At 38.2% G+C, this 72,089-nt stretch overlaps 2 protein-coding genes and 2 long non-coding RNA genes across 15 annotated transcripts; 3 read left to right on the top strand and 1 right to left on the bottom strand.

Moving 5' to 3' along the window:
- Nucleotides 1–2,323: 2,323 nt before the first annotated feature.
- On the top strand, nucleotides 2,324–3,520 carry LOC140862342 (uncharacterized). The gene is made up of 2 exons (XM_073265359.1): nucleotides 2,324–2,359; nucleotides 2,540–3,520. The coding sequence occupies exons 1-2, from the start codon at nucleotides 2,324–2,326 to the stop codon at nucleotides 3,518–3,520; spliced, it is 1,017 nt and encodes a 338-aa protein (XP_073121460.1).
- A 114-nt stretch (nucleotides 3,521–3,634) lies between these two features.
- Nucleotides 3,635–4,582, top strand: LOC140862341 (uncharacterized). Its single transcript, XM_073265358.1, has 2 exons — nucleotides 3,635–3,910; nucleotides 4,061–4,582. Exons 1-2 carry the CDS (start codon nucleotides 3,635–3,637, stop codon nucleotides 4,580–4,582), a joined length of 798 nt encoding a protein of 265 aa, XP_073121459.1.
- A 22,722-nt stretch (nucleotides 4,583–27,304) lies between these two features.
- On the top strand, nucleotides 27,305–29,561 carry LOC140865790 (uncharacterized). 4 transcript variants are annotated; one of them, XR_012144721.1, is made up of 3 exons: nucleotides 27,305–27,465; nucleotides 27,893–27,932; nucleotides 28,706–29,561. It is a non-coding gene; the product is annotated as an uncharacterized lncRNA (long non-coding RNA). The 4 variants fall into 4 exon arrangements; XR_012144722.1 differs by having other exon boundaries at nucleotides 27,305–27,773; XR_012144723.1 differs by lacking the exon at nucleotides 27,893–27,932.
- A 1,667-nt stretch (nucleotides 29,562–31,228) lies between these two features.
- Nucleotides 31,229–34,191, bottom strand: LOC140864816 (uncharacterized). 9 transcript variants are annotated; one of them, XR_012144360.1, is made up of 6 exons: nucleotides 34,018–34,191; nucleotides 33,803–33,944; nucleotides 32,993–33,046; nucleotides 32,105–32,702; nucleotides 31,637–31,755; nucleotides 31,229–31,547 (listed from the first exon to the last, which is right to left on the bottom strand). It is a non-coding gene; the product is annotated as an uncharacterized lncRNA (long non-coding RNA). The 9 variants fall into 9 exon arrangements; XR_012144359.1 differs by having other exon boundaries at nucleotides 31,637–32,702; XR_012144356.1 differs by having other exon boundaries at nucleotides 31,229–31,755.
- Between the last annotated feature and the right edge of the window lie 37,898 nt (nucleotides 34,192–72,089).

The following is a 72,089-nucleotide window of genomic DNA, read 5'->3' as shown; positions in this document are numbered from 1 at the left end:
TTGACTCTTTGTATAAACAATCTTTTGTTTAATATTATTTACACTTTTATGGCAATGACTTTATATTACTTCATATTGTTATATTGTGATATACTATTGTTGTTTTGATAAAGACCTTGAATATACTATAGTGTATGTAAGATGTGGTAGAACATGGAGATGTCTATCATGAAATACATCTTATAGTCACTGTATATTCTAAAACCGTTCCTAGTCGATTGAGCCGTCCGATAATAAGGATAAGGATCGCTCGAGTTTGAGACTAGCATTTGCGATGCGGAGTACCACGTTTCATTGGTAGGGAACATGGAGATGTTCGAAGCATGCAAATGGATATTCATAGGATGAATAGTCGAACTACCCTATCCGGACTTTCCAAGTGGTTATCACTTATCGAGTGGATAAAGTCCGCGGTTTTGGTTGTACACCATTAGTCCTTACGACTTGAAACATCATGGAGACTCTATATGCTAGTACTGTGCTTTGACTCGTTTACCGACTCTGAGGGGGTCATCAGGTGTCGAGATTGGGTACAGTTACGACACATATAGGAGTCAATGCATTGTTGTCAAGGATTCACCACATACTTGCGAGTGTGGATATCCTATGCGATCTGAGGAGATATTAGTGTGACAAATCTCTGGCCAGAGTACTTGATGTGATTTAAGAAATGGTTTCTTAGTAGCACATGCGATGTCACTAATTTGATCTTCAAGATGTATTGCATAGTTATCGAATCTTGAGCGACTCTCGATATACCAATGGTTGTTGATTCGATCGGGATATATGGATGAAGGGACCGTACTGTACGTTAACCAAAATCTACTGGTTCTTGTAGGCACTATCAGTGATACCTAGGGAATCATGGGGCGATGTTGCTAGGCGCTTTACCATGATTCGTTGGGCAAGTCGGAAAGTGTTGTTCCGAGTCACAAGGAGTTGTGAGCCCACGGCTAGCTGTATCCCTGAACCATTGAGGGTCACACAGTGTAATGGAGTTTTAATCCCCGTTGAGATAGTTAAATTTAAAGAGTTAAATTTAATGAATAAAGAAGTTGGACTTCTTAAGAGTAAGGGAGTAGGATTTCCTAAAATGACATAGGGATGTACATTTTTGGAAACCACTGAATTCGGATTCAGGAAAATTTATTTTGACTTTAAAATGTGCAGAAATGGTTTCTGTGCACATTGGTGAAATCGGTTCATCAATCGGAGTCACGATGAATTTTATATTAATTTCTGAACGTGCGGGCTTTGCTTGTCGGGCCCTAACTTATGACTAATGGGCCCTAAGGTGTTAGTGGCCTGCATTATAAATAAGTTATTTCAGTACAGAAATTATACACGATAGCTCATAATTTTGAGAGAAAAAAAAATCGAAACCCTACCCCTCTCAAAACGTTTTCGGCCGACCCCTCCTCTCTGCCCGAGAAAATTCCGGTCTGTGATTTTGAATCGCAGTAAGGAATAACGAATCAAATTCGTGTATTCTCTTCGCAGAAAACTTCTGATAGATTTTCTAGTGCAATCTATCAGAGGGATTAAACCTCTGTTCGTGGACCTGATTGAAGGCGTTCATCGGTTCCAGGGAGAGACAACAAGAGCAGAATTGTTCTGTTGGTGTCCATTAATCTCGTTGCGAGATTTGAGGTAAAATTTATTTAATTGTTATTTAAATTTTACACACACGTAATTCAATCGATGAACGGTTGATACCCATACCATGGAAACGTTCCATGAAAAATTTTTAAACTTCCGCTGCACCGGGTATCAATCGTAATTGGTCTGGGAACTCGCCAGTTTTCCAACATATTACCGGGCTGACTCGAGCTGGGGCCCAATAGGGCTTGGTATGTTTTATAGGTCAAGTGGAACTTGAATACATTGGAGATAAGCTTGACCATTGCACAGATATGAATGAGATAGGGATAAACTCAAGGGCGGGCCAATGAGTGAAGAGTCCTACTCCATGACATCTTATAATTCGACTAGGTAACTTACTCTATTTTTTCTATAAATACAGGTACTGTTATGGTATTCATTATTCATTACTCACTTTTACTTTCACGCACTCATATCTCTCAATTTTCGCATTAATCATACCATCTGCCTTCAAGACACTGACTTAGGCATCGGAGAGGTCACGCCGAAAACACTTTCGGCGCCCCTTGACCTAGCTGTTGCTTGTGCAGAACTTGGTGTACCCGACCCGACCTGCTTCATTGGAGATTTGGAGGATCCATTCTACCAGACCGAACCCGAGGTAAAATTCCGACATCATCAATTGGCTCCGTCTGTGGGAATTTGAAGAAAAAGAGTTTCGATGGCTAATCAGAATGGAGATCACCCAAATTTAGAGGTACTAGTAACTCGAGCTGTTCAGAGGGCTTTTGCAGAAAGAGCAGGGGCCAATCCACTGCACATTGATCATAATGCCCACCTCGATGAAATCAGAAAGTTGAAGGAGGAGATGAAGCAGTTAAGGAAAAAATAGTCCGGGTACCTAGCTACCACAACAAGAAACATTCCTTTTACTCAGGAGATATTGGACGCCGACCTCCCCAATCAGTTCAAATTGCCTCATGTTGGGGAGTATGATGGCAAAGGGGATCCTGAAGACCATTTGGCACGCTTTGAGAATGCAGCTCTGTTGCATAAATATTCTGATCAGATTAAGTGCCGGTCTTTCCTTACTACTCTCATAGGACCAGCCCAGCAATGGTTCAATATGCTACGTCCTGGGGAGATCAAGGAATTCAAGGATTTCAGCAAATCCTTTTTGCATCACTTTGCTAGCAGCAAAAAGCATCCTACCACTACTTTCAGCCTCTTTGCAATCAAGCAAAGAGAACATGAAAATTTGAGAGCATACATCCGCAGGTTTAGTGCCTTGGCTCTCGAGGTACCCATGGCTACTCCAGACCTGCTCATCAGTGCTTTCATGCAAGGGCTGGATACAAAAGATTTTCTTAAATCTCTAATAAAGAGGCCGCCAGAAACATATGAAAAATTACTTGCCCGAGCTGAAAAATATGTCAACATGGAAGAGATACAGGTTTCGCGGGCAGCTGTGAAGAGGGAACGGCCGAAAAGTCCAAAGAACAATAGAGTTCCAAACAATAATTCAGGGATGGGACAGCCATTCCGACCTGCATTGTTGGGAGAATTCACCTCTTTCACTCCTTTACGCATGAGTAAAGTCCGAGCCCTACAAATTTGTGACGATCGAAAACTCACACAAAGGCCTCCGTGGATGAAAAATGGACCCCGAAATAGGCAATCAGATAAATATTGTCACTTTCATAATGAGTACGGGCATACTACAGAAGACTGCCGACAATTAGATCAGGAGATTGAGAGGATAATACAACAACATTCTGAAATAAAAAATATATTGATCCGACAAGAGGGGTACCGTTCGAACAGGAAACAACGAGGAAGATCGAGACAGAGAGTCAGGACTGCTCCTCCTCATGAGGATTTCAATCGCCCAAATCAGGACCAGCCCAGGGATGACTGAGCTCATTAAAGACCGGCTCCGCCTGCTCGGGGAATTATCAATATGATTTCAGGAGGCCCTACTGATGGAGATTCCAATCGAGCTAAGAAAACTAGCAGCCGAAAATTAATAAATATGGAGATTGACAACCAAACTTTCAACATTGGCCCGACCCTCTCTTTTGGGCCGGAAGATTTAAAAGGGGTTGCTAACAACCATAATGATGCACTGGTAATAAGGGCCATGGTCGCGAATTACGATGTGGCCCGGAAATTTGTGGATTCAGGCAGTTCTGTCAATGTTCTATTTCAAGAAGCTATCAATCAAATGGACCTGGGACAGTACAAAATACAGCCCGTCGTCACATCACTCTTTGGTTTCACGGGTCATGCAATCCGGCCTGTTGGGTTAGTACATCTACCCCTGACTCTTGGGAAAGGCAACGGTCGCAAGACCAGGATTTTGAGCTTTATTATAGTAGACGCTCCGTCTGCCTATAACTCCATACTGGGTAGACCTGCCATGACCACTTTCATGGCCGTCGCTTCAGCTCTGCATTAGAAAATTAAGTTCCCAGTGTGTAATGAGGTCGGTGAGGTGCAAGGTGATCAAGTTATTGCACGAAAGTGTTATGTGGAGGAAGTCAGAATAGAGCAAAAAGTAGCCAGGACTGATAATGTTGACAGACCTGGACTTGCTGGCATGGAAAAAGTCAACTTGATAGAAGACACATCTGTCACTGCTGAAGAAGAAATTGAAGAAATAATGATCTCCCCTCCTTCGGGGATGGTAAAAATTGCCCGTACCCTTGAAGCAGAGTTGAAGCAACTACTACTGGAATGCTTGCAAAAAAATAAAGACGTCTTCGCGTCTTCAGTTTCAGACCTGGTAGGGGTCCATCGGGAAGTAGCAGAGCACAAGCTCAATGTAATAAAGGGCCGTCGCCCTATTATTCTAAAGAAAAGGCACTTCGGTCCTGAAAAAGATGCAGTAATAAAGGAGCAGGTGGACGAGCTACTCAGGGCTGGGCATATTGAAGAAATCCATTTCCCGACCTGGTTGTCTAACATAGTCTTAGTGTGATGCCCGGGGCTGAGGAGGCAGGGAGTGATCGCCGGTTCCAAGAGGTTGCACGAACAATGAGCGGCTCCTGAAAGGCTTCTAGGCGGAGGGAGACATGAATGAACCGATTCTGCCGGAATGAGAGGGATTCTGAGACTGTGTAGTTATGGGACTGCATAGTTGAGGAGAGCTTAAAAGATTTCATATGTGCCACTCATATCAAGAAGATGCATCTTCTTTTCGGGAGCTCATCACATAAGAACTCCAAAGTTAAGCGTGCTTGACTTGGGGCAATTATAGGATGGGTGACCCCCTGGGAAGTTTTCCAGGGTGCGTGTGAGTGAGGACATAAGCACGCTGAAAAGACTCGTCTTGATACAGTGGGGCGTTACACTTAGTCCCAAAATCTATGGGAAAATGGCGTATGTGTGTAGATTTTCGAGATTTGAATAAAGCATGCCCTAAAGATTGCTACCCCCTACCTAGAATAGACCAGCTTGTCGATTCCACTGCAGGGCATGAATTACTTAGCTTTTTGGATGCTTACCAAGGATATCACCAAACTCCCTTGGCAAAAGAGGACAAAGACAAGGTCAGTTTTGTCACATCAGCAGGAACCTATTCCTATGTGGTCATGCCGTTTGGACTCAAAAACGCCGGGGCTACATACCAAAGGTTGATGGATAGAGTATTCGAGCAGCAAATTGAAAAAAATATCGAGGTCTATGTAGATGATATCCTGGTCAAGACCCGAACTGCGGACCAGTTCATTACCGACCTAACTCAAACTTTTCAGACTTTAAAGCACTATCGGCTTAAGCTAAACCGCAGCAAGTGTACTTTCGGAGTCCGAGCTGGAATGTTTTTGGGTTACATGGTTACAAGAAGGGGAATCGAAGCTAATCCCGAAAAGGTCCAAGCCATCATTACTATGAGCTCCCCCAAGAATATACAGGAAGTACAGAGATTAACAGGAAGAATTACAGCACTGGCCCGGTTTCTATGCAGATGAGCAGATAAAAGCCTCCCTTTCTTTAAGGCACTACGAAAAACAAAAAATTTTGAATGGAATGATGAAAGTGAGAAAGCTTTCCAAGACTTGAAATCTTACTTAAAGCAGTTGCCTGTGCTGAATAAGCCTATCCAAGGGGAAGAATTGTTCTTATATCTGGCGGTGACCAACCGAGCAGCCAGTTCAGTCCTAGTCAAGAAGGACGGAATAAATCATCAGCCTGTGTACTTTGTGAGTCATGCCTTGAAGGGAGCTGAACTCAACTATTTAACGCAGGAAAAACTAGCCTTAGCTTTAGTTATCACTGCAAGAAAATTGCGTCCTTATTTTTTGTCACACCCCATCACGGTGCTCACCAACAGCGTTCTGGGAAAAATTGCAGCTAATCCAGATGCATCAGGGAGACTTATCAGATGGATTACAGAGTTGAGTGAGTATGACATCAAATTCGAGCCCCGGACAGCCATAAAATCTCAAGCCCTAGCTGATTTCTTAGCGGAGACAGTACAACTAGAACAAGAAGAATTATGGAAGATTTTCGTAGATGGGTCATCATGTCAGTCCGGGTGCGGAGCTGGAATTGTGATCATCTCACCTTAGGGGGAAGAAACTAATATTTCAATCAGGTTAGACTTCAAGGCCTCAAACAATGAAGCGGAATATGAGGCATTATTGCTTGGGCTCAAAGCAGCACGAAACTTGGGCATCTCCCGAGCTAATCTGTATTCCGATTCCCAATTAGCAATCCAACAGAGCAACGGGAGATTTGAATGTAAAGATGAGAAGATGTTGAGATATATCAAAGCATTAGACAAAGCCAAAGAGGGGTTCACCGAGTTGAACTTAGAGCTTATCCCCCGGGCTGAAAATATTAAGGCAGACCACTTGGCCCGCTTAGCCAATGCTCTGAGTAACTGATCTGATCCCATTGTCACAGGTCGGGAACTTGTTTCGCAACTAGAAACTCTGGATGAAATTATAGCTCAGATACCGGAAGGAGACTGGCGATATGATATGCACAAATATCTAAACAAGAAAGAATTACCGAGTGATAATAAGAAAGCAAAGGAAGTTAAGAGAAGGGCTCTCCGCTTTGTCGTGATCGATCAAATTCTGTTTAAACGATCTTTCTCTCAGCCTTTGTTAAAATGTTTGGGTCCTGATGAGGCCAATTATGTCTTACGAGAAATTCATGAAGGGTCTTGTGGCAGTCACCTGGGCAGTCTAACCCTAGCTCGAAAAGCACTTTTGGCAGGATTCTTCTGGCCAACCATGCGGAAAGACTCAGCAGATCTGGTTAATTCTTGTTATAATTTCCAGATACATGCTAACCTACAATGGAGACCTGCAGAATACATGAAGGCAGTGGTGGCCGCTTGTCCTTTTGATCAATGGGGAATGGATATTGTGGGGCCATTCCCTGTTAGCACAGGACAAAGAAAATTTTTGTTGGTCGCAGTCGATTATTTTTCCAAATGGGTTGAAGCCGAGCCCTTAGCCAAAATTACAGAAAATGAAGTGCTCAATTTTCTATGGAAAAATATAGTGTGCCGCTTCGGAATCCCTCGCAGGTTGGCATCAGATAATGGGAGACAGTTCTGTGGATCCAAAGTTCGGGCATAGTGCCAGGAAATGAAGATCGAACAAGTTTTCACCTCTGTAGCATACCCGCAAGGGAATGTACAAGTCGAAGTTACCAACAGAACGATAGTCCAAGACCTTAAGACACGATTGGATGCAGCCAAGGGCAAGTGGGCAGACGAGCTCCCTTCAGTATTGTGGTCTTACCGAACTACAACTCGATCCGGTACGGGTGAAACCCCTTTCAGCATGGTGTATGGGACTGAAGCTGTTCTCCCAGCAGAGATCGGACAAGAGAGTGCCAGGATCATGGCATACGGCCCAAACAAACAAGAACTGCGAGCAATGGATTTGGACTTACTTGAGGAGCACAGGTCCCGGTCTGCAATTAGGCTCGCAGCCTATCGCAAACGAATGACCCAGGCCTACAACAAAAGAGTATACCCTAAGGTTTTCCAGGAGGGAGATCTGGTTATGCGAAAGATACAACATCCAGGGGAAAGAGGAAAGCTAGAGGCCAAGTATGAAGGCCCATTCAAGGTGATAGGAAAAGCTGGAATAGCTGCATATTACTTGAAAGATGCCCAAGGCAAGAGGGGTAAAAGGCCATGGAATGCTCAACACTTGAAAAAATACTATCCCTAGTAGCTCAGCTCGGGCCTCATCATGCTATAGCTCCCTAAGCTGGATAACCAGTTAGTCATTCTTTTTGCGCTATTTATTTCTCAATGTTTTGCAGAAGTCAATCTTGGTTTGTTTACTTTATGGTCAGTCCTGTTTAGCGTCAATTTTTGGAACAATTTAAATGCAAAAGTCAATTTTGTTTTATGGAACTTACCCTACAAAGTCCACCTCAGTGGCCCACATCAGTGGAATTCAAAGCCCAGGCATGAAACGACCCTAACTCTATAATTAATAAATAAATATGCGGAAATTTTTTTTTTTTACTAAATAAAAATATGTACATACATGCCCATACATATATGCACAGAATAAATAGATTTAAAAATAAATAACTTGAATAAAAATAATGCAACAAATCGAAAAATTAACATTTCATAATTTAAATATCTGAGTCATGCGTTAAATAAAATACTGACAAAAGTGAAATAAATTAAAGTTTTGCATGCACTGAAAATTACTTAAATAAAATATTCCAAATCACAACCACTGAAAATAATTAAAATGTAACATGCTAAAAACTCGAGACATGCATAAAGACTCAGACAACGGTCACGGGGGATCACTGCCAGTCTGCTCATGCGTCCTCGCCGCCGGTAGGAGCTACATCCTCCTCCACGTACTCACCTGCACCATACCAGTGTAGTGAGCCTAGAGGCCCCACATGCTAACATAACAAGGGTTTAAAATAATTTAAATCACTTTAATACTAATACATAACATATACATGAATGAGCATGCTTAAAATATCATTGACATCACATAACTTAAATTAACTTAAATATCATAACATAAATAATACCTACATTGTTGAGCGAAGTATTTTCTAACATCGCATGGTTATATCCATAGTGTAACCTTAAATCATACATCAAATACTGATCAGTGTGGAAACCAACGTACGTGGCGGTGACGAATCACCTCTTAAATTGGCAGTAAACTGCCCTTCAATAGTTCACATATGGGGACGAGTCCCCCTTAAATTGTCACACTACTTCAACTTCCAACATAAAATATTTTCTTTTGCTCAACCTTAAACATTAAATCATGCATAAAAATTATTTCATGAATGCATGTACTTAAATAAAATGTGTGTCCTTCATATATATTTAATTTAATTTCATACTAACATATAAATATTCAAAATAACTCCCATGCATAAAGTAATTAAATATATATTCAGGACACATGCAAATTTCTCATGGATTGTACTGGACTGCTGGCCCTAACACTCAAGCCCATTTACTTAAATCTGGCCCATTAACACAGAGACTGACCCATTAACACTGAGACTGGCCCAATAACATACTTAAGCCCAATAAAAATTATTATAAGCCCATTTAATTAATTAAAGCCCATTAAGACATTTCTGGCCCAATAACAACCTATTCTGGCCCAATGGGCCCAAAAGCCCAAAGACTGGCCCAATAACTTCCATGGGCCCCCAAGCCCATAAAAATTATTGGACTAACTTAAATTAATTTAATTAAGCCCAAAAATAATTAAATTTATCCCAAAGAAATTAAATGGAACCCAAATCATTTTATTTCAAATTAATTGGCCCAAAAACCAATTAAATCCTAAAATACTTTAAAATTAAAAAGACTCGAGCCCGGCCCACCAACCCGGACCCGGACCAACTTAACCTGACCCACTACCCTACTGACCCAACCCGGACCACTCAGACCCGGCCCAGACCCGAAACTAGCCCAAACCTCCTCTCCCTACCCCTTTCTAGGCCAACAGTTTGAGCAGTTCCACGAGATTTGTTCGTGCCATCTGCTCCAGAAACATTTGGCCGTGAAACCACCTCATGAACGTAGTGCACTCAAATACATTTCCAAAAAGCTAAAAACCAGACAAAATGATGGCATAACGAAGGAGAACGAACCTCTGCAAGTCAGCCTATCCTAGACTTGCGCGCAGACCTGAGCAACGCCGGGACTTTCGATCGTTCTTCCTACTCCGGCCATATTTTTCCGTGAAACCACTTCTCAATCCTAACCAACATCTAGATGGTTCAAACCCTTCAGGCCTCACCCAAAATGAAGGAGAACAAAGTCTTCTTCCTCAGAACCCTGAACCTGCACACCCTTGGACCCAGAACTAATGCAGCTTGACTCCAGCCCTGTTCCAGCCTTAACCATCCAACCAAACCCAGCATAGGGACCCTAAGACCCCCCTCTGAACCATGGACCAGCAGCCATGCACGCCCATAACCATAAAAACGTGAGTATGTTAATGAAATCAAAGAACCATGTGCATACCTCCAGAAATCCGATTTGTTTTACTGAAAATTTCAATGAAAAGTTTGATGCCTACACACACACACGCATAATAACTGATATGGCACGAAAAAAAGAGAAAGAATCATGTCTTGCACCGAAGTTTGATCGAAAATATGATACGTGATGCGTATACGATGTTCGGGACGAACAAATCTTTAAACCAAGCCAAAAACTTCAAGGTTTCGGGTATGGAGGCTGCTATAATCTGTTGGAACGTGAAGATGGTGATGGAGAAAGGTTGGAGGCGGCTAAGGGAGAGGGAGACGTGAGTTTAGGGTAGATAGGATAGATTTTTGGTTAATTAGAATTTAATTAGGTTAATAACTTATTTAGGAAGATAATCAACCCTAAAACAAATATTTAAAAACCCCTAATAATAATAATAATCTGATGGGAAAAGCTAAATCCCGAAATATTAAAATATGGAATTTTTTAAAATTTAATAAAAGTCATTAAAATGACTTATTTTGGATAAAAATAAACTCCTAAATAAATATATAATTAAATACTAAAATTTTCTTGACAAAATACCTTAAAATATTATTTTAAGGCTCAAAAACTCATAAAATATTTTTGGCTAAGAATTTTGGTATTTCGTCCGTCCACGGTCCCGTCTACGCGATCAAAACAATAAAATACTAAAAATCCTAAAAATCACTAATTATGGGTTAAATGCTTAAAAAAAATAAATTAAATCATGCACAAATAATTCAAATAATTATTTAACCCATAAATCTAAAATTCTAAATAAATAAAATCCCTAATTATGCATGCGAATTTACGTATTAAAAGTACCGGGTGTTACAATTCTCCCCCCCTTAAATTGAATTTCGTCCTCGAAATTAAAGTACTTACCCGAACAACTCCGGGTAGCGAGTTCTCATATCTGCCTCGGTCTCCCAAGTAGCTTCTTTCTCCGAGTGATTCAGCCACTGGACTCTGACCATCGGTATGACACGCGTCCTAAGCCTCCGCTCCTCCCTAGCCAAGATCCGTATAGGCCTCTCCTCAAATGCTAACTCCGGTGTCAACTGAAGAGGCTCAAAATCCAACACATGCAACGGGTTGGAGACATATCTCCGAAGCATGGATACATGTAAAACGTTGTGCACTGCCGCTAGCCCTGGTGGTAGAGCTAAACGGTAGGCCAACGTGCCAACTCTCTCCAAGATCTCGAATGGCCCTATATACCTCAGATTAAGCTTGCCTCTCCGGCCAAATCGCACTACTCCCTTCATAGGTGACACCTTCAGGAATACGTGATCACCTACAGCGAACTCCAAATCTCGTCGTCGAGTATCTGCATAACTCTTCTGACGACTCTGAACAGTCCTCATCCGATCCCAAATCTGAGTCACAATGTCAGCTGTCTGCTGCAAAATCTCAGGACCAAGTAAAATCCTCTCACCAACCTCATCCCAATGCACAGGAGATCTGCATCTCCTCCCATACAATGCTGCATAAGGAGCCATACCTATAGATGACTGAAAACTGTTGTTATAGGTAAACTTCACTAATGGCAGTCTAGTCTCCCAAGAGCCCTGAAAGTCAATGACACAAGCTCTCAGTAGATCCTCAAGAATCTGGATCACTCTCTCAGACTGACCATCTGTCTGGGGATGGAATGATGTGCTGAACAAAAGTCTAGTCCCCAAAGCTGTGTGCAGACTCTTCCAAAATGCAGATGTGAATCTCGGATCTCTGTCTGACACAATCGACACTGGTATGTCATGCAGTCTAACAATCTCCTTGATGTAAAGCTCTGCATACTGTGTCAATGAGTAAGTAGTCCTCACCGGCAAGAAATGAGCTGACTTGGTGAGTTTATCCACAATCACCCAAATCGTTGTGCAACCTCTGGCACTCCTCGGTAAGCCAACCACAAAGTCCATCGTAATATTCTCCTATTTCCATTCCGGAATAGGAAGAGGTCTAAGAAGTCCTGCTGGACGCTGATGCTCTGCCTTGACTTGTTGACAAGTCAAGCACTCTGACACCACTCTCCCGATGTCTCTCTTCATCCCGGGCCACCAATACAATAGCTGCAAATCTCTGTACATCTTCGTCCTTTCCGGGGTGAATGGAGTACGGAGATGTGTGAGCCTCTGCTAAAATCTCAGCTCTCAACTGATCGACGTTCGGTACCCACATTCTACCATGGTACTGAACAATGCCATCCACCACAGTATACAAGAGATTACCCCTAGCCTCATCTCTCTGTCTCCATCGCTGCAACTCCTCATCAGTAGACTGTCCATCCCTGATCCGATCTCGCAGAACTGGCTGCACCGTCAATACTGACAAGCTCGGTGCATGACCACTCGGATAACACTCCAAGTCAAATCTCTGAATCTCGCTCTGTAGTGGTAACTGTACGGTCAAACATGATACCACTGACGACTTCCGACTCAAAGCGTCTGCTACTACATTAGCTTTACCCGGATCGTAGCTAATGTCGCAGTCATAATCCTTCACCAACTCCAACCATCTCCGTTGCCTCATGTTCAACTCCTTCTGGGTGAAGAAGTACTTGAGACTCTTGTGATCAGTGAAAATCTTGCACTTCTCGCCATACAGATAGTGCCTCCAGATTTTCAAAGCGAAAACCACTGCTGCTAACTCCAAGTCATGCGTCGGGTAATTCTGCTCATGAACCTTCAGCTGCCTCGACGCATACGCAATAACCTTGCCACACTGCATAAGTACTGCGCCTAAACCCAGCTTAGACGCGTCGGTGTACACCACTAGCTCCTCATGTGGTACTGTCACCGCTAACACCGGTGCAGTAGTGAGTGCTTCCTTCAACTGATCGAAGCTCCTCTGACACTCTGAACTCCAAATAAACTTCGCGTTCTTCTTGGTTAAGGAAGTCAAGGGTACTGCAATAGAGGAAAACCCTTGATGAACTTCCTATAATATCCTGCCAAACTCAAGAAACTGCGAATCTCTGAAGCATTCCTCGGAATACCCCATTTCTGCACTGCCTCCACCTTCGACTGATCCACTGCAATCCCATCTCTCGAAATAACGTGGCCAAGAAATGCCACCTGCTCGAGCCAAAACTCGCACTTGCTGAACTTGACATACAAACGATGCTCCCTCAAAGTCTGCAAGGCTGTCTGTAGATGCTGCCTATGCTCCTCAACGCTCCTAGAGTAGATCAAGATATCATCAATGAAGACTATGATGAACTGATCAAGATACGGCTGAAATACCCGGTTCATGAGATCCATGAAAACCGCTGGAGCATTGGTCATCCCAAATGGCATCACTAAGAACTCGTAATGCCCATAACGTGTCCGGAAAGCAGTCTTGGACACATCTGCATCTCTAACTCGCAGCTGATGATAACCAGATCGCAGATCGATCTTGGAGAACACTGAAGCTCCCTGCAACTGGTCAAATAAGTCCTCTATCCTCGGCAGTGGGCACTTATTCTTCACCGTGACTCTGTTGAGCTCTCGATAATCGATGCACAGTCTCATACTGTCATCCTTCTTCTTCACAAATAACACTGGAGCTCTCCATGGATAAAAGCTAGGACGAACAAAACCTTTCTCTAATAACTCCTGAATCTGCTTCTTCAACTCTTTCATCTCGGTAGGAGCAAGTCTGTATGGTGTCTTAGAGATAGGCACGGTGTCTGGCACTAAGTCGATACTGAACTCCGCCTCTCTCACTGGTGGAATCACCGCAACATCCTCCGAAAAGACATCTGGAAAAATCACGAACCACATCTATCTCTGATAATGATCTGCTAGATGGTCCTGAGGCCGTGACAATACTTGCTAGAAAACCTTGGCAACCCCGTTTCAACAGCTTTCTCGCCTGAATAAGAGATATCACCTGAGGAATATCACTGCTCTAAGATGCATGGAAGGTAAACGGGTCGCCTTCTGATGGTTTCACTGACACTGATCTCCGACGAAAGTCAATTGAAGCTCCATTGACTGTCAACCAGTCCATACCCAATATCAAATCAAATCCACTCAACGGCAAAACCACCACATCTGCGCGAATGGAGTGCCTCTGAAGCTCCAACTCCAGTTCTCGAATGACACTAGAGGTAGAAATAATATGTCCTGACGGCATAGTGACATCATAACCACTGTCAACAAATCTCAGGTGTGATGCCTATCCGTCTGATAAACTCTAGGGAGATAAACGAATGCGTAGCCCCTGAATCTAGCAACGCAAATGTGGAGTTTCCTCCTACTAGAATTCTCCCGATGATTAAGGAGGTATCTGGGTCTGCCTCCTCAGCCTGCATGACAAACACCCGCCCAGTGGTGTTCTTCTTCCTTGAGCAGTTGTATGCCCCATTCCCTAGCTCCTTGCAGTGGTAGCAAACGTTGGAACCGATCAAACACTGACCTGAGTGAGGCCTCTGACACTATGGGCACAAGGGAACTACTCCTGTCTTAGGGGCCCCGCCCCTCTGCTGCTGCTGCGGCTGGCGCCCCTAAGGCCTCTGCTGCTTTCCCTGCTGATTCGGGCCCTTAGACGGCCCAGTAAACTGCTTCTTCGCAGAAGGCTGCAAAGATGGTCGATAAGCTCCTGGCTGGAACTGCCTCTTGCCTTGCTGTTACCTCTGCATCTCTCGTCTCCCTTCCTCAGAACGCAATGCTCTGCTAACTGCCGCCTCGTAAGTAGTGACATCCAATATGCGAACGTCATGCTTGATGTCAGCCCGCAATCCACAAACTGTCTCAACTTGTCTGGTGCACTCAGCAAAAGAGGCACGAAGCGACACCCTCTCTCGAACTGGGTAATGTAATCCACCACATGTTTCTTTACGTAAATCGACATGCATAACTAAGTTGTTTGAAATTAATGCTAACTTAAATCCTTAAAAATAAATCGTACTATAAACACTTAAAACTTACAGACCGGTAGCGTGGATTTCTGAGCTCGCATAGCAGTAATGACCCCTCCAAGAACCGTGCACTGATACCAACTGAAACGACCCTAACTCTATAAATAATAAATAAATATGCGGAATTTTTTTTTTTTTTTTTTACTAAATAAAAATATGTACATACATTCCCATACATGTATGCACCGAATAAATAGATTTAAAAATAAATAACTTGAATAAAAATAATGCAACAAATCGAAAACTTAACATTTCATAATTTAAATATCTGAGTAATGCGTTAAATAAAATACTGACAAAAGTGAAATAAATTAAAGTTTTGCATGCACTGAAAATTACTTAAATAAAATATTCCAAATCACAACCACTGAAAATAATTAAAATGTAACATGCTAAAAACTCGAGACATGCATAAAGACTCAGACAATGGTCACGGGGGATCACTGCCAATCTGCTCATACGTCCTCGCCGCCGGTAGGAGCTACAACCTCCTCCACGTACTCACCTGCACCATACCAGTGTAGTGAGCCTAGAGGCCCCACATGCTAACATAACAAGGGTTTAAAATAATTTAAATCACTTTAATACTAATACATAACATATACATGAATGAGCATGCTTAATATATCATTGACATCACATAACTTAAATTAACTTAAATATCATAACATAAATAATACCTACATTGTTGAGCAAATTATTTTCTAACATCGCATGGTTGTATCCATAGTGTAACCTTAAATCATACATCAAATACTGATCAGCGTGGAAACCAACGTACGTGGCGATGACGAATCACCTCTTAAATTGGCAGTAAACTGCCCTTCAATAGTTCACATATGGGGACGAGTCCCCCTTAAATTGTCACACTACTTCAACTTTCAACATAAAATATTTTCTTTTGCTCAACCTTAAACATTAAATCATGCATAAAAATTATTTCATGAATGCATGTACTTAAATAAAATGTGTGTCCTTCATATATATTTAATTTAATTTCATACTAACATATAAATATTAAAAATAACTCCCATGCATAAAGTAATTAAATATATATTCAGGACACATGCAAATTTCTCATGGATTGTACTGGACTGCTGGCCCTAACACTCAAGCCCATTTACTTAAATCTGGCCCATTAACACAGAGACTGGCCCATTAACACTGAGACTGGCCCAATAACATACTTAAGCCCAATAAAAATTATTCTAAGCCCATTTAATTAATTAAAGCCCATTAAGACATTTCTGGCCCAATAACAACCTATTCTGGCCCAATGGGCCCAAAAGCCCAAAGACTGGCCCAATAACTTCCATGGGCCCCCAAACCCATAAAAATTATTGGACTAACTTAAATTAATTTAATTAAGCCCAAAAATAATTAAATTTATCCCAAAGAAATTAAATGGAACCCAAATCATTTTATTTCAAATTAATTGGCCCAAAAACCAATTAAATCCTAAAATACTTTAAAATTAAAAAGACTCGAGCCCGGCCCACCAACCCGGACCCGGACCAACTTAACCCGACCCACTACCCTACTGACCCAACCCGGACCACTCAGACCCGGCCCAGACCCGAAACTAGCCCAAACCTCCTCTCCCTACCCCTTTCTAGGCCAACAGTTTGAGCAGTTCCACGAGATTTGTTCGTGCCATCTGCTCCAGAAACATTTGGCCGTGAAACCACCTCATGAACGTAGTGCACTCAAATACATTTCCAAAAAGCTAAAAACCAGACAAAATGATGGCATAATGAAGGAGAACGAACCTCTGCAAGTCAGCCTATCCTAGACTTGCACGCAGACCTGAGCAACGCCGGGACTTTCGATCGTTCTTCCTACTCCGGCCATATTTTTCCGTGAAACCACTTCTCAATCCTAACCAACATCTAGATGGTTCAAACCCTTCAGGCCTCACCCAAAATAGTGGCCTGAAGAAGGAGAACGAAGTCTTCTTCCTCAGAACCCTGAACCTGCGCACCCTTGGACCCAGAACTGATGCAGCTCGACTCCAGCCCTATTCCAGCCTTAACCATCCAACCAAACCCAGCCTAGGGACCCTAATACCCCCCTCTGAACCGTGGACCAGCAGCCATGCACGCCCATAACCATAAAAACGTGATTATGTTAATGAAATCAAAGAACCATGTGCATACCTCCAGAAATCCGATTTGTTTTACTGAAAATTTCAATGAAAAGTTTGATGCCTACACACACACACGCATAATAACTGATATGGCACAAAAAAAAGAGAAAGAATCATGTCTTGCACCGAAGTTTGATCGAAAATATGATACGTGATGCGTATACGATGTTCGGGACGAACAAATCTTTAAACCAAACCAAAAACTTCAAGGTTTCGGGTATGGAGGCTGCTATAATCTGTTGGAACGTGAAGATGGTGATGGAGAAAGGTTGGAGGCGGCTAAGGGAGAGGGAGACGTGAGTTTAGGGTAGATAGAATAGATTTTTGGTTAATTAGAATTTAATTAGGTTAATAACTTATTTAGGAAGATAATCAACCCTAAAACAAATATTTAAAAACCCCTAATAATAATAATAATCTGATGGGAAAAGCTAAATCCCGAAATATTAAAATAGGGAATTTTTTAAAATTTAATAAAAGTCATTAAAATGACTTATTTTGGCTAAAAATAAACTCCTAAATAAATATATAATTAAATACTAAAATTTTCTTGACAAAATACCTTAAAATATTATTTTAAGGCTCAAAAACTCATAAAATATTTTTGGCTAAGAATTTTGGTATTTCGTCCGTCCACGGTCCCGTCTACGCGATCAAAACAATAAAATACTAAAAATCCTAAAAATCACTAATTATGGGTTAAATGCTTAAAAAAATAAATTAAATCATGCACAAATAATTCAAATAATTATTTAACCCATAAATCTAAAATTCTAAATAAATAAAATCCCTAATTATGCATGTGAATTTACGTATTAAAAGTACCGGGTGTTACAAGGCAGGTCTGGCATTCAAAGTCCACCTCAGTGGCCCACATCAGTGGAATTCAAAGCCCAGGCAGGTTTGGCACTCAAAGTCCACCTCAGTGGCTCACATCAGTGGAATTCAAAGCTCAGGCAGGTCTGACACTCAAAGTCCACCTCAGTGGCCCACATCAGTGGAATTCAAAGCCCAGGCAGGTCTGGCATTCAAAGTCCACCTCAGTGGCCCACATCAGTGGAATTCAAAGCCCAGGCAGGTCTGGCACACAAAGTCCACCTCAGTGGCCCACATCAGTGGAATTCAAAGCCCACGCAGGTTTTGCACACAAAGTCCACCTCAGTGGCCCACATCAGTGGAATTCAAATTCCAGGCAGGTTTGGCACTCAAAGTCCACCTCAGTGGCCCACATTAGTGGAATTCAAAGCCCAGGCAGGCCTGGCATTCAAAGTCCACCTCAGTGGCCCACATCAGTGGAATTCAAATCCCAGGCAGGTTTGGCACACAAAGTCCACCTCAGTGGCCCATATCAGTGGAATTCAAAGCCCAGGCAGGTCTGGCACACAAAGTCCACCTCAGTGGCCCACATCAGTGGAATTCAAAGCCCAGGCAGATCTGGCATTCAAAGTCCACCTCAGTGGCCCACCAGTGGAATTCAAAACCCAGACAGGTCTGGTACTTAAAATTAGTAATGAGCAGTACTAACACCCACATTTTGGTGGGTAATTAAAAATCCAAGTATGATTCAATCTCGAGGATCACAGTAGAGCTTAAAGAGCTTATAAAAGGTACTAATTTGCATTCAACCAGTCCAGGCACCCTTAAAGGTCAGAATTCAATTCTCACTCATCCAGTCCTGGTACATGTAGCTCGGGTTTTAGGGATACACTTGATTAATTATGACTTGATTTTCATTCAGCCAATCCGAGCATGTAGAGGTCGGGCTTTAATGGTATTATGAATTTGATTTTCATTCATCCAATTCGGGTACATATAGCTCGGGTTTTAATGATACACGATAAATTGTAGCTTGATTTTCTTACAATCAGCCCGGGCACATTAAGTTTGGGCCTTCAAGTATCAGAATTCGGCTCGGTTTGGCCAGTCTTGATATATTGAGATCGGGCCTTTAATGAATTGCACAATAAATTCTTGATTAAATTTTCAGCCAGTCCGAGTGCATATAGGATGAGTCCTTAAAATTTTTTAAGGTTATGGTTTTGTCATCCAGCCAGTCCGGGTATATTTAGTACGGGCTTTCAGTAATTTACACGGTAAAGTTTGACTCAACTGGAATTCAACCAGTCCGGGTATATGTGTAGGTCGGGCCCTTAAATGATTTATACTTGATAAATTTTTTGGCTGGATTTGCATGCACATTTATAACAATAAAACCATGTTAGAATAGGAGAATTCTTAAATAAACCTGAACTGGGCAAAAACATTCATACGTGAAAGAGTAAACAATGTATCAGCCCTACCTGGGCAACAACCGAAATCAATGACCTCGCAGGGTCTACCATTTAGATCATGTTTTTAAACAATATTTATACAAATAATCAAGGGGCGGAGGCATCCTGTGACTTTGAGCTCTGGTCGGGATCTCCTGGTTTCTCTTGCTCGGTCTCTTCTGAGTCTTCGTCGGGCATGTCGTCAAGAGCTTTGGTACAGTCCAGGAAAAGGGCGGGGTGCTCGGTCTCCGAATACCCATTAGCCCTGAACTGGGCAAGGCACCCTTTAAAGCCTTCATCAAAAAAGGTAGCCGCCTTCTCAGCTACCGCGTTGGCAAAATCCACGGAGTTCAGGAACTCCAATTTCCCGACCTCCTTCGCAGCCTCAAGCTCCTTGGTCAAGGCCCGTACTCGTTTTTTTATATTAATTTTATCCACCTCCAGATCGGCAGTCTTTTTGTGGGCAGCCTCAAGAGCATCTCGCCCGGACTCAATCTCCACCCTCATCTCGGTCACCTCCTCGTCATGCTCCTTCTTCATCTCACGAGACTTCCGTGTGAGTTCAGAAATCCGAGCTACGAAGGCTTCCTGATTCAGGGCATGCTCCTCTCGGGTTTTGAAAGCTCGGCTAGTGATCTCCCCTCCCCAAGCTAAAGCCTGTGATAATAAATGCCAGCTCTGTAAGTGCCAGATCAGTATACAAGGTAAGATTGAAAAATCGCAACATACCTGCAAGGATGCCAAAGCAAAGTTTTGTTCAGCTTCCAGGTGTGGCACCGCTTGTAGGATTTTCAATTCAGAACGGGAAATTAAGTTCTGCATTATGCCCAGGCACCCTTGGGGGTCGGGCTTCGAGAAAAATGACATCTCTGGGACCCCGAGCTGATCGGGCATTCCTTGAGGCTCAGCGTCAGGTAGGGACCCGAACTCTATTACGGGTTCCTTGCCATGGGCTCGGGACAAGGAAACAATGGACGGCTGCTCAAGCTCGGGAAGATTAGTGCTGGGCTTTTCCTTGGTTTTGGAAGCTTTCTTTTTTGGCTGTTCAGTGGGAGGAGGTTCGGGATGAGTGCTGGCCTCACTATCCTCTGTTTTCTTCCTCTTCAAGTTCTTCAGTGCAGCTCTGAAGTTGGCAGGCATAGCGGAAGATCTGATCCTGTCGTCTAAACAAATAAAAAAAATACAGTAAATAAAAGGCATAAGGGGAATCAGTCTAAGATAAGGATAGCACGGGTACAGGGGTACTACCTACATCCCCTTGGATCTCTACTCCCTTCCCACTGAAGCCATAATGACAGAGCAGATCCTCCTTAATCAGGCTCTCAATATCAAAAATTTGCGCGGACATGGTGTTGATAAAATTGGTGAAGTTATGAGTAGGCAGGGCTGGGGGTTCAGGACTGGTGAAGTTCATAGCCCAGTTGGACCGGCATTCCCATGGCTGGTTGGGGTTGACAAAAAAGTATCTGTTTGTCCAACCTTTTTGTGAGCTAGGCTTACCCTTCAAAAAGGGGTATTCGGGTCTCATGGAAATATAGAAGCGGCCCGGGGCGGTTTTCTTAATTTGCAAAAAGTAAATGAAATTTCCTATGTCTAAGGGAATTCGGAAGAAACAAAAAAGGACACCTAATGATAGAATTGAACTAAAAGAGCTCGGGGATAATTGACTCGGGCACACACAAAAGTATTGACATAAATAGGATACGCAGTTCGGGACTGGAAATCTTAAACTCATCTTGATCTGATCTAGGCTGAAGCTCAAGAAGTTAGGGGGGGTCTGTGAGCCCGGTCTTTACGGCCCGGGATTATAAGATCATAGGTATCGGGCATTCCCGATTTCTCCCTAATGAGGGGACCCAGGTCTGGACTTAGATGGGAGGCCAGGACTTCATACCATTGTTTCCCTTTGGCAGATAATCGGGCCTCATCCGACTTGAGTTTGTGCAGTCGCTTTAATTTTTCTATACGAGTCTCCGACAGATCCAGCTCTGAGCTTGGATTATTGGAATCGGAGGGCTCGGGGTTGTTAGAGGGAGAATTGGATGCTTCAAAAAAGGCTACTATTTCCCGAACAGAAGTCTCGTCTGGGGAGGACATATTAATCAACCTAGTGTAAGGACGGTAAGACTTACAGGTGAAAGAGTTGTAGCTCGGGATTGACACAAACAAGACAGACGCAGCAGTCCGGGTCGGGCAAGCTCTTGAAATTTTTGCAGCGTAACAGTACAAGAGTGAAAGGTAAAAAACAAAATTTTTACCGCCCAGTATATATAGAGGTGGTGAATCGATCTGGACCGTTGATTTTTAACTTGATCTACGGCTCGGGACGGGACAAGCCATGTTTTTTTTGGCTTCGGGAAATGAACCGTCAGAGGACATCTGAGCCGTTCATTAAAAACACATCACGCGGATCCTGATCTGGACCGTCCAAAAGAAACACATTGCATGAATTAAATTCTGAACTGGTCGAATGACACATGCATAGTTCGGGGTCCGGACTGAATTCTTAGTCTAAATTCATTCTTCTTTTAGACCAGTTAGGAAGGTACTATTGATGCCCCGGGAAATTATTTTGACCCGAACCCGTTCATTATGGGTTGGCCCAATTTTGGGATTATTATTATATATCAGGTCCATCCCAGTTTTCTACCTGTTAGGGCATGTCAAGACCTGGGCTGCTTATTACTGGGCTGACTCGAGCTGGGGCCCAATAGGGCTTGGTATGTTTTATAGGTCAAGTGGAACTTGAATACATTGGAGATAAGCTTGACCATTGCACAGATATGAATGAGATAGGGATAAACTCAAGGGCGGACCAATGAGTGAAGAGTCCTACTCCATGACATGTTATAATTCGACTAGGTAACTTACTCTATTTTTCCTATAAATACAGGTACTGTTATGGTATTCATTATTCATTACTCACTTTTACTTTCACGCACTCATATCTCTCAATTTTCGCATTAATCATATCATCTGCCTTCAAGACACTGACTTAGGCATTGGAAGGGTCACACCGAAAATACTTTCGGCGCCCCTTGACCTAGCTGTTGCTTGTGCATAACTTGTTGTACCCGACCCGACCTGCTTCATTGGAGATTTGGAGGATCCATTCTACCAGACCGAACCCAAGGTAAAATTCCGACATCATCATAAACGAATACTAAGTTATATAAGTAAACAACATATTAATTTTCAATTGCATTTCAAAATTTTAATTTATAGCTATAATAGATAGAATCAATTTTTTTTGGTTAGTTATAGTTAAAATAATTACAAATGGTAATTTTACGGATGTGTAACAAGAAAATCAATATTTTAATGATAACAATAATAAAATAATGATGAAAACAAATGATAATTTTACGGATGTGTAACAAGAAAATCAATACAACAATAATGTTAAAAAATTTGATTCATTTATAAATGACAATTATAATATAAAGTTACTCAAGCTCCTATTATGAATAAACCAAATGAAGAAGATAATATATATATATATATATATATATATATATATATATATATATAAAGCTGAGTTTTTACTAAATATAGTAATTTCCCGCCAAAATGTAATTATTAAAAAAAGAAATCATGTTAATTAATGCTATATATATAATGAGGATGATGATGATAATGAGTTTTTTTATTCAAAGTTTGAAATTTAATAAGATATTATCATGATTTTGAATTTTAATTAGTTGTTTTGTGTGTAAAAAAATCCATAAATAATATATATGATAATATGCCAATTTTCGGTTCAAAATTTAATAAAATGTTATAATTTTTAAAATAATTGAATTAATTTTTTTCTCCAAATATCTGTGTAAATTGAATGTTATATATATAATAATGTCTCAAATTTCAATTCATTTTTTAATGTGTGAAAATTTTCATAAATAAAATATATGATAATTTTTTAATTTTTCGTTCAAAATTTGAAATTTATACGGATGTTATCACTATTTTTAACTTTATTTAATTTTGTTGTCCATATATGTGTGAAAATTTCCATGAACATTATATATAATAATATACCAATAATTGAATTAATTTTTATTTCTTCAAATATCTGTGAAAATTGAATGTTATATATATAATAATGTCTCAAATTTCAATTCATTTTTTTATGTGTGAAAATTTTCATAAATAAAATATATGATAATTTTTCAATTTTTGGTTCAAAATTTGAAATTTATACGGATATTATCACTATTTTTAACTTTATTTAATTTTGTTGTCCATATATGTGTGAAAATTTTCATAAACACTATATATAATAATATACCAATATTTCGCTCTACCTTTTAAATTTGATATTGTGTTATCAGCATTTTTTATTTCAGTTAATTTTTTATCACATTTCAGTTAATTTTTTGTATTCATATATTTGTGAAAATTTCCATAGATACTATACATGGTAACATTAACATACTAATTTTCAGTTCAAAATTTGAAATTTAATTAGGCGTTATTACTAATTTATTTGAAATTTGATCCGATGTTATCAATAAATTTAATGTAATTTAATTTTTTAATCCATATATATGTAACATTTTCCATAATGATATATATGATAATATACCGATTTGTAATTTATTTTTTTATCCATATATATGTAAAATTTTCCATAGATGATATATATGATAATGTACCCATTTTTGGTAAAAAAAAAAATCGAAATTGGGTATATGTGCAAAAATTTTCATAAACTCTACACATGATAATATACTAATTTTTTGTTCAAAATTTGAAATTTGATCACATTTTATCATTATTTTTAAATTTCAGTTAATTTTGTATATATATATATATATATATAGTACAAAAATAATGGGTTCAAATTTACTTGCTCAAGAGAAATTTGATTTGCCAAAAATTTAATAATAAAAATAGATAATAATTAATATTGTAAATATAATAATATATTAATTTTCTATTAAAATTTTTCTGTGTTGTTGACATAATTTAGAAAGTATGGTTTAATCCTGTGTTGTTGAAATAATTTAGAAAGTATAATTTGTTTAAAAAAATAATCATGTTATAAAAGGGAAGGAGATAAATATTAATTCTATACACATTTTTGTGGAGCAATAAACGTCTGAAAATTTGTTTGGGGTTCAAATTTGTAGATTTACCATATATGCAATAAAAAATAATACTTTTGCAATAAAATGCAATATTTTTTCATGGGTAATCCAAATAAAAATTTATCTCACAAGTTTTTGTGTAAATAAATATGAAAATATAGAAATTTTCAATAAAGAATTTGCTATTCGTATAAATAATTTAGAAATTAGAATTTGCTTCAAAATATACTTATGTTATAAAAAATAAAGAGATAAATGATAAAGCTATACACATTTTTATGGAGTAAAATACGTCTGAAAACTTGCTTCCATTCAAATTTTGATATATTTATAATATATTAATATATATATATATATATATATATATATATATATATATATATACGCAAAATATTTCATAAATGATGTGTGTGTATAATATATTGAATATATAATAATAATAATAATAATAATAATAATAATAATTTAACGAATCAAATTTTGGTAGTTTATCATATATATGTGTGAAATATTCAATAATTTTTATGTGTGTATGTATCATATCACAATTTACCGTTTTTACTGATGAAAATTTGAAAAGTCTACCATATACAAAAAAATCATTTTGATTTGAACACACACGAAATATATAAATAGAGTTCGAATACAAATCATGATATAATAATTCAATCAAAATACACAAATGACTAATTTATTTTGATAAGATTAGAGTTGTGCTTGAAGTAGTACACTTCAATCTTGCACTAGGTGCTTAAGCTACGATTGGTTTGTTGTTACAATCTACAATCGTATGAAAATAATGTAGATTCCACGTTGTAATGCATATTTCATAATGTCGAGGTGTATATATATATATTTTTCTTATTGGTATTTATTTATCTATAAATGTGAGTATAATTTATATTTTTATCTATTTTATAGGGTCCACACATACATACAACAATAAAATATTGCTTCATACAGAGAGTGAAAGAAATTCTAAAAAAAGGTCATCTTTTTGCTATTAAAAACATAATTGTTACAGAAAATAGACTAAAATATTAAATCAATTTCATAACTAAAGCAAATGTATGAGAGATTTTCGATTATATAAATATTTTTCTAACATGTTTGAATTTAAGAGCTTTAGATATTTGAAAAATTGGATGCCATCAATTCAACGAAATTTTTTGCTACGTTTGTTTTTTTCCTCCTGTTTTAGGAATATATCTCATTTTATATCTTTTCTTACTTATTAGTTTTTTTAGCTGTAATTTTTACTTATGTTTTATTAATGTAACACATTTTTTATCATTTTTTTTTTCTAAATGTCATTGACAAAATGGTAGATTGGTATCAAGAGATTCCTTTCAAAATAGATAAATTAATATCGTGTTATGAAACTTATTATCTTTGTCATTGAAGATTTAGTGTTACCATGTATTTTATGGGAACAATTTGTTTTCTGGTTGTACAATATATAATCCATTTAGCTAATTTGTATTTTATTTATTTATTTAAATTTTCATTCATATTAATATTTATTGTTAATTATATAAAATAATATACCGTGCATCGCACGGATGAAATACTAGTTTTAATATATAAGAGAGTTAGTTCGCCTCTACTTTCTAAATATTCATGGCCACCTAATTCAAAAAAACTGATAAAAATATCAAGACATTCTTAATTGAAAATGATCAAAGAAAGGGTAGATGAGATCCTAGCACATGGGTAATACCGAAACCATGCATCCAACAGTTCGTATTTTTACACATAGACGTAATTAATTATATATTATTGACGTGGAAAATCATGGGACATTAGATCTATCATTGGCGTATTACCCATATGCTAGGTTGAAATCTACCCAAAAAAAGATGATGTTGTTATCTTTTGAATTTTTTTTTAAAACGGTGACCTATTGTCTTGAGGGACCATATTTTCCTATATTCGAATCAGGCATTTGAAATCTTAGATACGTCATTGGCCTTAACTAATTAGGGCCGACAAAATTGACAAAATTTTCGGTCCTTCTCGATTCTCAAATCGTTTTTGTCCCGAATTTTTCCAACGCAAGTGGTCGAGATTTTTTCCGATCCGATCAATTTCGGGATCGGGTTCGAGATCGAGATCGGGATCAGCAACTCTACCCGACGGAATTCTCGACCCGACCCGATCCGACCCAAATATATTAATAATATTTTTTAATTAAAAAGCTAGAAATATCTTTTATAATTATCTGTTTTAATATTAATGTTTTATAACTATCCATCAAATAATTATTTTTTGATATTTATATTTATCTATTTTAATATTAATGTTGAGTTATAAATTTTTATTTTGTTTTATATTATTATGAATAATTATATGTTTTTATTGTATTAATCAAGTAGTTGTTTTAGTTAATTTGTAATGCACTATGAAGATATTTTAGTTTTTAATGGTTATATACAAAGAAATTTTAATTTATTTGTAATGTACTAAGAAATTGTTTGAGTTTCTTCGTAGATTTTTTTTAAAAATATTTTCATAGAAATGTTTTTTTAAAAAATATTTTTCGGGATTACCCTCTCCCTACTCGATGGGATCCCGAACATTTGGGTCCCGACAGTTCTCGGTTGCGGGATCGAAAGAAAAAAAATCCCAATTCTTATCGGGACGGAAATCGTGTAGACAAACACTCATATGAGACCGTTTTATGGGTCATTGTTGTAAGACGGATTGTAACCCATAATCTAACGGTCCGACCCGCCTTGTTCTGGCCACATTTTGTATTCTCAATTTGTCGATTAAAAATAATGCCTAGCTCTCCATTGCTTTCCTTTAGAGATTCGACAAGGAACCACGCCGATTCGCACTCGTAGCCCCGTCACAAATCGTCATTCTTCGAATCCAATGAGAAGCTCACTGCCAACATTGAAGAAAGGAGCTCATCGGATGAGAATTTTGTTACAATTGACAAATTGCAAGCTCAGAAGGTTTTTTTTTCCCCCCTAAAATCGAAGAGATCTGTTATGAATCAAATTTCTAACATTTTGTTTATGCAAGAAATCGTCTGTTTTCTTCACGGGTGAGCATCTAATTTTTTTTTAATCTTCTTCTGTCATCCACCCCATAAGATGAAATTTTCCAAGAATCCTTCTCGAAATCGTGAGTTTTGTATTTGTATTATTATGTTTTTAATTTTAACTCGAAATTTGTTGTTTGATTTTGGTGAAAAGCCATGGATTTAGTTTAGGTCAGGGAGGAGAAGATAAAATGTGTTAAAGCGATGTATTTAGTTCAGGTCAGGGAGGAGAAGATGGAATGTATAAATTTAATCTTGCTTGAGCTAGTATGGATGTTGAGTGCTGTCAACTTCTCACTTAAAATTATTGAACTTGATTAAGCTTTTAATCTTTTTAGGTGCTGTCCTTGCCCATTCATGGCTCCTGTTCTGGAATAGGTGGGCACTTTAATGAAAGATAAGATCCAATGGTGTAAATCGACACTGAAATGTATCCAATTTTAAAGCTTTCAAGAAAAATATAAAAGATGGAGTTTGGTTCAGTCCATGCTGCATTTAATGTTTTGATTATCACGATTTTGTTGTCTTCCATCGCTACTTTCTTTACGCTCTCTCCAGTTTCTTCATTTCATCTTTGGTCTGATCAATCCATGATAAAGTCAAATTGCATGTAGTGATGAGTCCAGCCGAATTAATATTATATTGCATGTGAGAATTATCAAACTTGAGCTCAAATATATATCCACTCACAATCTAAAGATTATAAGCATATTAGATGGGAAATCTTGCAGAATTGAAATAAATTTTATAAAAGAAATAATCAGAAGTGAACCGAGAGCAACTTACATAAGATGGTTGCTTAGCATCTAAAAAGTATTAGTTTCTCACAATTGCGAACGAGTACAAACTTGAGGCTTTATAACCAACTTTTATTTTGTTTGTGGATGGGAAACCATTTGCTAGATTTGCAAATATTATTTTCATTTCATTGAACTTCTTGAATGCTTGCTTAACATCTAAAAAGTTGGTAGTATTTTAGAATCTTATATACTGAGCTAGACCTTCGTTGCACACATTTGAGATGGCTAGACACAAGAAACATATGGTGTTTCATGATTCGCATTAATGATTTAATATATGATACCACTTTTGGGAAATGATTTTAATGAAATCCATACTTTTAAAATATATTTATGTATGTCAAATTTCAGGAGGGTGTGATGCCTGCGTAGAAGATCATTGAATGTATCTAGACGTCATTGCAAGTCAAGGAGTAGTGGCAAAAGGTAAGATCTAGTGCACATAAATAGTAATCAAAGAAACACACACACACACACAAAAAAAAGAGATGGTATGGTTTCAAGTGAGTCGCCTTTATTGCTATGGATATGGTTTTCTTTTGCAACTAGTGTAATGTAACGTATGGGTTCACACCGATGGGATAACATGTTATCAATAGTGGAGCCAAATTTTTCTTTGCTAGGGTGCCGCAAATGTCTTCTTCAAAGTTTGGTATTTTGTAGTACAGGCCTCCACAACATCCAGCTGACAATCATCTAAACCACTCTGCAGCAGATTCATAGAACTGAGACATGAGAAATTTTGTGAATATAGAATCAAAAGCAATGTGGAAATTGATGGGAACCTGACAAACCCAAGAACTATTGGGTGAAATCTGAGTGTTGCCCCAAGGGACTAGCCTGAGATTCACAATGCCAATAAGATCTGTCTGAAAAATCTTCACCAGATGGTTCACGATGAATTTTGTGCAGAATGGGCACAAGGATTCGTACACAGATAAGTTAACCTTGTCTTTGGAATCAAGAAAAGATGAATATTTCAATAGGCTATCTGCAGAAGCATTGTTGGCTTGAGATAGTGACTATAGTATTCCCAAAAAACATGTGGAAATTAACCAAAACAACTAGTTTCGTGGAAGCCATTTCTCGATTTAATCTGTGATGATGCTCCAATTTTATGTTGTGGTGTGTGAAAGGAAGGTATCGAACAAATTTTACTCTGTTTATTTTCTTTATTGTTCTCGAATGAAATCTGTTTATTTTTCTTTATTGTTCTTGCCTGAAAGTAATATTTCAGGAATTACTTGAAAATATATGGTTATTGGACATAAAAAATATTACTTTGTAATATATAATTCTGAAAAGTATTACATTTTTGGGCAAAAGTATCCGTGTTTTGACCAGAAGTATTATATCGAAATATATAATTATTTCACATGAAAGACATTACTTTTTTTGGCAAAACATATTAGTTATTTGGCGAAAAATAAACTTTTGGGTCAAAATTATTACATGTAAACAAATGGTTATTTGTCATGAAAAATATTACTTTGTAATATATGATTATGAAAAACATTACTTTCAATATAATACGAAATAATATTTTTGATCCAAAAAATATTACTTTTTACCGGAAATTTAATACTTTTCACCAAAAAATAATATTTTTTATGTCAAAAATATTAGTTTTTTTGTGAAAAATATTCGTTTTTATGTGAAAAATATTACTTCTGATGTATGTTAATTCACATAAAATATGTGAAGTTTTCATTGCAAAAATATTACTAGGTGTTTAGATAATACATATAGCTTCTTTCAAATGAAATTATAACTTTGTAATATATGTTTACTAGAAATCAAGAGTGATATACTCTCTAAGACAAAAATATTATTTTTACTTTTATGTCAAATAAGCATACGCAAAAAATAATATTTTTGTCATAAAAATTAAAACTTTTAGCATAAAAACTAATACTTTTGATTAAAAAAAAATTTCATATCAAATAAACATACGCTAGAACATAGAAATAATATTTTTGACACAAAAACTAATACTTTTATGTCAAAAATTTTATTTTGTAATATATGTTTATTTGATTAAAAAATATTAGTTTTTATTACAAAAGTATTATTGCTTATATAAAAAGTATTACTTTGTAATATATGATATTTATTTGAAAAATATTAGTTTTTATGTAAACCGTATTACTTTTATGGTAAAAGTATTACTTTATAATATATGCTTATTTGACTTACGAGTATTACATTTTATATCAAAAATATTTGTTTTTACAGTGAAATTATTATTTTATATGTCCAACATATTACTTTGTACTATATGCTTATACTTTTATGTCAAAAATATTACGAATAAAATATTTGTTTTTACAGTAAAATTATTATTTTATATGTCCAAAATATTACTTTGTAATATATGCTTTTACTTTTATGTCAAAAATATTACTTCGTAATATATTGTGACAAAATTATTAATTTTTCCGATAACAGTATTCCTTATTATGGTAAAAATATTACTTAGTAATATATACTTATTTGACTCAAAAGTATTATTTTTTATATAAAAAATACTAGTGTTAAATGCAAAAATATTACTTTTTATATCAAACTGTTACATTGTGATATATGTTTTATGTCAAAAGTATTATTGTATAATATAAAGTAATTCAGTTTGACAGTATAACTTGGACAACACAATACTTTCAATTGAGAATACAATAATGTACAAAATATAAAACCTGGTATATATCTATGTATATGGGTATAATTAGTTCATGTTTGTGTCTGTTTATATATGTATATGCATAGTTGTCCCAATGTCATGACTTTAAACTCATGCAAGGCCCCTTTATTCCTGCACTGGACCACAAATTAAGGTCGGTGAATACTAGCGAGAATCGAAGAGTTTGGTAGGCACAAAGATACATTTCAAATATTAGGCAAAATTTATATACACATTGCAATAAAGGAATGAAAACAATATTACAGCCCACAGGGGCATAGGCGAGTTGGTAAGGCCTGAAGTGACGTGGGAAGAAATTCCACAGCGTTGCGGGTTCGATCCTCGTGTGGAGCATATTCCCTACTGAAATATTATGGGGGGTATGCTCTGGGGATTGGGCCATGTGCTCCCTCCTTCAGGTCCCTGCCGCTCGTGCACATCCCTCGATTTACCCTCCGCATGAGCCAATGAGCCTCTAACTCATGTGGAATGGGGTCCCCTTCGGGGTCAACCCTTTTTTTAAAAAAATGAAAACAATATTACAGCTAGATATTACGCACAATTGTCAGGTACTTGCTTATATACAAACATATAAAATGTACTTCTTCAGTGGGAAACAGAGGGAGTTGAATTTCCGTGATTGACGAAAGAATTTGTTACTCCATTAAATGGCTCCTTCCTGAGCATTTCCAGATTTTGTTTGCCAACGTTGCTTTCATACCTTCATTTACAGAAGAATGTTCAAGGCACCATGTAAGGAGTTCTTCTCCACAAACATTCCCTCACACAAGGGAACAACATTGAGATCTTCGACACTCAACAAACTACCCCGTATTATAAACACTATTTTATCAATAAGGCCGCCGCGGTACAAGATTTTGCTTCCTTTGATATATGTTTTTGTCCTTAGCCTCTCACATATAGCATCTATGATACGTTCATCCAACATTTGAAATATTCGGACGTGTATTTGAAGATATTCACAACAATAAGAAAGTAATAAATTGTATACGAGAATTCCAGAAAGCTACCTAGTAGGGTTGATGAACTGATTTCTTATAGAAACTTACTTTTTTGACAAATTTAATGAGATGACGCCTAATTTCTCTTTGAAGGTCTTCTGGTAAATTCTCCATTAGCATTTATTTATTCACTCCCCGAGTGGCAGCCCAGTTAAAACGATCTGTCCTTGGATTTGCCTAAATGAAAAAAACACACCACTTGCCAATCAAACATACACAGACAAATTATTAATGTGCTCGATTGTATCCCATATAAATGCGATTGTGTACATGGTAAATGTATGCTACAAATATAGAAACATGACAAATAACTAAATAACACATTTAGATGCATGGACAATTGGACATGCATATAAACGAACGATGCTCAAAGTCATGAATGAATGAAGAACGAAAGGATCAACCATATAGTCCTCAAACGTCCCGGGATATTCGCCAATGGGACCCTATCATCGCATGGAGGGAGCTGAAGAAAATTTGCCCGTGAGTTGAGCCTCTAAATGAACCATGTCCCAACACGAAAGAGGCACATCAAAAGAGCCACCTTCTTCTTGATTTAGGGTCATTTTTTGGGAAATTTCTTCAACTTGATTCTTTGTGGATTGCTTCGAAGCTTTTCTGGGTGGTTTCTTGTAAATCTATAAATCTGTAAATTTTAACTGTAACCAAATGAATAATAATGTGACCAGCCAAAAAGAATAGAGGATTGAAAGATAAACAACAAACAGAAAAGAAACAGTGCATTGCAAATCTCATTGAACTGAAATCTGCTCGAGTTGCAGAGATCAAATGAACAAAATTTACACATGATGGGGTATATTCAAAGGTGGAAACAAATTATATTTTGCAAACACCTCAAAACTTCCAATTGATGTTTAAAGAGACATGCCAAAAACTGGTGAAATTGGAACAGAAAACAGATCAATGAGTACTCACCCTTTGCTTCATCTTTCGGGCCTACCATTTTTTTAGCAAGACTATAACATAATCCTATATTAAATAACAGAAAATCAAAGATAAGTGGAAACAATTAGGTGGATTGGCATAATAATACATGATAGATGATAGATGAGATTCAATAAAAGACCAATAGTAAATGTCAAATTTGAAATCTGAAACACAAGAACTAAGCTGCAAAGATATGACACACGAAGTGGAGAACACGTTCCTGCAACACGGGCTTCATCCAGATCTCAAGACCATAACAATAAATATAATCATGTCTTAAACAACACAGGGTAACTTCATCCAAGAAACTCTTTGTTTCTTGGATCCATCACTCCGAGCATTCTGATCCGAACCACAAAATCTTTAATGTTGTCAAATTATCAATTTAAACATAACAATAAATATAACCAATTTATTCCTTCGAGTCACAGGCTTTACTGAAACCCTCCTCACCCTACAGAGTGGTAAATCAATTTCTCGATCACAGCTAAGATAGCAAACCAAATGTAAAGGAAAACGAAATGGTTTGTTTGTAGGATTAACTGGAATAGATTGCAAGTGTATCATAAACATACATTTGCGGTAAATGATTAGTTTAATAGCTAGCAAATCTATGGTTGGTTGGCTTTTCAAATCAAATTATCAAGAATTTTTTATACACGCTACTGCATAGCTCAGAAACAAGCACAAATCAACCGTTTCTCGTCACCATTAACAAATTCCGCAAAATTCCTGTAAAAAAAAAACTTGAAAGAACGAATAAAAAGGAATGAAGATACGAAGATGAAATCAACTCACTTTCTGGTCGTTCATCTCGAAGGACATCACATCATCTTCGCTGATTCAGATTCGAGCACAGCGCGTTACGATCCCCCCTCTAATCAATGAAAAATGAAGGAAATCACATTTACGGTCGCGACAAATCTGAAGCTCCATTGTTCTACACAGAAGGGTAAGAAAAAAATCAAGATTTGGAACCACTCTTTAGAGGCTTCGAGAGAGTTTTTACGTACGCTAAATAATGATTTGTACGCGAAGGTTTCTCAAAAGAGAAAATGAGATTTGGGATTTGGCAAGAACCATTGATTCGAGATGGACCGAGCAAGAATCTGCCATGGTTTCTATTGAATTTCATATGCGATGGATTTAGGGCACGATTTAGGCGACCAATGGGATAAGAATTAAGAACGGTGGATTAGAATTTACTGGGTACTGTTTTTGATTTGGGTTGACAGTTTTACAAATTTGAGCCGTGGGACGGTTTCGTAGGAGTGTTACTCAATCGGATAAGGGGGTTACGGGACGGATCTCGACCCGATCCAACCCCTATAAAAAATGGGTACGAATAAGGAACAAATATTAAAAAAGATACTTTACTAGATATAACTTATTATATTTCAATTTTACCACACTCTCGATGAAGTTGGAGAAAAAATATCTATCATGCCTAACTTGCGAGTAAAGTCTTCAATCTTTGATAAAAAAAATAAAATAACCCTTCGTCAAGGCATCAACAATTTGTTATTACACAAGACATGCAAATAACTCCATTTTCCAGCTTTTATTTGATAAAATGTCTATCAACCTTAATGTGTTTCGTGCGATCATGTTGCAATGGGTTAAATACTAATGACAGATTTATTATTGCAGAATAACTGCATTGGGACCTCCAAGTTCATATTCAATTCCTCAAGGACTCTTTTTAACCACAATATCTCACACACTCCATTGGAAATCTCTCTCAACTCAGCTCCAACACTGCTCCTTACCACAACAGATTTTTTCTTGCTTCTCCATGTAACAAGGTTTCCCCAAAGGAAATGGCAATATCCAGAAGTGGATTTTCTATCAGAAACTAATCCTGCCCAATCTTCACCGATAAAAACTTCAATGCTTCTATGAATTTCTTTCTTAAACAATAATCCTCTCCCAAGATAACTTTTTAGATATCTCAAAAGCTTGTATACTGCTTCTAGCCTCTAGGCGTTCTTCACAAGGTGAATGCATGAACTGATTCACCACACTCACTGCAAAAGAAATATCAGGCCTTGTATGAGAAAGATTAATTAATTTCCCTACAAGAAGTTGATATCTCTCATTCTCAATCAATGTCTTTTATGTCCTTTTCCCAACTTTTGATACAGATCCAATAATCCCTGCTTCTTCAAATAGATCCCATATATATTTCTTTGAGACTCATAAATTCTCTTCTTAGATCTAGAAACCTCCATTCCTAGAAAGTAGCGTAAAGGATCTAGATCCTTAATTTCAAATTCTGATGCAAGAAAAATTTTCAACCTGTTTATTTCTGAGTCATCATCTTCTGTAAGAATTATATCATCATCACGATAGTTAGAATAGCCATTTTTATATCACAATTATGTTCTACGAACGTTGTATAATCTGATTGTCCTTGGGTATATCCTTGTCTTCTTATTGATCTCGAGAACTTTTCAAACCACGCTCGTGGAAATTGTTTCAATCCATAGAGAGATTTTTTTTAGTTTGCACACTTTCCCTCCAAAGTTTTCCTAGAAACCTAGTGAGGCATCCATAAACACTTTTTCCTCCAGATCTCCATTGAGAAACAACTTTTTAATGTCTAATTGGTTCAAGGGCCAATCTAGATTTACAACTAACGAGAGTAAAACTCGAATTGTATTCAATTTTGAGACGAGAACAAAGGTCTCTTTTGGTATCAATCTCATATGTCTAAGTGAAACCTTTAGCAACTAGTCTGGCTTTGTACCGCTCCAATTACCCATCTAACTTAAGTTTTCCATTGAACACCCATTTGCAGCCCACTGTTTGTTTTCTCTTAGGAAAGTACATTATTTCCCATGTTCTGTTTTTCTCCAATGCATTCATCTCCTCAAGAACCTCCTTTTTCCATTCCGAAACATTTAGAGCTTCCTGTATAGTTTTAGGGACACCCACCCTTCGAATTTGTGAGATAAAATTGGAATAGGATCTTAAAATATTTTTGTAAGACACATATTTAGATGTTGGGTGCATGATCTCACACTTTTCTGGAAAGTAATAAGAAGATCTAAAGATACTGGGATTTTTGTTCATCAAGAGATGACGAGGTTACTTTACCTGGAGTTGAAGGGGATTTGTCATCAGGATCCATACTTGGTTCTGACGGTTGATTAGGAAGAATTGTGGCATCTTTTTCACTTTGAGGTCGGTTTATTCTTATAAAGATTGGCCCAAACAATCTTTCATCCTCAGCTCGGGCTATAGTATCAATATTCACTAGTGAGGCTGGATTAGGTGTATCTAAATCCACATTAACCATGATTTTAGCATTAAATTCCAAATCAAAAAACGAGTCTTCCAATTTATCCTCCCCTGAAGAGAAGTGTCGAACAAAGTTTGTGTTTAAAAAAAAATTTAACATCCATTGACACATGAAACTTCTTCGTTTGGAGATAAAAGAATTTGTACCCTTTTTGTGTAGAAGAATATTTACACATTTTAAAGCACAGGGATCAAGTTTATCACGATGTTGATGTTGTACATGAACAAAGACTACACACCCAAAAACTTTAAGGGGTAAATCAGAAGATAAAGAGACAAAAATGTTTCTTTAAGCACTGTCAATAGAGATTTGAAATTCAAAACTCTCGATGGCACTCTATTAATGAGATAGGTGGTAGTAAGGATGACTTCTCCCCAAAGATATTAGGTACTTGAGTAGTAAATGTAAGGTTTGGACAGTCTGAAATCATAGAAATACCAAAAATAACTTTTTGACTTTAAGAGTTTGTGTTATCTTTTAGTGTTGTCAACACTTCAAGAAAACACTATACAGCGGAATAAATAAATAACAGTAAATAGCACACATATATTTATGCACAAGTATTAAATACTCGTGCGATGCCTCGTGGCAAAATAATCACTAGAAAATCAAATCAGTTTACAAAAACCAACTAGTGGTTGTTTATGAAAAACTACTTTTCTCAACAGATTGAGAAAATAAATGACTTCCTAAAAACTAGTAAGAACTAGAATAATAAACCAATAGGAAGTTCTAAGCCGAAAAACAAAAACCAAGGATCCACTTTCAGAACAACACTTCACTCGTGTGTTCTTCAGTGTTTCCAACACTACTCGGCAACACAACGTAGCAGTAGTATTTTCTTCAGAAATTTTTTAACGATTGATCTTCAATGCTCCAGAATTTCTTCAGTAATTCTCTATGTATTTTGCTCTCTACGTTTACTCTCTTGTCTCTCGTATATTCTTCTCTCTCTTGTTGTATGTTCTGATTGGTCCATGCATTCTCTTTTATAGACCTTCAATATATTTCCAGATCGGTCCATGCATTCTCTTTTATAGACCTTCAATATATTTCCATAAATAAGATCCTGCCAAGGTATAATCAAAAATAAAATATTTCCATGAAGTAATAAAAATATCACCAAATTTAAAACTTGTCTAAGAAAGGCAAAACTCTAAAATTAAGAATTGAATGCAATAAGAAAATAATTTAAAAGACATGTGCACGACATGTTCTTTTAGTAAACATCAAGGACCTAAATAATTCGAGGAGATGTTTTTTTTTTCTTTTTTCCATTTCATTTTGTTGTGGGATGTCAATACAAGATCCTTATCAGATTATCTCTTTCTGTTGAAAGAATGATCCTAACATGTGATTAAAAAAAGAATAATCAATATGATTCTATCATGTTCTTACTGGCGCCAAATTATATGATCCAAGGATTTAAGGATAAATTAGACAAACTACGGGCAACTACGTTGGTCATTTTTTTGGTGTTATAACATCCAATTGGTGTTAATCCAAAAACTCAGGAATATATTACGAACTTAGAGCAAAAACAAAGATAAAAGATAAGAAAAGGATAAAAGAAAAATCCTAAAACCAATTATCTAAACATCTTCCTCTTCAGCTTGATCAGCACTTGATCCTACTCCCCTTTTTTGTTCAGAGGGCCCTGGTAGTCCAAGTTTAGTCCGTACTCAGCAAAAAAAACTTCATAGTACTCAATATCAGCTTTGGCTTGAGCAATTTGCATCTCAGCATGAGCAATTTGAGCGCGAATTGCAGTATAATTCAACATAAGCAGAGCACTATTATGAATGGTCATGGGTGGAACAGACTCAGTGTTGGAAACATTGGGTACAACACCAGTCCATGGTAGATCAATCTTCCTATTTCCCTTCAGCAAACCAGGTGCAATATTGATAAGCTCATCTCCACCAATCAACTCTTCATCATCCTCTTTCTTGAATCCTTGATATTCCAGCATACCATAGATCAACGAAGGAAACAGAAACTTGGTTGCTTTCCAACCACCTTCTCTAAAGACATGTTATTGTCAAACACCAACTTCCCAAAATCCAACGGAGCTTGAGTTCCAATGGCAAATAGCGTAAGGGCTTGTGGTCTAGTAACCACTGTTGTATTGGTAGATGGTGTCCAATTTCTTGTGGCGATCTTATGAAGCACATAAAAAAAAGAAGTAAGCTTTGCAGCTGACAACCTGTCTGGATGCAGAGGAAACTTTTGAACCATTCCTCCAGTGATCACCTTAGTGATTTGATCAATATCCTCAGAGACTATATCATCTTCTACATCAGAAGTATTGTAGTGCTCATTGATCAGAATAGGAGTGAAATCATACACCTTTCCTCGGATGTACTCTCTTCAAAACTTAAATGAATCTTCATCTCCAGTCCTTGTATTCAGGTTGCAGTAAAACTCTAACACAACTCTTCTTGAAAATGGACTGGAAGTGGTGACAGTAGAATATAAATTCTGCTGGTTCAAGAAAGTCACCAAATTCTGATTTTCAAAGGACACATCATCAATAATTCTTTCTTCCCAACAATATTTGCCAGAAATAACTTCCCATTCATCAGCAGATTCCTTTGAATAAAATTGAAGATTGTATGCCTTAGCAGGATCAATCTCAGTGTCAGATTCCTCAGCAGTGTTGTCCTCAGTGTTGGCAACACTGTCATTAGCAACTTGTTCCTCAGAACTCTCAGAATCATCAGAAGCAGCATCCTCATAATCGTCTTCCTCAGAACTCAAAGAAGATGAACTATCAGACTTCTGGGGCCTGTTATCCTCATAATCTTGCATCATTTCAGCATCGGGTTCATCATCATCAGATGGAACACGTGAGGAGACAGCTGGTTTAGCCTTGGACTTCCGAATGTTAGCCATGAATGTGGCCAAAGAAATTTCCTCATCAGTAGAAGCTGGAGCCTCTGTGGTTTTCTTTTTGGAATCATCAACAACAACAGCACTAGATGGCTCTTTCTCAGTAGAGGCCACATCAGTAGAATCTTCATCAGTTGAATCATCACCAGTAGATGAATTTTCATTCTTTAATTTGGTCTCTTCAGCAATAGAGGTTATTGGTATTGCAACCACATCAAAATCTTAATCTGCAGAATCATCTCCAGATGAAAAATCTGGATCATTTAAAATAGGACGAGAAGTCTCCCTCTTTCCACGAAATCTCTTGTTTGTAGTAAAATCGGGGTTGTAACCCGCTTGACGCTTTGACCTCCTCCCTATTGGCGGTGTTGGGAACACACGATTAAACACTGAGAAATTAGGAGGATTCTCAAGGTCGATTTCGTTTCCGGGTTCTCCTGGAGCAATTTCTGCCAACGGTGTAGGTTGAATGGTAGCATGTACAATTGCGAGGGTAGGGTTTTCAGAGGGAACCTCCAAAGACTTGTTTTCCTCTTGGTAACCCATATTCGATCGTATATCGTGGGAATCAAAGGATTCTCCTGTGAGTATGCAGAAGACATGCACATTAACCCTGCCATTTTTCTATAATCAACTTTTTCCTTTCTTTGGGTTTGCATCCTTCCTTGTGCATCTCCTATAATTTGTGAAGTAGGATGATCTTTTTGAATTCTTCTTGGTACATCATATCCATCATCTTGTGATGTTTCTTCAGAATCATCCTGATCTTCTGTACTTTGTTCATTCAGATTTAGTGTTGGACTCATTGTTGTTCTAGGTGATTTTTCAGGTGGGACAACACTAGTGACAACACTGGAATCAGTCTGGGGGTTGACAGTATCCAGCAGATCATCAATATTGTCTTCAATTGTTTTTCCCTTCAGATCATGGTCAGTTCGAATCCTGATAACCCATGAGTACCTTGAGAATTCATCAACACACACAAATGAATATCTCTTACCTCCATAGCTTTCAACCTCCATAGGTCCCATTAAGTCCATGTGTAGGAGTTCAAGACATCGTGTTGTCCCACAGTGTTGTAACATTGGATGTGACACACGATTTTTCTTACCTTTCTGACAGTCTCCACACACATATGGAACTCCAGAAGTTAGATTTGGCATTCCTCGTACAACTTAATTCATACTTTCTCAGTTTCTTCAGTGCTTTGAAGTTAGCATGTCCTAACTTTTGATGCCATAAACTAAAATCATCAACCTTGGTGAATTTGAAGGCAATTTCCTCTCCAAGTTGATAACAATTGTCCGATGATCTAGAGCCTGTCAAAAAACAAGAATTACTCTTATCAAATACTTGACACAGATTCTTATCAAATTTAACATAAAGATCATCATCACAAAGTTGACTAATGCTAATAAGATTAGCATTTAATCCTTCAACATGTATAACATTGTGAAGCTTAGGCAGTCCTTCTACATTCAAGGTTCCTATTCCAACAATCTTTCCATTTGCTCCTCCTCCATATGTCACTTTTCCTTTATCCTGTTCAACATAGTCAGAAAGATACTTCTTCAACCCTGTCATGTGGAGTGAACTGCCGGTGTCGAAGTACTAATGACCTGAGCTTAAAAGAGTAAGACTTGATGTGACCTTGCTTGTGACAGTAATGACAAACAAACCTACGCTTCCTTTAATTTTTCCTCTGAATAGGAGCTTGTGTCTTCAATGGAATTGGATTTTCCTTTGGGATTGCAATTGGAACAATAGCAGATTTACTGTTCTCCTTGACAAAAACAGTTTGTGACGACTCTCCTTTTTCAAACATGCTATTTTGAAATCCTAGACCAGCTCTATCATCTTTTCCCATCATCAATATTGATTCCAGCTTGGTATTGCTTGAATTAAACTTTTCAAGAGTTGCATTGGCTCTTCCAAGCTCTTCTTTGACCTTGTATAGTTCTAAATCCTTCTTGCTCAGAACAAATTCAAGTCTAGCCACTGATGCCTTCAGTTCACTGTTCTCTTTTGATAGAATTGAATTTGATTGGTTCCTTAACATCCAGTCAGTATGTAGCGACCCTACCCGGATCCGCTACCTAATCAGAGTTAAGAGCATAATTAAACATGCATTAAATAAATCGCTGCGGAAGACTTAAATAAAAACAGACCGACAGAATACAACCGGTTAAACCAATTCGATTTATACAACCAAATCGAATAAATAAACCCTAAAGGCAAAACTTACAGCTAATCTCGCTGTCTTCACTGGTCACTGGCCAATCCAAGCTCCTGGTGCTCCACCCTGCACCTACACCTGCCCCATCGAATGGGGTGTCCAGATACACAGAAAAGACTGGACGTGAGCTCTAAGCTCAATACGAAAGCAATGATATAAATACAAATATAGGCACACAGATGATTTAAAACTCAAGTGAAAATACTTGCTCATGGCGCCGAGAATATATAGTACCGGCTAGAGAGCGACTCCGCGGGGTACTCGTATACTCCATATCAGGGCTGAGCCAACCCCATCCTGACCCGAATCCAAAACAGGATACAAGCCCCATATGGAAACTTTCATACCTGACTCGAGTCCAAAATGAGATCATTGTTCCCTATGGAGACTGTCAATGACTCACATCTCTCCGGATGCAGTCACACGTAAAATCATGTATGTGCTAAGATGGTAAAACATGCTAAAACATGATAAAGCATATATCACATACTCATGCAACATACATGAAAATATATCATGCCGGCTATCTCGGTCAGTACTTACGTACCTTACTACAGGCAGTCCTAGCAGTCCCACTCTAGGTTCTCAGCCTATCATCAACTCTACAATGCAAATATCCATGCATCATTATTTAAGCTCTAAAAGCCTTAACTAAGCTATTGCATACTCCTAAATAATTTAAGGAGACCATAGCTATACCTGCGTCCGTCGTCAGCCCACTGATGGCGACTATCCCGCAACTAGGGCACACCCCTGCTGCAGCTCCACAGCCTCGAGCACTGCTCCACTACACAAGCACTGCTCCGCAACTATGTCAGACACTGTCTGACTATGCTAGAATATTTTTCTTACTCCAACTCTAAAATAAGAGTACCCAAAGCCCTAAAATAGAGCCATGTGGGCGAAGGAGAGGATTTCCGAATTTGCACCAAATGAGGAGCTCGGACCTCATATTTATAGAACACGTTCGGGTCGTCCGAACTAGCCTTCGGAGCATCTGAACTGCTTTGGGCCGTCCGATCGTCTCATCGGATCGTCCGATCTCCGCCACGTGTCAATCCAATTGCATGCAACCATGCACCTGTCCGATACACTGTTCGGATGGTCCGAAGCCACCCTTCGGGTCGTCCGAACTTACCCTGAATGACGTCACCGATGACATAATATTTAGGACAGCTGGCTGGGTCATGGTTCGGATCGTCCGAACCCACTTCGGATCGTCCGAAGCCTTCAGAGCCTCCGAAGCCTGGCTCCGTCCATGTTCGGATCCTCCGAACCCAAGTTCGGAGCGTCCAAACCCCTCGAACCTTACCCACCATTTTCGAGTGTTCTGAATCCATTTTTGGACTCCGTTAACCCTTTTGGAATTTCCTTAATCAGGTTTTACTTAATCTAAACATGATTACATGATTAATTACTCATTAATCGTCAATTCTGGATACGGGTCACTACATTCTCCCCCCCTTAAAAGATTTCGTCCTCGAAATCTAGGGTAAAACCTCGAGAACGTACAAGAAACCCTTGCTCGAGTGTCTGGTCGAAATATCTTCCAACACACTCAGACTCTCGTCGAATTCCCTATAAGCTCTATTAATGCTTAACCGCATTAATATTCTTTCACTGAAGATTACTGCGCTACTGGTCGACAGTCAAACTTTCCTAGCGCTAGCGTATCGTAACACTGATACATCTTTCACTCGGACCACGATCTTCCTGACCATGAAGGATACAATACCCGCTTGATCAAGATTATCGTCTCAAAGGAAATCTTAAGCTAACGAAGACCAAGTCATGAACTGACTGGTTTATGACATTCGTCGAATTACTTATCGAATCTAACCATCTAATGGTTCCAAAAGTTCTCGGTGCTTAACACCTCTAGTCAGGAAAACACTAATCCCAACATTGTGCTGACACATTCTAACATGAATCTCGCTTTAAGATAATCCAGTTGACTCAAGTCTATACTTCAACGTAACTGTTCACAATGTTCCCTAGACTGGTTACCCTCCCCACTCTCCCTGAAGCACAACCGGCTTCCCAAGGAATACTGGGAACTTAAACCATCATGTCTAGTATATTCTGTTGTCCACGTTTCTTAGTATAACCTCAACACTGTGCCCTGATGATAACTATCATCACTTGCAATTCATGATGCTACGTCATCTCCTAGCCATTGGCCTGCGAAGTCACGCATACATTGCAATAGAAGTCATTACACCTCTGATGATCTGCATCATCTCAACCATAGGTTATTCACCCATGAATCTCAATCGTTGGACATCCTCCTGATAGTTATACATTCTCGCAATCACTGTACGCTCATCAAGACTAAGGCAAGCTCCCACCAATATGCTCGACTGGGACATTCCACAGTGCACAGACATATGGAAACACTTCCTATTTCGTCTCGAAACTCGACAGTCATTGCACCTGGTATAACTCAACTCAGAGTCTCTGATAATACCATCAGCTCATACCAACCTCCCAAGGTTGAATATACTGATCCTGGAACTAAATCCCAATGGATTCTCAATAGTCAAATCGCTCCCTTGCCGAACGCATCAGTCTCAGCACTGAACAATCTAACTCGTCGATTCCCTAGTCAATCCTGGGAAATACTTGTGCTCAACGTAACTTGTCACACAATGCGTCTCTGATTGTCGTTTATTGCTAAAACGCAATATCTTTGACAAACAGTCTGCATAGATGTGACTCACTGACTCGAAAGAACAAACTCGATCCGTCACGATCTTGCGAAATCTTCGACCCCATAGGCAAACCTCATTGGCTACTAAGTCGATCCTTGACTATCTCAGTCACATATCGCACATCACTCGCTGGAAGATTAGTGACACAACCTGCTGGATCTCGAGAATTAGATCCCAGCTAATGTCACATAGATCAGACAACTGATGTTTCCTTGCTAATGTCCATTAGCATTTCCAACTACTCGTCGGATCCAAACACAACGGTATACATAGATGTCCTCGCAGGAACACTTCATCGAAATGTCCGGTTGACACTCTTCACTATTGTTGTTTAATGAACAATTCCCACATGAAACAACAACATGATCCTTTCCTGACCATACAAGTCAATTGCAATATTTCGATAGATTCGTCTCTGGCAAACCTAGAGATTCTAAATCATCCAAATTGTCGAATGCTCTGAACTGTACCAAGTACTCATCTCCTAAGTACTAAACGACAAAATACTACCCCAAGTATTCTTCGATTGCTCTATCCAAATCATCACTGATTGGATTTACCCTATCGATCTCGTTGAACTACTGATGTTCGTGCTCATTTGATCAGACAACCACTGATCATCTAAACCTACGTGGCTCAATCAATAACCATGACTCAGCTGCCACGAAGAACTATTTCCAAACACTTGGAATACCAAAATCGCTTTGGTTTCAACACACTCATGATTGATAACCAGTAAATAGCTATTAGTAGTCTATCGACACAATCTCGTGCCTCACTACTGACAGCTACCTCGTATGCTGAACTTAATCAACCTAACTCTGACAGAGTTAGCCAATTGACACTAGTAGTCATTAGCACAGATTCCGTGCCACATTAGCACTACTAATCGCTGTCTTGTTCGCCCAAGGCAGACATCACGATGAACTAAGTCCATTTCCATCCCATGGAAAATCCTACGCTCAACCTCTGAAAATATCAGACAGTACTTAGCGCAACCATTGGACTCACTATCCTTACCTCGTTCATTCAGAATGAACACCACGGCTCGTCAAGTCCAAGAAGAATAACTAAAGAATCCCAAAGATTTCCACAATCTTCGAACACTCTCCTGATCATATCCCTTGTTAAGATTGTGGAACAGTTCAAGACTAAGGTATCTTACCTCAATAACCCACCTGGACAACCACCAAGGTTTCACGGTCATAGGCCACGCTTCCCTCATATCTCAAATAGTTCTGCACAATAATCAATACCTGATATAATCCAATACTGATGAAGCCAATCATCAAGGAGTAGTCCTCGTATTCGAGTTGAAGTCTTAAAACAGCATCCCATCCAAGGAAGTTCTAACCACAACTCTGATGACAACCCCTAGTCCTTGCTGGTAGAAATCCGTCCACTTACTAGATCCACACGTCTAGCAGTAACCCAAAGGTTAATACCTATATGTTCAAGGTACACACTCGTCAAGGAAATCCCTCCATGACTGGTTCCTACAGCAGAATACTCAAACTATAACTCTGGCACACCAGACGATATCGAACCATCGATATCAAACCTGATATCTTAATCCAAGGTCATACCCTATCGTGACTGCTACCAAATACCTAGACTTAGTAGCCTTCCCACCGCCATCTCCTGAAGCACTAAGGCTCCCAGGTAACCTCTGAAGTACAAAGACTCCCAGGGTAATACTGGCATAAGGTCGCGCCTCATCACGTCTAGTCCTGGTCATAGTCCACAACTCTCGGCATATACTGGACCTGGCATCCTGATGACAATTCATCATCACAAGTCTCAACCTAACAAAGGTCAGACAGCCTACTGTTCTTAAGGAAACAACCTAGAACAAAGCGCAAATGTTCTAAACCGAACAATATGCCTAATGCCTCTAGATGAGTCCACTCATCGCTGGCACTAACATAGTTCACTGACTAACTAGGTCAATCCTAGGAAAACGCTTAGACTAACCGCATGTCACACTGTCACAGTTGGCCCACTCAAATCCCATGAGCTGCAATAGTTGAACGCTAATCAACTAAACCCAATCCAAACTTCCGCACAATCATGCAATCATCCACGAATTGCAGGATAAATAAAACATGTATCACTTATTTCAAGTTATGTACAATTCTCTTTATTACAATCTCATGTAATACATACAGTATTCAAAATACAATGAAATGTACAATCGAACTTGAAATGATACAACCAAAGTATGATGATTCATTACAACTGAAATACTGTTTACAACTACAACGATACAATATTTAAATCATCGTACTAGTCTTCGTTTCTTGAGCATGAAGCTTCTAATCGACACACGCATCGATACAAGCATACTCCCGACCAAGTCTCTCTACATGTTCTCCTACGAAGAACTCTGGAGAAATGGCTTGTGATAGCTAACCAGCTATGCTCTGCGTCAGTGCATGTCAGTCGACCCCTTCTGCTCACGATCTACCATCAGCGTTCTTCTTGTATTCATATCATGCTTTTGAACATGAAGTTTCCCGTGTGCCTACCGAATGCATCGGTACAAGCATACCGGCAAAACTATGTTCTGCATGAGTTTAATGACAATCTCTCCAACTACTAGTGGAGAATCTTCAGAGTAGTGTCATCATGGTAATGACTGTACAGATGCAAGCATCAAGTAAGTCCCCCACCAATCCTATACCACTACCTCTGGCATCCGGTACTCGATCCAAAACTAGGATCCACCTGAGTAGAAATCTTGAAAACTCGGACATGATCCATCACTCCTGTCCGCACTTGCTGGAATCCCATAAACCAAATTTTCAGAAATCCTGCCGACGATGATAGTCTCTGGGAAAACTAATTGCCGCATCATCACTTCTTCCAAGGTCTCATCAATCCTATAAGGATAACCCAAAGTCTCATTACTATATCCCAAGTCTCTTGCATGCATATGCTCTGATACCAATAAATGTAGCGACCCTACCCGGATCCGCTATCTAATCAGAGTTAAGAGCATAATTAAACATGCATTAAATAAATCACTGCGGAAGACTAAAATAAAAACAGACCGGCAGAATACAACCGGTTAAACCAATTCGATTTATACAACCAAATCGAATAAATAAATCCTAAAGGAAAAACCTACAGCTAATCTCGCTGTCTTCACTGGTCACTGGCCAATCCAAGCTCCTGGTGCTCCACCCTGCACCTACACCTGCCCCGTCGAATGGGGTGTCCAGATACACAGAAAAGACTGGACGTGAGCTCTAAGCTCAATACGAAAGCAATGATATAAATACAAATATGCGCACACAGATGATTTAAAACTCAAGTGAAAATACTTGCTCATGGCGCCAAGAATATACAGTACCGGCTAGAGAGCGACTCCGCGGGGTACTCGTATACTCCATATCAGGGCTGAGCCAACCCCATCCTGACCCGAATCCAAAACAAGATACAAGCCCCATATGGAAACTTTCATACCTGACTCGAGTCCAAAATGAGATCATTGTTCCCTATGGAGACTGTCAATGACTCACATCTCTCCGGATGCAGTCACACGTAAAATAATGTATGTGCTAAGACGGTAAAACATGCTAAAACATGATAAAGCATATAGCACATACTCATGCAACATACATGCAAATATATCATGCCGGCTATCTCGGTCAGTACTTACGTACCTTACTACAGGCTGTCCTAGCAGTCCCACTCTAGGTTCCCAGCCTATCATCAACTCTACAATGCAAATATCCATGCATCATTATTTAAGATCTAAAAGCCTTAAATAAGCTATTGCATACTCCTAAATAATTTAAGGAGACCATAGCTATACCTGCGTCCGTCGTTAGCCCACTGATGGCGACTATCCCGCAACTAGGGCACACCCTTGCTGCAGCTCCACAGCCTCGAGCACTGCTCCACTACACGAGCACTGCTCCGGAACTATGTCAGACACTGTCTGACTATGCTAAAATATTTTACTTACTCCAACTCTAAAATAAGAGTACCCAAAGCCCTAAAATAGAGCCACGTGGGCGAAGGAGAGGATTTCGGAATTTGCACCAAATGAGGAGCTCGGACCTCATATTTATAGAACACGTTCGGGTCGTCCGAACTAGCCTTCGGAGCGTCCGAACTACTTCGGGCCGTCCGATCGTCTCATCGGATTGTCTGTTCTCTGCCACGTGTCAATCCAATTGCATGCAACCATGCACCTGTCCGATACACTGTTCGGATGGTCCGAAGCCACCCTTCGGGTCGTCCGAACTTACCCTGAATGACGTCACCGATGACATAATATTTAGGACAGCTGGCTGGGTCATGGTTTGGATCGTCCGAACCCACTTCGAATCGTCCGAAGCCTTCAGAGCCTCCGAAGCCTGGCTCCGTCCATGTTCGGATGCTCCGAACCCAAGTTCGGAGCGTCCGAACCCCTTGAACCTTACCCACCATTTTTGAGTGTTCTAAATCCATTTCTGGACTCCGTTAACCCTTTTGGAATTTCCTTAATCATGTTTTACTTAATCTAAACATGATTACATGATTAATTACTCATTAATCGTCAATTCTGGATACGGGTCACTACACAGTATACAATTCTTCATACATCTTCTGGGCATTCTCCAAAGAAAGCTCTTCCTCACCAGCATCCTGATTATTAGAGTCTTTAGGTACCGAAGCATTCAGAAAAAATAGATTCTGGTCAGTGTTGTGGCCAAGTGTTGTGACAATTGTGACAACATTGTTTTTCTTCTGCAGCACAAAAACTAACAGTGCATTGTGAGTCTCTTCTTCTCCTTGTTCTGTAACCTCCTCATCTTCATCATCACTTAGGTAAGCACACATTCCTTTGCGAAGTCTGGTTGGACACTCATTAGCATAGTGACCGAAGCCTGTGCACTCATGGCACTTCACAGACTCAAATCTCTTTGAGTTATTCAGTGTTTTTCCTTCTTTCTGAAAATGATTTTGACTCTTTTATGGGATGGTATTCTGTTCTGGTCCGCAAATTCTCAATGGTTTTCCAACAGCAGGAGTATTCAAAACTTTAGGTTTCTGACCAGGTTTCTTATATTCTCTCATTCTCTTTAAGTAGTTACAAAATTGTTTGGTAAGTAAGGCAATATAATCATCTCCCAAGTCATACTCGTTGACTCCCTCTTGTATGAGTCATTAGAAACTTGAAGTGCAATAGAGTTACCTTTGTCATTTTTTCCAAACTTCATCTCCAACTCATAAGTTCGAAGTGAACTCATCAATTCATCCAAGCCTAGAATTGATGTGTCTTTCGATTCATCAATAGCACAAATCTTCATTTGAAATCTTTCAGGAAGTGATCGCAACACTTTGCTTACTAAACATTCATTTGAAATAGCATCACCAAGATCAATTGCCTCATTCTCAATCTTCCTCAAGCGGCGTTCATAATCATCGATTGTCTCACTTTCTTCCATCCTCAAATTTTCAAACTGAGTGGTGAGAATCCTTCTTTTGGTTCGACGCACACTTTTGGATCCTTCACAGTGCATTTGAAGTTTTTCCCAAGCCTGTTTAGCACATACACAGTTAGTTACTAGTGCAAACATATTAGAATCAAGAGAAGTAAATATAGCATTAAGGGCTTTGTTGTTCATATTCGAAGCAGCAGTTTTATCGGCATTCCAGTCCGTTTCTGGTTTGAGTGAAAAGTCACCTTCTCCACCAGTTCTCCTTGGTGGATTCCAGCCGTGTAGCACACGTTGCCATGCCTTTTCATCAATTGATTTGATGTACACACATATCCTGACTTTCCAGATAGCATAATTGGATCCATCCAAGATTGGAGGACGTTGAGCAGTTCCTGAATAAGGTATCTCCATTGTGATGTCCTGTCAAACACAAAAACAGAATCACACTTAGTATCGTCAAGTGAATGTCTCTGACGCCACTTGTAAGGTTTGGACAGTCTGAAATCACAGAAATACCAGAAATAACTTTTTGACTTTAAGAGTTTGTGTTATCTTTCAGTGTTGTCAACACTTCAAGAAAACACTATGCAGCAAAATAAATAAATAACTGTAAATAACACACATATATTTATGCACAAGTGTTAAATACTTGTGCGATGCCTCATGGAGAAATAATCACTAGAAAATCAAATCAGTTTACAAAAACCAACTAGTGATTGTTTATGAAAAACTACTTTTCTCAACAGATTGAGAAAATAAATGACTTCCGAAAAACTAGTAAGAACTAGAATAATAAACCAATAGGAAGTTCTAAGCCGAAAAACAAAAAACCAAGGATCCACTTTCAGAACAACACTTCACTCGTTTGTTCTTGTGACGCCTAAAATCCAATCTACTAAATCTCATGCATTAAATTTAATAAATATTAGGATTATTATTTTTAGGTTTAATTGATTTAAATTCTTTATTTGAATTATGTGCTAATAAAATATTTTTATTATTTATTCAATGATTTTATTGTACTAACAATTTAATTAATGTTTTTAATTGTTTAAGTTTATTTGTCAAAATGATTTTTATTATGCAATTTAATTGTTTTAATATTTTTAAGGTTTAAGCTTGCATATTAAAATGATTTTAATTTTAATTGTTTGATTTATTCTCTTAAACGATTCTAATTGTCTAGTTTATTCATTTAAATAATTTTAACTGTTTAGCTTATTTGTTAAAATATTTTCGAGTGTTCAATTTATTTATTTTAAATAGTCTAATTTTAGCGGTTAGTTATTTTAAATTATTTTTTTAACTATTTTAAGTGTCTAGCTTATTTGTTTAAATCCTTTTTAATTGTTCAAATCATTTTAAAGATTTTTATTTTCGCTTGAGTATTTATTTAAAATGCCTTTAAAATTTAGTTTAGTTAGTTTAAATTATTTTAAATCTCTCTATTTGGTATTTAAATAATTTACTCGTTGTCGTGACATCATAATATTTAAAGTGTTCAATTCCTGGATTTTTCTAGCTTGTGCATTTTATAGGTGCAATTAAATTAGGACCATAAGTTAAGTTGATTAGCACTTTTTAAAGGTAGTAGCACTTTTTTTTTAAAAAAAATCATACCCTCACCCACCTATACATACATCTATACTTACATTTAGACTCAAGATTAAACCCTAGCCCCTAAAATTCACACTCAAATCTCATTTCCCTCACACACCCCTTCACGACATTTCTCATTTCCTCTCAAAGCTGCAACCCGACGGCTTCAGCTCCTTCAACCATTTCTCGCCTCCTTAGCCATCGCTTCTTCTTCTTCTTCTCCGGCGGAGCATCTTCCCCACCAGCTGATCGAGCTAGTGCAGCCCCTTAGCACCTCCATTTCCAGCTCGTAGCAGCCTAGGATCGAAGCTCAACCCAGCTCAAGCTTTTGTCTTCGGTTTTGGTAGATAGGCAAGAATGTGGCTTCTTTCTTCCCCATGTAGATTAGTATGTATATTTTGTATTGCATTCTATGGAATTTTCGAAATACACGTACATATTTATGCCCTGTTTTTGGTTCTTGCATTGCGCAGATTTGTTTTCTTTTTCCTTAATCTTGCTGGAGAAATTATATTGGTTGGTGAGGTTGGAAATGTATATGAACTTGGAATATTGAATGCAATGATGCTTGGGTATTCGAAATTTCCAGATTTTAATTGCATAGCATGATGTTCAAAAAAATTCAGATTTCTCTCTTGACATGTTGGCTCGAAAATTTCCAGATTATTCTTGACGTGTGGGTTCGAAATTTTCAGTTTCTTCTTGACATGCTGGTTCGAAATTCTGTGTTTACTTGTGATGATCGAATGGTGGATTAGGTGCTACCATGGGTGAAATGTAGTTCACATGGTAGCAACTAGGATGACTTGTAGTTGGCTTGTGGGATGGAGTTGAGATGCATTCGAGTAATGGGGTTCGTTGGGCTCGGTTTCAAGGTATGTTTAGGGGCTTCCTTTTTGCTGAAATTTAAGCAAGTTAAGGGCGAGTGTTATGGTGTTGTAGATGAGCCTAGGTGTTGATCTTGGCCTTAGACTAGTGTCTTGGAACTTGGGAGTTTCCTAGTTAAGTTTTTGATCTAGTACAAGAAGTAGGTTGGAGTAGAATTTTGTATGGTGTGAGCTCTCCGGTAACTGAATTTTTAAAATAGGGATTTACTCGGGTTTTGGGTTAAGGGATCAGGTTTGGAAATGTTCTAGGATGTTGGGAATATATCGTTTCAAGCGGGAATTAATTCGGTTATGTTTTGGTCGAGTTTTAGATTTTGATTTATTGAGGTGCAGAATTTTTGAAGCAAAAAGGGTTGCTGCCCGAATTTTGATTTTTTGTAAAATGATAGCTTAGGAATAAAATTAAGATGTTGAATTTCATACTTAGTTCTAAGTGTCGTGGAGGCGTGGTTTCAATAGGAATCCTTTTTGATTAAGAATCTAGCAAGTTATAAATTTTACGGGCAAACCGCTCAAACTTGTCTTAAGTGCAGATTATGGGTCAAATTTCTATCCTGTTGGTTTGTCTCCTAAATCACTATCCCGATCATCCATGTGTGAGTCATATGCATGATTATCAATCAATATTTACATTTACGTCATATTTACATATGCATGCTAAGTCTCAGAATCAAGTATGAAAGGATGAAAAAAAATATTTTTAGGAACAAAGTGAGATGATTGTGACTATAGAAAGTATGGCTTTGGATGGGCTGGGAGATGTTCTGGCTTCCCTTACCAAATTTATGGGTTTGGACGAGTAGGGAGAAATCCTAGCTTACCTTACCAAGTGTAGTGACCCTTACCAGATCACCTACTAAACAAACTTAGGCATGCAATTAACTTAATCAAAAATTAACAAAAATTAAACTACGGAAGCAATAATAAAATACAATCCCAAGGAAGGGAATCTGCAAATACCCAAAAAGTTTATACAACCAAATCAAAAGCTGTATCAACCCAATACAAAAAAATAAATCCCTCGGCGAAGCTCCAGCTGGCCATCCACTGCCTAGCCCCACTTGGATCCACCGCCTCATCCAATCGCAATCCTGCCCCATGGAATAGGGTGTCCAGATACACAGAGTACGAGACGTGAGCATAAAACGCTCAACACAAGAGTATGAGTATACATGAATGCAAGTGTACCGCTTACTGACTAGAGGTCAAGAATCAGATAACAAAGACAGACCGGACCCTGGTATGTAGCATGCTGGGCCATCGCTTCAGGAGGTGGCTCACATACCAAAATACCAGTGGATATGCCAGACCCAATTTGATGGAAGTCCATCCACTAACAGGATAGGGTAAAACCCTACTAACAAACATCTTAAAAGAGATAGCTCAAGATGAAAATGTATGCAGCATAAAATCATGTCATATAAATCATGCAGTCACATAATACATGCATACTCAGTCAGAATATCTCGAGCAGTACTTTCGTACCTCAAATACTAGGCAAGCTCTACCAGCTCTAAGTCCACGCATATAGTCCGCACTACATAGCGAAATGATACTAATATCATTAAAGTGCTCTAAAAGCCTTAACTAAGCTACTGCATACTCCTAAATATTTTTAGGAAGCAAGAGCTATACCTGCGTCCGTCGTCAGCCCGTTGCTGTTGCTTGCCTCAAAACTAGGCCACAGCTCCGCTACGATGCCTGGATCGCTACGCCACTTCCGGATTCCCAATGGGACGCCTAGAATTCCTTAGATCTAAGCTAGAAGGCTAAGGAATTGAGAGAGGAGAGGTGAATGGTGTGCCTGGAAATGAATCTCGACACCTCTATTTATAGACATTGAACGGAACGTCCGTTCCTCCATCGTTGCATCCGTTCGCAATCATTGCGTCCGTTCGCCATCGTTGCATCCGAACGCCACATCATGTGCGTAAGCAATGATGCATTCTTGCTGGCACAAACGTTGCGTCCGATCCTAGGACGTTGCGTCCGTTCCACCTGACCCTCCGGACCATTTCTGATCATTCTGGGTCCATTTTCGGACTCCGCTAATCCAATATAAATGCCCTTTAATCATGTTTAATCTAAACTAACATGATTTTTGGATTAATTAACAATTACTCACTAAATCTGGGTACGGGCTACTACATTCTCCCCCACTTAAGATATTTCATCCTCGAAATCAGATCTTAAGTACTGAAAGTATAAACAATATGCAGAACATTCTTTATTCAAATTAAACGTTTAAAAGTTCACAACCGAATACAACAGAGAAATAAAGTCAAAATAACTCAGGATGTTCCAAACGCATCCTGCTCTCGAGTTACCAAGTGGCTTATTCAGTGCCTCGACATTGCCAATGAACGAAAACTAGAGGAATGACTTTATTCCGCAACACCTTATCCTTATGATCCAGAATACGAATAGGCCTCTCTACATAGGTCAAATCAGTATCTACTAGGACCTCAGATGAGTGCAAAATATGAGACTGATCCACCACATACCATCGCAACAGAGATACGTGGAACACATCGTGAATACTGGACAGGTACGGTGGCAAAGCTAGTCGATACGCTAAATCACCAATGCTCTCCAAGATCTCAAACGGACCGATAAATCTGGGAGACAGCTTGCCCTTGAGGCCAAATCTGAGAATCCTACGGAAAGGTGAAACTCTCAGAAACACTTTCTCCCCAACATCGAACTGCAAAGGCCTATGCTTAGTATTAGCATAGCTGGCTTGATGATCCTGTGCAGTCTTAATCCGTTTCTTGATCTGATCAACAATATCTGCTGCCTGCTGTATTAACTCCGGCCCCTCAGCCTGTCTCTCCCCCACTTCTTACCAAAAGAGTGGAGTGCGACAACGTCGTCTGTACAATGCCTCAAAAGGTGCCATCCCAATGTTACGATGATAGCTGTTGTTGTACGCGAACTCAATCAATGGCAAATGATCCTGCCAGGATGAACCAAAATCCATAACGCACGCTCGAAGCATATCCTCCAAAGTACGGATAGTGCGATCTAACTGACCATCTGTCTCCGGATGATAGGCAATACTCAAACTGAGAGTAGTGCCCATTGCACGCTGAACACTCCCCCAGAACCTAGAAGTAAACCTAGGGTCTCGATCGCTGACAATGCTCACAGGCACTCCATGAAGTCGAATGATTTCTTGAATGTACAACCGAGCCATACGATCCACAGAGTACTCTCGGCTATAGGAAATTAAATGAGCTGACTTGGTGAGTCGGTCCACCAAAACCCAGATAGCGTCACAATTCCTCGAGGATACCAGCAAATGGGTCACAAAATCCATCGTGATAAGGTCCCATTTCCACTCAGGAATAGGCAGACTGTGAAGCAAACCTCCAGGTCGTCGGTTCTCTGCCTTGACTTGCTGACACACCAAACATCTCGAAACATACTGATACACGCTGCGTTTCATCCCTTTCCACCAAAACCGAGTACGCAGATCCTTATACATCTTGTTGCTCTCCGGATGAATACTCAACTTAGTGTGATGTGCCTGAGACAAGATCTCCTCTCGCAACTCTTCATCCTCCGGAATCACAAGTCTACCAGACAAACACAGAAAACAATTTGACTGATAGTGAAATCCAGACGTGCTACCCTCATTAGCTAGATGAGACAAACGCGGGGTCTTCGAGTCTGACATCTGAGCATCCCGAATCCGCGAATACAAAGATGGCTCAGATAATATCGCAAACATTTGGATACTCTGCATACCTTTATTGTGCTTGAAGGTATACCCTGAAGAACAAAACTCCCCGATCGCATTAGACATCGAACAAGTCTGAAGTGCGGATAGTCGCACCTTGCGACTCAAAGCATCTGCGGTGAGATTAGCAGCTCCCGGATGGTACTTAATCTCGCAATCATAGTCCTTAAGCAAGTCCATCCAACGCCTCTACCTCATGTTCAACTCCGCCTGAGTGAACAAATACTTGAGACTCTTATGGTCGGTGAAGATCTCAAATTTCTCGCCGTACAGATAATGAAGCCAGATCTTCAAAGCAAACACAATAGCTGCAAACTCCAAATCATGGACCGGATAATTATCTTTGTGCAACTTCAACTGTCTAGAGGCGTATGCAATCACTTGCCCATTCTGAGTCAGGACACAACCTAAACCCTGAATAGAAGCTTTCTGTGTACACCACATACCCTCCAGATCCTGACGGTAATGCCAACACTGGCGCAGAAGTCAACCGCCGTCGAAGCTCACAAAAATTCTCTTCATACTCGGAGGACCACTCAAAATCAACATCCTGAAAACATGATTCATCAGATCCACAAATATAGCCGGCGCATTAGTCAATCCAAATGGCATCACTAGAAACTCGAATGCCCATAACGAGTACATAATGCAGTATTGGATATGTCCTGATCTCGGACTCTCATTTGATGATACCAAGATCTCAAGTCAATCTTGGAGTAAACCTAAGTACCCTGCAGCTGATCAAACAATTTATCAATATGAGGCAAAGGATACTTGTTCTTCACAGTAACCCAATTCAGCTGCCGATAGTCAATGAATAGACGCATAGACCCATCCTTCTTCTTCATAAAAAGAATAGGAGCTCCCCAAGGAGATACACTAGGACGAATGTACCTCTTATCCAAAAGATCCTATAACTGGTTCTTTAACTCTCGCATCTCTGACGAAGCCAAACGATATGGTTCTCGAGAAATAGGAGAAGTACTTGACATCAACTCTATGCCAAACTCGACTTCCCTAACAGGAGGAAAACCCGGAATCTCATCAGGAAATACATCTGGGAATTCATCCACAACCGGAATACTCTCTATCCCAACGCTCTCAGCAGAAAAATCAACTGCATAGATGAGGTAACCTTCCCCGCTAGACTCTAGAGCTTGAAAGGCTCTCAAAGCTGATACCAATTGCATCGGGGGTCGCGCTCCCTCACCATAGAAAAACCAGCTATCACTCCCATCCGGATGAAAGCGTACTAATCTCCGATAGCAGTCCACTGAAGCTCGATAGGTAGTCAGCATGTCGATCCCCAGAATACAATCAAAATCGTCCATCGCAAGAACCATGAGATTCAATATCAGAGTGTTCCCTTCGAACTCTAAAGGGCAACCCATCACTAGATGCTTAGCCAAAGCAGATTGACCCATTGGAGTAGAAACAGATACTACTACATCTAGTGCAATGCATGGTAATTTATGCCTCTTAACAAAACTTGCAGAAATGAAGGAATGAGATGCACCAGTGTCAATAAGTACAAGAGAAGGTATGCCATATAACAGAAATGCACCTGCAATGACCTTCTCATTCTCATCCATAGCCTGATCATGCCTCAAGGCAAACACCATGCCAGAAGCCCGCGTCTTCAAGTGAGAACTCCCAGCAGACTGTCCCTGCGACCTCTGCTGAACGGTAGCCTGAGAACCCGATCCTGAACCAGAACCAAAACCGCCTCCCCCGGCTAGTGGACAATCCTTTCGGAGATGACCAATCTCTCCACAATGGAAACATGCTCCAAAAGCTTTATGGCATCTGTCGGTCGGATGATTCTTCCCGCAATGGTCGCACTTCTCCTTCTTCCCAAAACGAACAACACCACCAGAACCAGAGGAAGAAGAAGTAGATCCAGACTTTTTGAAAGACTGAGCACGGGGACCCAAAGAACTCGCAGGCCTAGACTGAGAGAAAGACCTGTTACGCCGAATGCTATCCTCCGCCTGGTGAAAATGGCTCACCAAACCCTCATAGGTCATATCATCACCGACCGCCACACGGTCATCAATCTCTGGGTTAAGGCCTTGAAGGAACATATTGTACTTCATCTCGGAACTATCAGCAATCTCGGGGCAATAAGACAACAGATCAAAAAACTTCTGCTGATACTCCTCAATAGACATAGATCCCTGACGCAAACTCAGTAACTCACCCGCCTTCGTCTGACGAAGTGCAGGAGGAAAATACAGCTTCTGAAAATCTGTGCGGAACTCGGCCCAAGTGGCAACTACTCTCGCCACAACGAATGGTGCAGAAGTAAACCTCCACCACTTATGGGCTCGCCCATCCAGAAGATAACAAAGCGTCTCCATCTTCTGCTCTTCAGTACAGTAAAATGTCTGAAAAGTTGTCTCCATGCGATCTAGCCAGTTCTCCGCATCTTCCGGAGTCTCTTCTCTAATCAAGGTCTTAGGACCCATCTATAAGAATCGGCGCACACTGAAACGGTTCTCATCATGACAACGATGATGGCGTTCTCGACGATGCTCCCGATCGTCATCGCCCCAACGTCCGCCTATACTGCCATGGCTACTCTGATCACCGTGATCTGCAATCTAAAAAAATTACCTCACGGTTATCTTATGCAAAATCTAAATCCCAAGAATACTATGCATGCTCTGATACCATAAATGTAGTGACCCTTACCGAGATCACCTACTAAACAAAAACTTAGGCATGCAATTAACTTAATCAAATAGTAAACCAGAATTAAACTGCGGAAACAATAATAAAATACAATCCCAAGGAAGGGAATCTGCAAATATCCAAATAGTTTAAACAACCAAATCGAAAGTTGTATCAACCCAACACAATAAAATAAAGCCCTCGGCGAAGCTCAAGCTGGCCATCCACTGCCTAGCCCCTCTTGGATCCACCCGCCTCATCCAATCGCAATCCTGCCCCATGGAATAGGGTGTCCATATACACAGAGTACGAGACGTGAGCATAAAACTCTCAATACAAGAGTATGAGTATACATGAATGCAAGTGTACCGCCTACTGACTAGAGGTCAAGAATCAGATAACAAAGATAGACCGGGCCCTGGTATGTAGCACGTTGTGTCGTCGCTTCAGGAGGTGGCTCACATACCGAAATACCAGTGGATACGCCGGACCCAATTCGATGGAAGTCCATCCACTAACAGGATAGGGTAAAACCCTACTAACAGACATCTCAAAAGAGATAGCTCAAGGTGCAAATGTATGCAGCATAAAATCATGCAGTCACATAATACATGCATACTCAGTCAGGATATCTCGAACAGTACTTTCGTACCTCAAATACTAGGCAAGCTCTACCAGCTCTAAGTCCATGCCTATAGTCCGCACTACACAGTGAAATGATACTAATATCATTAAAGTTCTCTAAAAGCCTTAACTAATCTATTGCATACTCCTAAATATTTTTAGGAAGCAAGAGCTATACTTGCATCCGTCGTCAGCCCGTTGTTGTCGCTTGCCTTAAAACTAGGCCGCAGCTCCGCTACGACGCCTAGATCGCTACGCCACTTTCGGATTCCCAATGGGACGCCTAGAATTCCTTAGATCTAAGCTAGAAGGCTAAGGAACCGAGAGAAGAGAGGTGAATGGTGTGCCTGGAAATGAATCTCGGCACCTCTATTTATAGACATCGAACGGAACGTGCGTTCCTCCATCGTTGCATCCGTTCGCCATCGTTGCGTCCGAACGTCACATCATGTGAGTAAGAAATGAAGCATTCTTGCTTGCACGAATGTTGCATCCGATCCTAGGACATTGCATCCGTTCCACCTGACCCTCCGGACCATTTCTGATCATTCTGGGTCCATTTCCGGACTCCGCTAATCCAATATAAATCCCCTTTAATCATGTTTAATCTAAACTAACGTGATTATTGGATTAATTAACAATTACTCACTAAATTTGGGTACGGGCTACTACACCAAGTATGGGTTTGGACGGGCCGGGAGAAATCCTAGCTTCCCTTACCAAGTATGGGCAAGACGGGTTGGGAGAAATCCCGACTTCCTTGCGGCATAGTGCACTGCAGTCATGATCATGATCTAAATCACAGAGTCACAATTCAAGGATCTAAGTTCAAATATTTATGTCTATGTTCCAGAATAGTTTATTACAGTTCAAAATATTTATGACTATGTTTCAACAGTTTATGCAGTTACATTGATTATTTATGACTTAGCCATGAATATGTTATATTCATGATCTCTCATTTTAGAAGTCTATTTTGTTTAAAGTAAGGGCACAAAACAAAAGTATTTTTAGTATATGCTACTTTAAATCTGTGTGTGCTTGTATTTACGTAGTACTCGTTATCCCCTCATATTCTTGCCGAGTCTTTTAGACTCACTACACTTATTTCATTTAGATCGAGGGGTAAGACTATCGAGTGGACTGCGATGCGGGAACGACACATCCCTCCGACCTATGTTCGTCTTCCGCATAGTTACTAGAATTTATATGTTATGAAGAATTTATTTTGCTTATTTGTCCAATGTATATATAATGTTTAGTTAGAATTGTTTTGGGCATGTAAACATTAGAGTTTTAAACACTTTTGGATATTTGTTATGTCAAATCTCTTCCTTGAGTTCTCGTTCTTTTCTCGGTTTAGTTTACTTGTGTCGTCGGTTGTTTATTTCTTTCATTTTATTTTGTTTGTTGTCTGAGACAGGCGTGTTTTCACTTAAACAAATAGGTCATGCCGAAATTTTTATAAAATTTTCTGAAAAATCCGCATTTTATTTAATTATTACTTATGTTGAGTCCGGGTCATTTCAGTTGGTATTAGAGCATGGTTCTGGTTTGGGTTGTGTCTACTGCCGGTTGCAAGAAACTCGAGAAATCTCACCTCAAAGTCTGTAAGTTTCAATGAATTTTATATGATATCGTAATTGATTTATTACTTTAAATGTTTTGATGTCACATTCTTTTTGAGAATATTTTCAAAACTAGATGTTTAATTTATTTAAATGCGTAGATCAGTGTTTATTTTGTGTAAAAATTTCTTTAGTAGTTTAAAGTGTACTATTTGACTGTCTATTTTTATAGCATGTGAATTCAAGTTAAACGGAGTTGGTGTACCAACATTACTTCCAATTTTGGACAGTACATGGATGTTGGTTTAGTTATTAGGTAGTGCTAATAATTTTTCAGAGATTATAGGAGTTTTTTGGAAATATTAAATTTGTTTATCAGGAGATATTAGTCGTTGTGTCCTTGTTATAATTTATTCTCTTATGGATGGAATTTAGTCGGATAAAATTAAGTGAATAGTTTGCTTAGAAATTGATAGATGTGTGTTTTTCAGTTAAGTTAATGAATCGAACTCGTGCGAAGACTTGAGATACAAACTTGGTTTTATATTATTATGCATAGTTTGAGTTTTTATTTTGTTATTTGGGCAAATATGTTTTTGGAAATAGTGAGTCGGTTACTATGAGCCTTTCAATTATGTGAACTACTATTTAAATCGTTATTTCCTTTTTCCTTCTTTTGTGCTCAAATCCGTTGCAACATATACTTTTGAGTATCCGAAATTTCTTTGCACTTCCTTTGAGCATTTATGGATTCATATGACATCAACCAGCGTTGGATTCTGCCACCTTGACATTAGTTGAACTTCTTAATAAAATCTTGTTCATGTTTCATACTTCTTGGAATTTTTCTTCGGTTCTAGAGCCACATGTTCATGTGAGTAAGATTCACTTTGTCTTTCTTTTGTTAATCTACTTATGTTGTGTGGCTAGCATTTGATTTTTACTTTGAGACCGTTGTTTTCCCTGATCTCTGCCTTTAAATATCCTCGACTGGCATCCAATCTGCGAAAAATCACATAATAGTCAAAATTCAACCATAGTCAACTCTGATCAAACTTTGACCGATAATTCGCCAACTTTATTGCGTTCTCACCACTTCATTGTTTCGAATCTCAACTTGAAACTTAGATATTTGGATCTATCACGTCGAGACGAAAAATGGTTAACACGTTGGAGGTCGGTGGCTCGCTGGAGAAGATGGCGGCGATGATCCAGACCTTGTCCAAAAATTACGAAATTTTTTAGATTTGTATCTCTCTTCAAGACAAACACAACCGTACCATAATCAGTCGAAACAGAGCTCCGGTACGGCGGCTATCGGAGAAAAATAGGCGGCAATGGCTAGATGGGTTTTGCTCCGATCTGTGTTATTTTTACACCAAAATACTACCATAAGCTCGGTAATTGTTCTAAAAACCTCATAGCATCGTTTAATAGCTCTAAAATCAACAAAAACAAGCTCGAATCGCGAAATTCATATCGATGAAGATGATGAATAGTTCCCGTCTTTTCTTTATTGTTTTCCCGGTGATCCAACCGTCTGATCTTCAATTTCTTGGGACCAATAGAATTGTCTTGATCTTAGCTACAACATGACCGTTCGGATTTATGATGGGAGCACCGGTGAACGTTCGGCGAAGGAAAACGTGGCGCTGCTACAATACCGATCGGGAAATTTGGAAAATCGGGCCAAATTCTTTGATCTGTGTTTTCTTTATGATGTTTCAGTGCGTGTTTTGCTATTTATAGTAACCAGATATTTTTGGGTCCCGGACTAATTTATTTGATACACCATTGGTAAAATTAGTCATCAATCTGATATTTTTCTGGTACACAACCCAACATCTGTTAATCTCAAATTCTGAAATTAATTACTTTGACCCGTCAACTTGACCCATAATTTATCAAATAAAAAATTGAGACAAACTAAGACCCTGACCAGTCAACTTGGTCAAATATTCTTCCAAATTAAATAATATGCCATAAATAATTATCATAATTTCAATAATACAATAATTATTTCCAAATGTAACCAATTACATATATCTAGAAATATTCAAATTCATTGACTAAATGACACGTGTATTTTGTAAATGTACTCTATAACTCATTTGGCAGTAATAATTATTTTATCCACTCAATAATTATTTTAATTGCCAATTACTTCGATAGTTAATTTTTGGGGCATTACAAAAATACTAATCTATTAAGGACCCAAACAAGATGAGGGTACCAAAGTTCATTATTGAATAACAGGTTGGAAATACTATTTGGTATTTAGATAATGGATGCTCAAGACACATGATTGGAAATAAAGAGCTGTTGTCTAAAATAGTTGAAATCAAAGGTCCAAAGATTACATTTGGAGACAACTCGAAAGGTAAAGCCATGGGTAAGGGTAAGATTATCCATGGAAATATTGTTATCAATGACGTTTTTCTTGTCGAAAATCTTTGTTATAATCTGATTAGCACTAGCCAATTATGTGATAATGGTTATGCTATAGAACTTCTTCAAAAAACTTGCTTGATAAAGTCTAATAATGGTGATTTTATATTAACTGGTTTAAGAGAAAAAAATACTTATATGATAATCTGGAAACACTGTCAGCCTTCTTATCCTACATGTTTTATTGCACAAAATGTGAAACAATGGTTATGGCATAAACTTTTAAATCATATGAATTTCAAATCCATATCTAGTTTGTGTAAAAATAATTTAGTTACTAGTTTGCACAAAGAAAATTTTATTATAGAAAAGATTTGTACAACTTGTCAGTTTGGTGAGCAGGTACGATATACTTTTAAAAATAAGGGTTCTAACTCTTCCTCTCAATGTTTAGGATTTTTACATATGGATCTTTTTTTTCCTTATTCCTATAAAGAGTTTAGAGGGAATGAGGTACACCTTCGTAGTAGTAGAAGATTATTCAAAATTTACTTGGGTTATTTTTCTACCATCAAAAGATCAAACATGTATTCAATTGATCAAACTTTTAAACCGACTGCAAAATGAAAAATCTTATATGATTAATAGAATTGGGAGTGATAGGGGTACTGATTTTAAAAATAGAACTCTAACTTCCTTTCAAGATAATCATGGAATTAGACATGAAGTTTTAGCATCCCGAACTACACAACAAAATGGTATAGTATAAAGGAGAAATCAAACTCTTAAAGAAGCATCTCGAACCATGATTGCATATTCTAATATATCTCAAAAATTTTGGGCTGAAACAGTTAATACTACTTGCTATACTCAAACTAGGTCGATGATTAACAAGAAACACAATAAAACCCCTTACGAAATCTGGAATAATAAGGAACCCGATGTTTAATATTTTAAAGTGTTTGGTTGTACTTGTTAAATTCATAATAATGAAAAAACACACCTGACTGCTTTTGATGCTAAATCCGATGAGGGGATATTTATAGGTTACTCAGCATTTAGTTGGGATTATAGAGTTTTTAACAAGAAATCTCTAAATGCCGAGGAAAATATTCATGTTGTATTTGATGAATCATCTGTATGTACTGCATCAAGAGAGATAAATTTGAATGATTTCAGTAATAGACTTTCAAATACTATGATAGAGGAGGATGATGAAGTAAATTGCTCAAAAAAGTTTTACAAATACACTTATATTCCAACTGCTGAAGTTGAAATTGAAACAGTTGAAAATATGCATCAATAAAATAATGAACCAATTATTATTGAAGAAGAAGAATCAGTTCATCCAGAAGAATAAGTTCTAAATAACCTTATTGAGACAAAAATTCGATGGAACAAAGATCATCCACCTGAGGTGATAATAGGTGATCCAATTGCTCCCATTAGAACAAGAAGACATAATATAGATGAATTTTTGCATGCAAATTTTATATCTCAGAATGAACCTAAGAAGGTTGATGAAGCATTAGCTGATGCAAGTTGTATGATGTGATGCAATAAGCACTCAACCAGTTTGAACGAAGTAAAGTATGGCATTTAGTTCCTAGACCTGAAAATAAAAATGTCATAGGTCCTAGATGGGTATTTAGAAACAAACTGGATGAAAATAGAACAGTGGTTAGAAACAAGGCTCGACTTGTTGCGCAATGTAATAAACAAGAGGAAGGTATTGACTTTGATGAATCATTTGCACCAGTCGCAAGACTGGAAGATATAAGAATCTTCCTTGATTATTCTTCAATCAAAGATTTCAAAGTCTATCAAATGGATGTAAAGTCAGCCTTTCTCAATGGTCTTCTTCAAGAAGAAGTTTATGTCGAACAACCACCAGGTTTTGTCAATCTAACTCATCCTCACTTTGTTTATCAATTAGATAAGGCTTTATATGGATTAAAGCAAGCTCCTAGTGCTTGTTATGATAATCTTCTTAAATTTCTTCTTGATCATTGTTTTGTTCTTGGTACTATAGATAAAACTCTTTTCAAATATACTAAAGGAGATCATATTTTACTGGTTCAAATATACGTTGATGATATCATTTTTTGGATCAACTAACCCAAACTATGACAAAAGTTTTCCAAACTCATGCAGGATAATTTTGAAATGAGCATGATGGAAGAATTAACATTCTTCTTAGGACTGCAAATAAAGAAACTAGACAAAGGAATATTCATTAACCAGTCCAAATACTCTAAAGAGCTTATCAAACTTTTTGGAATGGAAAACTGCTCATCTATCAGTACACCAATGAGTGCATCAATTAAACTAAACAAAGATGAAGGGGGAACACCAGTTGATGTCACAATGTATAGAAGAATAATAGGCTCTCTATTATATTTGATTGCTAGTCATACAGAAATCTGGTTTGCCATTGGCTTATGTGCTTGTTTTCAATATGCACCCAAACAATCATATTATATCACAGCTAAGCATATTTTAAGATATTTAAAAGGATCTGTTAAATTTGGGCTTTGGTATCCCAAAGACTCAAGTTTTAATATAATCGGTTACACTGATGCAGATTATGCAGGTTGTAAATTATATAGGAAAAGCACAAGTGACTCATGTCAATTTCTTGGAGATTGATTAATCTCTTGGTCTATCAAGAAACAAACAATATCTATTGCAACATCAACTGCTGAAGCTGAGTATCTTGCAGCTGGTAGTTATTGTGCTCAAATTTTGTGGATCCAACAACGGTTAAGAGATTATGGAATCCAGTAAGAAGCAACTCCAATCTTATGTGATATCACTAGTGCTATTGCTATAACTTATAACCCAATGTTACATTAAAGGACAAATCACATTGATATTAGGTATCATTTCATTCAAGATCATGCTATGAAAAAAAAGATCAAGCTGGAACACATATCCACAGAAATTCAGACTGCTGATATTTTCACAAAACCACTACCCGACGCTAAGTTTTCTTTCTTCCTAAATGCTCTTGGATTAATTTATTTATATTAAATTGCATAAATTTAGGGGGATCTTTTTATATTTTTGTTTTCTTTTGTTATTTGCATAATATAAATAACACAAATAGTAAAAAATAAAAGGAAATTTTATTATTTAGATAGAAATTCTGGAGATTTCCCTCTACACATTACTTTCCATAGGTTTATCTAGGAAGGGAGACCACCTAGAGAAACCTGGGCATAATCATTGGAAGCATAAATTTTATTGTCTTCAGTGTTGTTAGTGCCCAGAGACCTTTTGAACCTTCGTTCTCTTGCCACAAGTCTTCTGGTGACAGTTGGAGACAGGAGAGGCAAAGGCGTCTCCCTAAATCGCTGAAGCCTTATCACTTTGTACCACGTTCGCATCACTTTCTTGAAGACGATTGATTCATAATTTATTTTCTTCTTTCCAAGACAGCTCGATTGAAAGCCCCAACCAAATCATCCGAAGAAGCACCTGGACCATTAATTGTTTTTCAAACAAGGGTTTTTGAGACGATAAATGCCGAGGCAGTTGTTTAACTTTTGTAATAAAACTTTTGGAATGTGTACAGTCTTTTGACTATCCAGTTTCGTTTATATCTTCTTTTTATCCCAAACTACGAAGAGAACCAACTAATTTTTAAAATGTACTGCCTTGAAACATGGTTTTGAACTGTTTTTATTATTGAAGGACAATTGTGATTTGCCCGATAATAAATTATATCATCAAGTACAATGATTTTTTTAATGGAAATTGTCGAAAAAGTTATGATTTTATCAAAATGAGAAATCATACAATCCTATATTATCATAATTAAGGGATTTATTTTTGGGCGGTTTTATATTTTAAATCAAAAATCTTTTTAGCGCCTATTTTAAAATTTTGAAATATTTTGCACACACCATTGTGTGGCCTGTCAAATACTATATATCATAAACACATCCTCACTCATTTATCACGCTAACAAACTTTCTTTGCAGTTATATTCTCTGAATTTTCATTCTATCAAACACTTTGTGCGCATTCTCTTGTTTCAACTGTAGGACATATACAAATGGCTTTCCACTCAAACGCAATATCTTCTTATTTTGAGGCCATCCGAAGTGTCAACAATGATAATATCAATTGCATTCTAGATATTCTTGAAACTTTAGTGCTACGCCACTTTCTGTCATGTGAATCAAATTATTCTACAGAGATGGTTACTGATTTTTTCAAGAATGCGTCTGTGCAACATGGATGTGTTTGCAGCATTGTTATGGGAACAAAATACTCCATCTCTCAGAAATTTTTTGGTGATTCTCTTGAATTGAAAACTGCTAGTGTCTAAAATTTTTTGACGTCCTTGATGGAAACATAGACATTTGGACGGATAAAATCTCTATTACGGGTGATCCCTTCAAAGCTACAGGTTACAAGATGGATTTGAACATGGAGTACAGATGGCATGCAAACATTGTCGCCAAATGCTTACTGGCAAAGGCTGGAACTTTTGAAAAATTACTCTAGAAAAACTTCAAGCAATGGTGCTCATATCTTCGAAGATACAGGTCAACTGGTCAGACATTCTCTTCCAGATTCTCACAGAAATGGTGCGAGGTAAGCATTAATATCAAGGCTTTGCCATTCAATTTTGTTATTTGCTAAAATTATTGGGCAAAAATGTGGTTATGGATGAACCACTTACTCACTCAAAGGTTATGAATAATGCTTTCATAACAAGTTTCATTAAGAAAAAAACACCTTGACTGCTGATGAATTGCTCCAAGTCAAAATTGAAGAGGGTGAAAATCAATCTGCGGTCTCAACTAGTAAATCCAAAATTCTTAAAAAGCAGAAGGGGCCAGTTCAAAGAAAGTTATTTGTCATTGAATCCGATGATGAGACAATTCCAGATGAAACTCATATTATTCATGTCTTTACCAAGAAAGGATCTCCCTCAAAGACTGCTTCAACTGTTGATGTTCTTTCAAAGGCCGCCGTTCTTGATTCAAATAGTGCTGAACCAGTACACAAGAAGTCATCTTTTAAAAGGATGAAACTGGTCAAGAACATTCAAGAACCTCTTTGAATTTCTCCAGTTCCTTCTAGTACAAATCTGTTAGGAATTAATATTGTTGAACCCAACATCTCTGCTATGACTTCAGGACTTCCTAAACTCAAAGGAAAAGGAAAAGAAAAAGTTGAAGAGACTCCAAACAAATCCTCTGCCATATAATAAGCTATGGATCTTACAATCTCATTGGTTGATTGAACTGTTGAAAAGAGGATGATTCTTTTTGATAATTGGGTAGATCACAGGAACAATACTTTGTTTTCCACCATTCAAAAAGAAAGGCTTCTTCGTCATCTAAGAAATATGGAATATACAATTCTCACTTGGGCTGAAACCCAGAAAATAGCTGAGGCTATAAATATTTGTAGAGATTTTATTCTCCAAAAAATCCGGGAAAGTTTTTTGAGAATGATAATCAAAAGAAAAAGGGAAAATTTTGTCTCGGCTGCTCCAACTGCTGCTGATGATGCAGCTGTGATATCTCAATTGAAAATGTATTCTTATCACTTCTCTATGGTAATTCAGATTATGAGAAATGTTTTTAATTTAACGACATTAAAGATTGGTGAACATCTTAATGCTATCAATGATTAAGGGGCAGAAATGATGAAAGAGTTTGAAGAAGGAATTTCTGATTCTGAAGAAATTGACTCAGACATAGCACAACCAACACATGATGATGCTCTCAAGTCATCCATTGTACAACAATCTGTTCCAATTTTTGATGATCAGGAACACATTTCATCTGGTGTAATTATTAAACAAATCTCCTCCAAGAATGAAATTCCAAATGTTGACAATTCCACTGTTGGTTCATCAACCATTGAAATTCCTATTCCAGAAGTTTCAATGACCTCAGTAGAAGAAGTTGTTCAATATTTGTTTGAACTGGAACTTCCAGAGAAGAATGCTGAAAACTTGGAAACAAATACAGAGGAAAAAATTCTCATTTCTAATGAACAACATACAAAAAAGTCTCCATCCAGTTCAACAAAGATGATTGATGACTCAACGATTATTTAATCTCCAATAATTGAACCTTCTAGAGATCCCCCTCCATAAATTGAAGTAACTAGGGATCCTTCTCTAGAAATACCATCTCCTCCTAAGTCTCCACAATTAAAGAATACTGATAGTTGTGTTTGTGTTGCATATTTGAATATCATTCTGTTGTTGTTTTGCATGCATTTGTGTGTTTTAATTTAGTATTTTGTTCGTATTTCATATTTCGTGTCTATATAACATGCTCCTGAGTTTATTGTGTAGGATATATCATTTTTGTTGGGAAAAAGTCTCGAATTTCAAAAAAGAATATCGGCCGCTCGATCAGCAAAGTTTTATTGATCGAGCGGGCACCATATAGAAGAAAAGATTGCGGGACAGAACTTTGGCCGCTCGATCCGCAAAGTTCTACTGATCGAGCGGCCGTATGAAGAAAAGTGATAGATCGAGACAGAGAATATCTCGCTCGATCCATCAAACTTTACGGATCGAGCGAGACGGGCTATTTGGGATTGAATTTTTATTTTTGAAAACTCTTTTATTTTGTACTCTAGCATTTTATTAGGACTTTATTCCATTTTGTTAGAGATTATTATCAGACTTTTGAAGCTTAGAGACCAAGTATTCTTTGGAGGCTAGGTTTTTATTCATAACTTTTCTTAGATTTCTTCTTTTTTTTTATTTTTCTTTCGTTTTTCATGAATCGTTGTGGCTAGTTTCTAGAAATTGGTTGAGGAAGACAAGCCCTTGATTTTGTTTATTCATGAGATTTTGAATTTTAAGTGTTTAATTCTAATTGAGTATCAAAAGTTGTTTTGATTTATTTCACGCTTGTATGTGAGATTTTTGGATTGATCACCCTAGGATTTCGCTATACAATCTACTGCTAAATTAGAATTCAAATCCATAATTGATTGAATAAACTAATTTTCAAAGAAACTACAATTGATAATCATCCGCTTATGAGTTTTTAAAATTGTAGGAACAACAATTGACTAGATTAAATGCATCTGCTTGTGTATGTGTTGTCTAGATTCGTTAGTTTTACTAGTTTGCATGCTATCGTGGATTTAAATCTAATCGCTTGTATTGGATTAATGCATTGGTAAGGGTTAATTTAGAACCCTTGTGTCTTAACTAAGATTAAGGTGAAACATGAATTTGATTTTCAATGATGAATATTTGATATGATTAATTATTTCTAAGTAATCGATGATCGAATGAATAAATTCAAGGGTGTAGTCGACCGATATCAAGGATTGTTTCTCATTGATTTCTTCTCTATAAATTTTAATCTTGCATGATAGTTGATAGAGTTTTATTTTTAATTGCTTAAATTTTTAGTAGTTAATTTCCAAACTCAAAACCCCTCTTTATTTTATTTTAGAACACACTAAATTTCTCTTTCCTCGTGGGAACGATCCATACTCTCACTACTGCATATTTTGTTTATCTGATTTGATTTGGGTAATTTGGGCGTGGCACGACTTAGCGCTACCAATTTTTGGCGCCGTTGCCGGGGAACGGTGTTTAATTTATTGTGTTCTTTTTATTTTGTTTAATCTCACTCTCTTTTATTTTCTTTGTTTCTAGTTTTTCTCTGTCGTTCATGCTTTCAGGTGATTCTCCTGAAGAAGAATTCCCCTACGACCCGGAGATCGAAATAACTTTACAAAGGCGAAGGAGAGAAAGTCGTAGAAGATAGGAAGAGGACGAGATTCGGACCGAAATTCCTGAGAAAGAAATGGCTACCAACGCAAATCTGAGCCTAAGACAATTGGGAACTCCTGATCCAAACCAACAGCCTTTATGCATTACTTTTCCTACTTTATAAAATAATACTACTTTTGAGCTTAAATCGGGACTAATTCACTTACTACCCTCTTTTCATGGTCTTACATATGGGGATCCTCACAATAATTTGATGGAATTCCATGTGTTCTGCACGAGCATGAAACCCCATGGAGTGATAGAGAAGCAGATCCAACTCAGAGCCTTTCCTTTCTCTTTGAAGAGTGCTTCTAAGGATTGGCTGTATTACTTAACCTATGGATCCATCACGACCTGGACTGAGATGAAGAGGATCTTCCTGGAAAAATATTTCCCAGCTTCCAGAGCAGCAAACATCAGGAAGGAAATATACAGGATCAAGCAATTTACATGGGAATCACTTCATGAATACTTGGAGCGGTTCAAAAAGCTGTGTGCTAGTTGTCCGCAACATCAGATAAGTGAAAAATTGTTGATTCAATACTGCTATGAAGGTTTGTTAACCCATGACAGAATTATGTTAAATTTGTCTAGTGGAGGAGTCTTTGTTGATAAAACTCTAGTACAAGCGAGGAATTTAATCGAGAACATGGCTGCCAATTCTCAGCAATTTGGCACCAACAGAAGTGATCATGCACCAAGAAAAAATATCAAGGTAAATGTCTCTTCTCTTGAGCAACAATTGATTGAACTGACGTCTCTTGTGCGTCAAATGGCTGTAGGGAATTGACAAACTGCAAAAGCATGTGGAATTTGTGCTGCAGTGGGACTTGCTACTGACATGTGTCCCACACTTCAAGAAGAATCAGTTGAACAGGTGAATGCTACTGGGGGATTTCCTGGACCACCACAGCAGAAGTATGATCCATATTCCAACACATACAATCCTGGTTGGAAGGATCATCCAAATCTTAGATACGGAAATCCTCAGGCGAATCAACCTGGGTCTCAGGCACCACCACACAATCAAGCGTATAGGCCACCATTTCATCCACAATAGCAGCGTCCTCAGATTCCAGCACCAGGTGAGTTTCTCGAAAATATAGTTAAGGATCTTGCAACTAATACTCTGACTTTCCAACAGGAAACCCGAGCAAGCATCCAGAACTTGAATAACCAGATGGGACAGCTCGCCACTACAATCAATAAGTTGGAAGCACAAAATTCCAACGCTCTGACATCCCAAACAATT

Source organism: Henckelia pumila, chromosome 4, assembly GCF_033568475.1.
Source record: "Henckelia pumila isolate YLH828 chromosome 4, ASM3356847v2, whole genome shotgun sequence".
NCBI classification, from domain to species: domain Eukaryota; kingdom Viridiplantae; phylum Streptophyta; class Magnoliopsida; order Lamiales; family Gesneriaceae; genus Henckelia; species Henckelia pumila.
Note: the sequence above shows the minus strand (reverse complement) of the source record. Positions and strands in the feature narration are given on the sequence as shown.

Coding starts and splice junctions, on each gene's coding strand:
- LOC140862342 (XM_073265359.1), top strand. CDS start 2,324: ATGGCTAATCAGAATGGAGATCACCCAAATTTAGAG. Junction 2,360..2,539: donor GAGATCACCCAAATTTAGAG/GTACTAGTAACT, acceptor CCTTTTACTCAG/GAGATATTGGACGCCGACCT.
- LOC140862341 (XM_073265358.1), top strand. CDS start 3,635: ATGGAGATTGACAACCAAACTTTCAACATTGGCCCGACCCTCTCTTTT. Junction 3,911..4,060: donor CAATCCGGCCTGTTGGGTTA/GTACATCTACCC, acceptor GCTCTGCATTAG/AAAATTAAGTTCCCAGTGTG.